A 72089-nucleotide genomic window follows, 5' to 3' on the forward strand; every position below is an offset into this window, starting at 1 on the left:
AGGGCTGGTTCAACATTCGCAAATCAATCAACGTGATACATCACATTAACAAAAAAAAAGAGAAGAACCATATGATCCTGTCAATCGATGCAGAAAAGGCCTTCGACAAAATCCAGCACCCTTTCTTAATAAAAACCCTTGAGAAAGTTGGGATAGAAGGAACATACTTAAGGATCATAAAAGCCATTTATGAAAAGCCCACAGCTAACATCATCCTCAACGGGGAAAAACTGAGAGCTTTTTCCCTGAGATCAGGAACACGACAAGGATGCCCACTCTCACTGTTGCTGTTTAACATAGTGCTGGAAGTTCTAGCATCAGCAATCAGACAACAAAAGGAAATCAAAGGCATCAAAATTGGCAAAGAGGAAGTCAAGCTTTCGCTTTTTGCAGATGACATGATATTTTACATGGAAAATCCGATAGCCTCCACCAAAAGTCTGCTAGAACTGATACAGGAATTCAGCAAAGTTGCAGGATACAAAATCAATGTACAGAAATCAGTTGCATTCTTATACACTAACAATGAAGCAACAGAAAGACAAATAAAGACAATGATCCCATTCACAATTGCACCAAGAAGCATAAAATACCTAGGAATAAATCTAACCAAAGATGTAAAGGATCTGTATGCTGAAAACTATAGAAAGCATATGAAGGGAATTGAAGAAGATTTAAAGAAATGTAAAGACATTCCCTGCTCATGGATTGGAAAAATAAATATTGTCAAAATGTCAATACTACCCAAAGCTATCTACACATTCAATGCAATCCCAATCAAAATTGCACCAGCATTCTTCTCAAAACTAGAACAAGCAATCCCAAAATTCATATGGAACCACAAAAGGCCCCGAATAGCCAAAGGAATTTTGAAGAAGAAGACCAAAGCAGGAGGCATCACCATCCCAGACTTTAGCCTCTACTACAAAGCTGTCATCATCAAGACAGCATGGGATTGGCACAAAAACAGACACATAGACCAATGGAATAGAATAGAAACCCCAGAACTAGACCCACAAACGTATGGCCAACTCATCTTTGACAAAGCAGGAAAGAACATCCAATGGAAAAAAGACAGCCTCTTTAACAAATGGTGCTGGGAGAACTGGACAACAACATGCAGAAGGTTGAAACTAGACCACTTTCTCACACCATTCACAAAAATAAACTCAAAATGGATAAAGGACCTAAATGTGAGACAGGAAACCATCAAAACCTTAGAGGAGAAAGCAGGAAAAGACCTCTCTGACCTCAGCCGTAGCAATCTCTTACTCGACACATCCCCAAAGGCAAGGGAATTACAAGCAAAAGTGAATTACTGGGACCTTATGAAGATAAAAGCTTCTGCACAGCAAAGGAAACAACCAACAAAACTAAAAGGCAACCAACGGAATGGGAAAAGATATTTGCAAATGACATATCAGACAAAAGGCTAGTATCCAAAATCTATAAAGAGCTCACCAAACTCCACACCTGAAAAACAAATAACCCAGTGAAGAAATGGGCAGAAAACATGAATAGACACTTCTCTAAAGAAGGCATCCGGATGGCCAACAGGCACATGAAAAGATGTTCAGCGTCGCTCCTTATCAGGGAAATACAAATCAAAACCACACTCAGGTATCACCTCACGCCAGTCAGAGTGTCCAAAATGAACAAATCAGGAGACTATAGATGCTGGAGAGGATGTGGAGAAACGGGAACCCTCTTGCACTGTTGGTGGGAATGCAAATTGGTGCAGCCACTCTGGAAAGCAGTGTGGAGGTTCCTCAAAAAATTAAAAATAGACCTACCCTATGACCCAGCAATAGCACTGCTAGGAATTTATCCAAGGGATACAGGAGCACTGATGCATAGGGGCACTTGTACCCCAATGTTCATAGCAGCACTCTCAACAATAGCCAAATTATGGAAAGAGCCTAAATGTCCATCAACTGATGAATGGATAAAGAAATTGTGGTTTATATACACAATGGAATATTACGTGGCAATGAGAAAAAATGAAATCTGGCCTTTTGTAGCAATGTGGATGGAACTGGAGAGTGTGATGCTAAGTGAAATAAGCCATAGAGAGAAAGACAGATACCATATGGTTTCACTCTTATGTGGATCCTGAGAAACTGAACAGGAACCCATGGGGGAGGGGAAGGAAAAAAAAAAAGAGGTTAGAATGGGAGAGAGCCAAAGCATAAGAGACTGTTAAAAACTGAGAACAAACTGAGGGTTGATGGGGGGTGGGAGGGAGGAGAGGGTGGGTGGTGGGTATTGAGGAGGACACCTTTTGGGATGAGCACTGGGTGTTGTATGGAAACCAATTTGTAAATAAATTTCATAAAAAAAAAAAAAAGAAGGGGCGCCTGGGTGGCTCAGTCGGTTGACCCTCCGACTTCGGCTCAGGTCATGATCTCACGGTCCGTGAGTTCGAGCCCCGCGTCGGGCTCTGTGCTGACCGCTCAGAGCCTGGAGCCTGTTTCGGATTCTGTGTCTCCCTCTCTCTCTCTGACACTCCCCCGTTCATGCTCTGTCTCTCTCTGTCTCAAAAATAAATAAACGTTAAAAATTTAAAAAAAAAAAAAAAGAAAAAGAAAAAAGCATGTACATAAAAAAAAATAAATAAAATAAAATTAAAAAAAAAGAAGTAGAAAACAGTACTCTTTGGTTTCTGGAAAATAAATAACATCAACAAAAACAAACAAACAAGTAAACAAACAAACAATAAACAACAAAGAAACAATAACCCAGAATGATTATTTGGAAGGGGTAATGGAAATAGTCTTGAGTAACTCATTTCTTTTGAGCTCATTCTTTCTTTATGAGCAAGGACATGGAGGGAATATTTGGGAAGGAGTGTGTGTGTGTGTGTGTGTGTGTGTGTGTGTGTTGAAGTAACTATGTGAGTGCATATGTTCATGGAAATATGTATGTGATAGAGAACTCATATGTGAGTGTGTATATAAGCATAGGTAGGTTTAGGTTTAGGTTTAGGTTTAGGTTTAGGTTTAGGTTTAGGTGATATGATAAGAGGCATATATGAGTGCATGGACATGGATATAGCTAGGGGCTAGAATGTAGCTGTGCTTATGAATAGAAGTGTGTGTGTTTGTATGTGAGAGAGAGAGAGAGAGAGAGAGAGAGAGAGGGAGAGGGAGAGAGAGAACATATGTGTGTGCCTGAGCTTGTATATGGGCCTGAAATGTGAGTGTGTGAGCTTAAGTAGAGGGGTGTGTGGTGTGTATATGAGCATAAGGGTTTTATGTGTGATTGCATGTGCATGTTGGTGGAAATGTATGTGGATATTGATGCACACACATGTGTGTGGTGTGTTGTGAGAATGGTATGTTGTGGGAATAAAGGAGAAGCATAAGTGAAAGTGAGTATATAATGATAAAAGTGTAGGAACAGAGGTATGCACATCCATAAATGTGTGCATGTGAGAGCATATGTAAAGATAGATATATGTGCCATGCAAATGTGTGTGAGAAGGCATTGGAGTGGTTGTGCTATGTGAGATTGTTAAGCAGCAGCATATAGAGTAGGTCTTTGTGTTCCTGTGTGAGATGCATGTCTGAGACTTTATCTTTGACTCTGTTTTGGTTTTTAACCTTCTAAAAGCATTCATTGAATATTCACTATGTAAACTGCCTTGGTGGGCACTCAGTAATCAAATGTGGGTGTGTGAGAGGGGGGAGATCTGTGTAGCCCTTAAAAACCTACTATTAGTGCATATTTTTTCTCCTTTTCCTTATTTAGCCTGTCTTTTCTTTAAAAAAAAACATTATTTAAATTTAAGTTAGTTAACATACAGTGTAGTCTTGGTTTCAGGAATAGAACCCAGTGATTCATCACTTACATATAACACCCAGTACTCATCCCTACAAGTGTCCTCCTTAATGCCCATCACCTATTTAATCCATCTCCCACCCACTTCCCCTTCAGCAACCCTCAGTATTTAAGAGTCTCATGGTTTGCCTCTGTCTCTGTTTTTATCTTTTTTCCTTCCTTTCCCTTATGTTCATCTGTTTTGTTACTTAAGTTCCACATATGTGTGAAATCATATTTGTCTTTCTCTGCCTGCCTTATTTTGCTTAGAATAATACACTCTAGTTCCATCCACGACGTTGCAAATAGCCTGTCTTTTCTGATGCATGGAATTCCTAAAAGCTAGACATGGTGGGGCAGAATGTTCCATAGGTTTTCACTTATAATTATTCATTAAATTACACATGATTTATACATTTTTGTATAAGGTAATATTTCATAATTGCGTAAATAAAAATATTTTTTAAGAATTTAAAAATAAAGAATGAAGAAGGTGTGGATGACAGAGAGGAAAAGGGGACACCCACATAGCTGCCTTTCAAGAAAGTGACAATAGTGTTGGCCATAGCCCAATCAATCATGAAGGAAGTGTGGCAGAAGTTTCCTTCATTGTCATTTTGTTCAGGCAGCAGGTAACTTACACCTTACTCAGACATACATGCTTCTTAAGTTTCAGGCTGTTGACAAGCCTAGGATTTATGTCCATGGCGTTTCAGACTTGGGTCTGCCCAAAAGAATTTGCTTTTCATTACTGACCAAGCCTGGGGCAGGCCTTGGGTGCTCAAGCTAAAGGATGGTTTTCTGCTGGATAACTTCCCTCTCCAATTCTGATGAATGCCTGGAATCTGTGCTTCTTTTGCCTAAAGTTTTAAGCTTTCTTTCTGTATCTTCCCTACCTAAAATAAAACAGAATGGTGTCTCTATTCTAGGCATATTAAAGAGAGGGAATTGTATATATAATGAACCTTAGAAAGACTTGTATAGGCAGCTTTGCCTTATTCCAAAAGCCTCTTGCAGAAGGAACCGCTCCAGTCTCCCCCATCCCTGTCCATTCCCATCATACTGAGGGGTGGAGATGTCCTACTTAGGCTTGGCAATGAGAGTATCATTGTAGAAAATAAGGTGTCATAACTGGATTGTGTTCCATTGCTAAGTTTGAGCCTCATTTTCCATGAGGAAGGTGGAGTTGGGCCCATGGAGAGCTCCCACCAGAGACCTGGCTAACCAGCCTCCCAGAGTTTGTCCTAGGAGGGGTGAAGTAGGAGAGGAAAAATCTGTAAAGTCATGAACTGGTGAGACAAACACTGCAGAGAACCTCACTTGCAGACCACATTGCTGACAGTTTTAGGTGTGTTTTCATCTTCTGTCTAATCTTCAGTTCTGATCATGTCACTCTCCAGCTCAAAAGCACTCGATGGCTCCCCTTTGTCTACAGGATAGTCTAAAATCATTTACTAGACTCTAAACTGCCATTACTGATCTACCTCTTGTACTTTCCCTCCTTGTACCCTGTACTCCAGTGATTCAATGTTTTCTGAGAGGCACCTGGGTGGCTCAGTCAGGTAAGCATCCAACCTTGGCTGCAGTCATGATCTCACAGTTCGTTAGCTAGAGCCCTGTGTCGGGCTCTGTTGGATTCTCTCTCTCTCTCTCTCTCTCTCTCTCTCTCTATCTCTCTCTCTCTTTCTCTCACTCTCTCAAACAAATAAACATTAAAGAGAGAGAGAGAGAGATCGTAGGAATATCTGAGGGCTAAGGTGATGCATCCTGATATTGCATCCAATATATTTAACAGATAAAAGCAAACCCTCTTATCTCCCCAGTCTGGCCTGACACAGGAAGAAAGTATCCCAGAACACTCTAGGTCCACACCACCTTGGCTTCAGATAGTTTGCTAGGGCACCCCTGGTACAGAGACCTCTAGGACCTCCAAGCTGACCTTTGCTTTGGATCTAGCTGCACCACGAGGGTGTTCCCTGTGAAAAGCCCCACAGGAACCTCCAGCCCATGCCTACCTCAGTTCCAGCCACACTTCCAAGTTACCCCATGCACATAATGCCTTAAAACACCCTTGCCTGTGCAGGCCTAAGCTCTAATCATGCAGCCAAGGCATCTCCTGTACTATGTGCCCTGGGAAATCCCATCTTGCACCCACTTCAGTTTCAGGTATTCTGCCAGGGCACCCTTAGTGTGGAGTGTCCTGAGACACCCTAGCTTGCTTCCACTTTAGCTTGAGATGTCCTGACAGGGGACACTTTGCATATAGCCCAGGGACCACACTGACTCTTTCCCAGTGAAGTTTTGACTATCCTGCTAAGGATCCCCCTGTGTAGATTGACCCAAGAACACTTAGCATAATCTTGCTTTTGTTCCAACTGCCCCTCCAGGCCATCCTCTGCCGTGAGTCCTGGAACACACTGGTTTACACCCTCTATAACTTCAACTATCTTGCCAAGGAGCTTTCTGTGTGTAAAGCCTCGGAACCTCCCTAGCTTGCAACCATTTCAGCTTCAGCTATCCTTCCAGAGCACTCTCTGCATGGAAAATACCAGGACCACCCAGCTTACACAATTCCCCAGGTCCTGATCCACTAGGGCACCCCCTCTGCAGAGCACCATGGACACCTGACTTGAACTTGCATCAGTTTCAGCGGTCTTTCCAGGGTGCCCTCAGCACATAGAACCCCAGAAAACCCCTGATCTGCACGTATATAAATGTTAGCTGACCTACCAGGGTGTCTGCTGCATGGATAGTCCTGGGATCCCTGAATTGCAACCACTTCAGCTTCAACTCTCCTGCTAGGGTGCCCTCTGTGTATAGAACCCCAGGACTATCTGACTTGTAGCCACTTCAGCTTTTGCGACTCTGCCTGGGTGCTTACTGTGTGGACAGCCCCGGGATCCCCCTAGATTGCACCTACTTCAGCTTCAGTTGTCTCCCAGAGTACCCTCTGTGTAAAGAAACTCAGGCCATCCTGGCCCACAACGTGCCTGATCTTCTGCTGCCCTGCCAGGGCACTCTCTATGCAGAGCCCAGAAAAACCCTGGATTACACCCACTTCAGCTTCAGGTATTTTGTGAAGATCCTCTCAGCATGTAGAGCCTCTGAACATACTGGCTTGCATACCCTGTAGTTTTATCTTTTCATTCCAGAGCACCTACTATGTGGAGAGCACCGGGACTCCTCAGCTTGCACCCACTAAGGTTCAGGAATCCTGCCAAGGCACCTTCTGAGAGTAGAGACTTAGGACCACACTGGCCCAGGCCCACATCAGCTCTAGCCATTACACTGGGACAGCCTAACCTAGATTGCTGTACAACTTCCAGCCCACACCAGCCACAGTTCCGGTAAGACAGTAAAAGTCACCAACACACACAGTCTACATAGGGGTCAACTGTAAATAAGACCATTTATTTAGAAGAAAGAGCATTTCTGCCTAATCTATAGAAGCAAACACAGAAAGTCAAGCAAGTGTGGAGACAGGAATATGTTCAAAAAGAAAGAAAAATACAAAACCTCAGAAAAAGGACTAGATAAAATAAAGGTAAGCAATATCCCTGATAAGGAATTTAAAGTAATGATCACAAAGACACTCATCAGGATGGAGAGAAGAGTTGAAGTATTCACTGAGACCTTCAACCAAGAGATATAAAATATAAAAAAAAACACAATTAATGAGAGTTGAAGAATACAATAACTGAAATGAAAAATACACTAGAAGGAATCAGCAGTAGATTATCAGATGCAAAACATACCAACAATATGAAAGATAGGACAATGAAAAGTACCAAGCTCAACACCAAAAAGAGAAAAGAATACAAAAAAAGTGGGGATAGGTTAAAGGTCTCTTGGACAATATCAAGCAAGCAAATATTCACATTACAGGGGTCTCAGAAGAGAGAAAGAGGCAAAAAAAACTTACTTGAAGAAATCATAGCTGCAAAATTCCCTAACCTAAGGAAGGAAATAGACATCCATGTTCAAGAATCACAGAATTCCAAACAAGATGAACACAAGTAAGTTTACACCCTGACACATAATAATTAAAATGCCAAGGGTTAAAGGTAAATAGAGAATCCAAAAAGCAGCAGGAGAGAAGCAAAATGTCATGTATGAGGGAAACCTAATAAAAACTATCAACTGATTTTTTACCAGAAACTTTGCAGGCTAAAAGGGAGTGGCATGATACATTAAAAATGCTGAAAGAAAAAATATATATAACAAAGAATAGTTTACTTGGAAAGGTTATCATTCAGAATTAAAGGAGAGATAAAAATTTTCTCAGACAGACTAAAGGTAAGGAATTTATCACCATTAAACTGGCTTTATAAAAAATATTAAAGAGACTTCTTTTTGTTCATATCTTTTATTAATCCATATACAATTACTTGTCTTCTGGTTTGTTAAAGCAATAGATCAGACAACATTTGCCACAATAATGTTTGTCAAAGTGTCTGATGTTAAGAACTCCAGTACATTCATCTGAATGGCACTCCTGATGAAGGCTACTGATTTTGCAATTTTCATCCACCTTATAGTACTTCAGGACAACCAGCTTAACTTTCTTTATGTTTTTTCTTCTTGGGAGTGGTGAAAGACTCCTCTTCCTTTTCTTAGTAACACCATGAAATCTCAACATAAGATGAAGAGTGGACTACTTTTGAATGTTGTAGTCAAAGTACATCCATCTTCCAGTTGCTTGCCAGTGAAGATCAGTCTCTGATGATCAAGAGGAAGTCCTTCTTTATCTTGGATCTTGGCCTTTACATTTTCTATTGTATCTGAGGGTTCAATCTCAAGAGTGATAATCTTCCCCATAAAAGTTTTCATGGAAATCTGCAACTTGCCAGCGGTTCCACTTGAGGTTGAGGGAAAAGAAGAGAAGGATCAGGCCCAGGGACACAGGAGAGGGCACTGAGTAGGCTGCTACCTGTAGAGTGGCCAAAGCATATGTAAACATTTTTAAGTGGAAAAGAAAAGTCCATAATAAAACATAAAAGCATTTATGAATGAAAATATGTAACATATGACAGCATACACATAGAACATGGAAGAAAGAGTTTAAAAAATATTTTTTAATAATGTGTTTGAACTTATATGACCATCAAACTAAAATAGACTGCTATATACTTAGAATGTTATATACAAACCTCATGGTAACTGTAGACCCAAAACCTAAAATAGATACAAAAAAAAAAACAAGGAGAAAGAAAGCCAACATAACACAACAGAAACTGATCAATTACAAAGAAAGAGAGCAAGAGAAAAAGAATAGAGAAAATCTACAAAACAATCAGAAAATATAAACAAAATGTCAAGCAATACTTACCCATAAATAATTAAATGTAAATTATCTAAATGCTCCAGTCAAAATCCATAGGGTAGAAGAATGGATTAAAAAATACAAGACTCATATTTATACTGCCTATACTGTTTTTCATATCTAAAAACAAATACAGACTGCAAGTAAAGGCATGAAAAAAACTCATTTATTATGTAAATGGAAGTGATAAAAAAGGGAAGGATAGCAATATATCAGGCAAAATAAACTTTAAACCGAAGACTGTAACAAGAGACAAAGAACTGCACTACTTAATAATAAAGAGATCAATTCAAGAAGATGATATAACAATTGTGATTATCTAATGCACCTAACATTAGAGCACTCAAGTACATAAAGCAAATAATAAAGGACATATAGAGAAAAAAAATACATTAATGGTAAGATATTTTAACAGCCCACCTACATCAATGCATATATCATTAAGGCAGAAAATGAAAATATAAGGAAGTAGTCTTTTTGAATGACACATTAGACCAGATGAACATAACAAACATATACAGAACATCTCGTTTAAAAATAACAGAATACATATCCTTTTCAAGTGCACATAGAACATTCTCCAGAGAAAATCACAAGCCTAAATGAATTTAAGAAGTTTGAAATCATAGCATGCATCATTTCTGGCCACAGCAGTATAAAATTAGAAAGCAATCACAGGGGAAAAAATGGAAGCAACACAAACACGTGGAGGCTAAACAACATACTACTAAACAACAAAAGGGTAAATGAATAAATGAAAAAAATACATGACAACTTAAGAGACTCTTTTTTAATGTTTTTATTTATTTTTGAGAGAGAGAGGGAGTGAGAGAGAGAGCGAGAGAAAGCAAGCGAGCACGAGTGGGGGAGGAGCAGAGAGAGAGGGAGACACAGAACCTGAATCAGGTTGCAGGCTCCTCCACGCTGTTAGCCCAGAGCCTGATTCAGGGCTCAAACCCACAAACCACAAGATCATGACCTGAATGGAAGTCAGATGCTTGATAGACTCAGCTACCAAGGTGCCCCCATAGAAGACTCTAAAGTACAGAGGAAAAACTGAGGATTGCTGGAGATGAGGTGGGTGGGGAGGTAGGGTAAATGGGTGATGGGTACCAAGGAGGGCACTTGTTGGGATGAGCATTGGGTGTTATATGTAAGTAATGAATCACTCGGTTCTACTCCTGAAACCAATACTGCACTGTATGTTAACTAAATTGAATTTAAATAAATAAATTAAAAAAATACATGGTGACAAATGAAAATGAAAATGCAATGGCCCAAAATATTTTGGAAGGAACAAAAACAATTTTAATAGGGAAATATATAATAATAAAGGCCTACCTCAAGAAAGATGCAAAAAGCTCAACTAAAGATCTAAGTTACATGGGGCGCCTGGGTGGCGCAGTCGGTTGAGCGTCCGACTTCAGCCAGGTCACGATCTTGCGGTCCGTGAGTTCGAGCCCCGCGTCGGGCTCTGGGCTGATGGCTCGGAGCCTGGAGCCTGTTTCCAATTCTGTGTCTCCCTCTCTCTCTGCCCCTCCCCCGTTCATGCTCTGTCTCTCTCTGTCCCAAAAATAAATAAACGTTGAAAAAAAAATTAAAAAATAAATAAATAAAAAAAAAGATCTAAGTTACATATAAAGGAACTAGAAAAAAGAAGAATAAACAAAGCCCAAGATGAGTAGGAGGAATGAAATAATAAAGATCAGAGCACAGAGAAATGAGAGACCAAAAAAAAAATCAATGAAATCAACAGCTGATCCTTTAAAAAGGGTAACAAAATTGATAAACACTTAGCCAGACTCATCAAATAAAAAAAAAGAAAGAATAAAGGAAAAATAAAGAAAATGACTTGTATTTTAAAAAAAAATCAAAGGAGAAGGGGGCAAGACTGTGGAACAGCATGGAAGTTTTTGTGCATCTCTCATCCCTGAAATGTAGCCAGATCAACACCAAACTATCTTGCACACCTAGAAAACTGATTTGAGGATTAACACATCAATCTTCACAGGTTGAACCACAGAACCACAGAACTTGGCAGGTATGTGGCATGGAGAGGTGAACTTGGGGACAGAGAAGCTGAGGAGGGCAGGGAACTGTTTTTGCCTATAGAGAGATGACAGAGATGGGGGAGAGTACAGGAAATGCAGCCCCTTACCCTCCCCGAAAGCAGCTGGAGAGGAAGAGGAACAGTGGACACAGACACAAGGGACTGAATAAAAAAGGTAGAAAGGAGAAAGGAGAGGGTTTAAATTTCACTAAGACTCTATAAACAGGGGGAGTGCAGAGTCTGAAACTCCACAGCTTGATACCTGGTGGTTCTCTGGTAGGAAGGGTTAATCTACCTGGTGGTTCTCTGGCAGGAAGGGTGAATCCCCAGGATCAGAGAACAAGGTCCTTGGGTGTCCTTGGGCCACACAGGGAGAAGCAGTTCTCCAGCTGGGAAGACACTTGGTAGAGGCTGTGTGGCCTTCCCACAGCCAAAGTTCCCATTGGATGATGGAGAACAAGCACATTCACTGGTGTTTGAACAAGGATGTTAAGGTTGAAGCCTGGAGCCAGATGCGTGTTGTGATTTACCATAATCCCTGAAATGCAGCTGCTACAGGATTGTGTGAACTTTTTCTGGGGCAGGCTGGCACCTGGCCACAGTCTTTGGACATTGGCAGCAGCACAGTCACATGAGTGTTCGTGGGGGCAGGCCAGCAACTGGCCATTGCTAGGTGAGACCTTCCCCCAGAGGCTCTGAGTGGGTCAAAGCTGCAGTCCCTCAGAAGTGAGCGGTAGGGAAACACAGAATTATCTGAGATAAAACTCAGGAGGCAGGTGGCAGTCTGATGGCTTCGTCACAGACAGTGTAAAGGGGGGGAGTGGATGGAAGCTGGAGACAAAGGAGGGGTGCTTGATTACAGGTGGGGGAAAGCACAGAGTCCTGATACTAGACTGGGTGGCTGGGTGATGCCATTTGCACTCCTCCAATGCAAGTGCATACATGCCTACATGCACCACAACAATCCACCCCAGTAAGGTAAGCAGCACCATCTAGGGAGAAAAGAGCTGCCCAACTGGGCGATCCATGCTCTTGAGGAACTCCACAAATCTCTCTGCCTGCTTAGTTTACAGACCATAAAGTGCTACATAGTTTGATTTCTAGGGGAAATTGGATGTAATTTCAATCGTATTTCATTCTGTTTGTTGGTTCATCTATTCAATTCTTTTTCTCTTTTCTTTTCTTATTCTTGAATACAGAAAAATAAAAAAATATTTTTATTTTCCATCTTTATAAAAATAATTGTTCTTTAATTTTTTTCTAGTATGTTTTTCACTTTTTTGTAAATTTTTAAAATTCTAATTTACTTTCATTTCATTTTATTCTATTTTATTGTATTCAGTTTTTTTGAATTTTCAAATGTTTTCTTTCTTTTTTCCTTTCCTTTTTCCTTTCCTTTCCTTTCCTTTCCTTTTTTTCTCTATTCTATCAAGCTTCTTTCATCAAACAGACCAAAACACACCTAGTATCTAGCATCTTTGATTTGTGTTTTTTTTAATATTTAAATTTTTATTTCTTTAATTTATTATTTCCTTTTCTTCCTTCAAAATGATGAAGTGAAGGAAGTAAACCCAAAAGAAAGAACAGGAAGAAATGACAGCCAGGAACTTAATCAACACAAATACAAGCAAGATGTCTGAAACATAATTTAGAATCATGATAATAAGAATAGTAGCTGGAGTTGAAAATAGCATAGAATCCCTTTTTGCAGAGATAAAAGAGGTAAAGGTAGTCAGGATGAAATTTCAAATGCTGCATCTGAGCTGCAATCTCGAACAGATGCCATGGTGGCAAGTATGGATGAAGGAGAGCAGTGAATCAGCGATATAGAGGACAAACTTATGGAGAATAATGAAGCAGAAAAAAGAAAGAGACTTAGGCGAAAGAGAACAATATAAGATTTAGAGAATTAAGTGACTCATTAAAAAGGAATAACATCAAAATCATAGGGGTCCAAAAAATGAAAAGAAAGAAAAAGGGGTAGAAGATATATGTGAGCAAATCTTAGTGGAAAACTTTCCTAACCTGGGGAAAGACACAGACATCAAAATCCAGGAAGCACAGAGAACTCCCAGTAGATTTAACAAAAACTATCAAGAAGGCATATCATACTAAAATTCACAAAATACTCAGGCAAGGAAAGAATCATGAAAGCAGCAAGGGGAGAAAAAGTCCTTAACCTACGAGGGAAGAGAGATCAGGTTCACAGCAGACCTATACACAGAAACTTGGCAGGCAAGAAAGGAGTGTCAGGATATATTCAATGTGCTGAATCAGAAAAATATGCAGCCAAGAATCCTTTATCCAATAAAGCTATCATTCAAAATAGGAGTAGAGATAAAAAGTTTCCCAGACAAACAAAAGTAAAACAGTTCATGACCACTAAACCAGCCTGCAAGAAATTTTAAGGGGGACTCTCTGAGGGGAGAAAAGAAGAAAAAAAAATACAAAAGTAACAAAGACTAGAAATGACCAGATAACACCATCAGAAACTCCAACTCTACAGACAACATAATGGCAATAAATTAATAATTTTCAGTACTCACTCTAAATGTCAATGGACTCAATGCTCCAATCAAAAGATATAGGGTAACAGAATGGATAAGAAAACAAGAGCCATTAATATGCTATTTACAAAAGACCCATTTTAGACTGTAAGACGCCTTCAGATTGAAGAGGATGGAGAACCATCTCTCATGCTAATGTCAACATAAGAAAGCTGGAATAGCCATACTTATATCATACAATCTAAATTTTAAAATAAAGACTGTAGCAAGAGATGAAGAAAGGCATTATATCATAATTAAGAGGTCTATCCACCAAGAAGATCTAAAAATTGTAAACATTTATGCTCCAAATGTGGAGGAACACAAATATATAAATCAATTAATCACAAACATAAAGAAACTCATTGATAATAATACCATAAAGTAGGGGACTTCAACTCCCCACTTACAGCAATGGACAGATCATCTAAACAAAAAATCAACAAGGAAACAATGGCTTTGAATGACACACTGGACCAGATGGACTTAACAGCTGTATTCACAACATTTAATCCTAAAGCAGTAGAATATACATTCTTCTCCAGTGAACATGGAACATTCTCCAAAATAGATCACATACTGGGACACAAATCAGCCCTCAACAGGAACAAAAAGATTGAGACCATACCATGCATATTTTCAGACCACATTGCTATGAAACTCGAAATCAACCACAAGAAAAAATTTGGAAAGCTAAAAATTCTTGGAGACTAAATAATATCTTACTAAATAATAAATGGGCTAACCATGAAGTTAAAAAGTAAATTAAAAAGTACATGGAAGCCAATTAAAATGATAACACCACAACCCCAAACCTCTGGAATACAGCAAAGATGGTCATAAGAAGGCAGTATATAGTAATCCAGGCCTTCCTAAAGAAGGAATAAAGGTCTCAGACACAACCTAACCTTGCACCTTAAAGAGCTGGAAACAGAACAGCAAATAAAACCTAAAACCAGCAGAAGACCGGAAACAATAAAGATTAGAGCAGAAATCAATGCTATTGAAACAAACAAAAAACAGAAAAAAATAACAACAAAAAAAACACACAGTAGAAAATATCAATGAAACCAGGAGCTGGTTCTTTGAAAGAATTAACAAAATTGATAACCCCCTAGCCAGCTTGATCAAAAAGAAAAAGGAAAGTACCCAAATAAATAAAATTACGAATGAAACAGAAAAGTCACAACCAACACAGCAGAAATACAAGCAATAATAAGAGAATATTATGGGATATTATATGCCAATAAAATAGGCAATCTGGAAGAAATGGACAAATTACTAGAAACATATAAACTACCAAAACTGAAACAAGAAGAAATAGAAAATTTGGACAAACCCATAACTAGTAAAGAAATCAAATTAGTAATAAAAAAATCTCCCACAAAAAAGAGTTCAGGACCGGACGGCTGTTCAGGGAAATTCTACCAAACATTAATGAAAGGTTAACATCTATTCATTTGAATCTGTTCCAAAAAATAGAAATGTAAGGAAAACTTTCCAACTCATTCTATGAAGCCAACATTACCTTGATTCCAAAACCATACAAAGACCCCATTAACAGGAGAACTACAGACCAATTTCCATGATGAACATGGATGCAACAATTCTCAAAAAGATACTAGCCTACCAGATCCAACAATACATTAAAAGAATTATTCACCATGATGAAGTGGGATTTAAACCTGGGATGCCGGGCTGGTTCATTATCTGCAAAACAATATATGTGATACCTCACATCGATAAAAGAAAGGGCAAGAACCACATGATCCTCTCAATAGATGCAGATAAAGCATTTAACAAACTGCACCCTTTCTTGATAAAATCCCTCAAGAAAGTAGGAATAGAAGAACCATACCTCCAAATAATAAAAGACATATATGAAAGGTCCATCACTAATATCATCCTCAACAGAGAAAAACTGAGTGCTTTCCTCTTTATGGTCAAGAAAACGATAGGGATGTCCACTCTCACCACTGTTATTCAACATAGTATTGGAAGTCTTAACCTGCAATCAGGCAACACAAAGAAATAAAAGGCATCCAAATCGGCCAGGAGGAGGTCGAACTTTCACCCTTTGCAGATGACATGATACTGTATATGGAAAACCCAAGAGATCCCACCAAAAACCTGCTAGAATTGATTCACGAATTCAGCAAAGTTGCAGGATATAAAATCAACGCACAGAAATCAGTTTCATTCCTATACACCAACAATGAAGCAACAGAAAGAGAAATCAAATAATTGATCCCATTTACAGTTGCACAAAAAACCATAAAATACCTAAGGATAAATCTAACCAAAGAGGTGAAAAATCTATACACTGAAAACTATAGAAAGCTTATGAAAGAAATTGAAGAAGACACACAGAAAAAATGGAAAAAAAATAGTCCATGCTCCTGGATAGGAAGAACAAATATTCTTAAAATGTCAATACTACCCAAAGCAATCTACATATTCAATACAATCCCCATAAAAATAACACCAGCATTATTCACAGAGCTAGAACAATCCTGTAATTTGTATGGGACCAGAAAAGACCCCGAATAGCCAAAGCAATCCTGAAAAAGAAAACCAAAGCTGGAGGCTTCACAATCCTGGTTTCCAAGATGGAATACAAAGCTGTAATCATCCATACAGCATGCTACTGGCCCAAAAATAGACACTCATATCAATGGCACAAAGTGGAGAACCCAGAAATGGACCCACAAACGTATGGCCAACTAATCTTTGACAAAGCAGGGAAGAATATCCAATGGAATAAGACAGTCTCTTCAGCAAATGGTGCTGGGATAACTGGACAGAGCCATGCAGAAAAATGAACCTGGACTGCTTTCTTACACCATACACAAAAATAAACTCAAAATGGATGAAAGGCATAAACATAAGACAGGAACCCATCAAAATCCTAGAAGAGAAAGCAGGCAAAAACCTCTTTGACCTTGGCCACAGTAACCTCTTACTGAACACATTGCCAGAGGCAAGGGAAACAAAAGCAAAAATGAACTATTGGGACCTCATCAAAATAAAAAGCTTCTGTACAGTGAAGTAAACAATCAGCAAAACTAAATAAAAGACAACCAAAAGAATGGGAGAAGATATTTGCAAATGACATATAAAGGGTTAGTGTCCAAGATCTATAAAGAATTTATCAAACACCAAAAACAAAAAACAAAAAAACAAATAATCCATGAAGAAATGGACAAAAGAGAAAATAGACACTTTTCCAGGAAGACATCCAGATGGCTAACGGACACATGAAAAAAATGCTCAACATGACTCATCATCAGGGAAATACAAATCAAAACCAGAATGAGATATCACTTCACACCCGTCAGAATGGCTAAAATTAACAACTCAGGCACTGACAGATGTTGGCAAAGATGCAGAGAAATCAGGAAAATACAAATCAAAACCACACTGAGATACAATCTCAGAGTGGTCAGAGTGACTAAAATGAACAAATCAGGAGACTATAGATGCTGGAGAGGATATGGAGAAATGGGAACCCTCTTGCACTGCTGGTGGGAATGCAAACTTGTGCAGCCACTCTGGAAAGCAGCATGGAGGTTCCTGAAAAAGTTAAAAATAGAACTACCCTATGGCCCAGAAATTCCATTACTAGGTATTTATCCAAGTGATACAAGTGTGCTGTTTCCAAGGGACACATGCACCCCAATGTTTATAGCAGCAGTATAGACAATAACCAAAATATGGAGAGAGCCCAAATGTCCATTGATAGATGAATGGATAAAGAAGAAGTGGTATATATGTACAATGGAGTATTACTTGGCAATCAAAAATAGTGAATTCTTGCCATTTGTAACTACGTGGATGGACCTAGAGGGTATTGTGCTAAGTGAAATTAGTCATAGAAAGACAAATATATGACTTCACTCATATGAGTATTTTAAGATTCAAAACAGATGAACATAAGGGAAGTGAAGCAAAAATAATATAAAAACAGGGAGGGTGACAATGCATAAGAGACCCAAATATAGAGAACAAAAAGGTTTTCTAGGGGGATTGTGGGAGGGGGCATGGGCTAAATGGATAAAGGGCATTAGGTAGACACTTGTTTGGATGAACACTAGGTGTTATACATAGGGGATGAATCACTGGAATCTATCATAGTTGCACTATATGCTAACTAAATTGGATGTAAATTAAAAAGTAAATAACTAAATATACAAATAGTCAGAGGAAAAGTAACAACTGGCATCACAGAAATACAAAGAACTTTAAAAGAATACCACAAAAGTTACATGCCAACCATTTGGACAACCGAGAAAAAAATAAATACCTAGAAACATCCAATCTTAAAAATTGAATCAGAAAGAAATAGAAAATATGAGCAGACCCAATTCTAACAGCAAAATTGATTCAGTAATAATAATAAAAATCTACCAAAAAACAAAATTCCAGGACCAGATGGGTTCAGGTGAGTTCTACAAAACATTTAAATAATAGTTAATACCTATTCTCAAACTATTCCAAAAAATAGAAGATAAATGAAAGTTTCCAAATATATTCTAGAAGACAGCATTATCCTGATACCAAAACCAGACAAAGAAACCCACGCACGCACACACACACACACACACACACACACACACACATACACATAGCCAATATTTCTAATGAACATGAATGCAAAACTTTTCAATAAAATAATACCAAACCACATTTAACAATAATTAAAAGGATCATTCACCACAGTCAAGTGGGATTTATTCCAGAGATGCAAGAATGGTTCCCCATTCAAAAGTCAATGCAATAAACTACATAAACAAAATGAAAAAATAGAAGTCAGGTGAAAAATCTCAATAGATGCAGAAAAATCTTTTGACAAAATTCAACATGTTTCATGATAAAAAAATCTCAACAACGTGGGTTTAAAGAAAACATACCTCAACATAATAAAGACCATATATTAAAATCCCATAACTAACATCATATTCAATTGTGAAAAAAATGAAAGCTTTTTGTTCTAATATCAGGAATAAGACAAATATATCCCCACTTGCAACTTTTATTCAACATAGTATTGGATGTCCTAGCCACAGAAATCAGACACAAAAAATGAGGCATCTATATTGGTAAAGAAAAGTTAAATGATCACTTTTGGCAAAGGACATGATACTATACATAAAAAAAAACCCTAAAGGCTCCAGACACAGACACACACACACACACACACACACACACACACACACACAAACTAAAGGAATTAATGAAATCAGTAAAGCTGTATGATATAAAATGAAAAGAAATCAGGAGCATTTCCCTACACTAATAACAAAGTAGCAGAAAGGAAAAAAAATTAAAATCCATTTACTATTGCACTAAAAAGTTAAATACCTAGAAATGAACTTAAGTAAGGAAGTGAAAAACCTGTACTTCAAAAATATTAAATGTTCATGAAAGAAATAGCACATATTCCATGCTCATTGATTCAATAAAATTAATATTGTTAAAATGTTCATACTATGATATTAATCTACAGACTCAGTGCAATCCAAATCAAAATACAAAAAGCATTCTTGACAGAATTATCACAAAAAATACTAAAATTTGTATGGAAGTACAGAAATACATGAAAGTCCCAATGTTATCTCAAGAAAGAAGAACAAAGCGGGAGGTATTGCAATCTCAGATTTCAAGGTACGCTACCAAATTGTACTAATCAAAACAGTATTATACAGGCACAGAATTAGACACATCGATCAATGGAAGAGAATAGAGAGCACAGAAATAAACCCACATTTATATGGTCTATTAGAAATGAGACAAGAATATACAATGGGGAAAAGACAGTCTTTTCAATAAGTGGTGCTTAAAAAACTGGACTGCTGCATGCAAAAGAATAAAACTGAATGCCTTTCTACTAAGATACACAGAAATAATTTGAAACTGGATTAGAGACCTAAATATGAGACCTGAAACACTAAAAATCCTAGAACATAGGAAATAATTTCCTTGATGTTGACAATAGCAACATTTTTCTAAATGTATCCTCTAAGGCATAGGAAATAAAAGCAAAAATAAACTATTGAGACTACATAAAAACCAAACGTTTTTAAACAGCAAAGGCTGCCATCAACAAAACAAAAATGCCAGCTACTAAATGGGAGGAGATATTCACAAATGATATATCCCATAAGAGTTTAATATCCAAAATATCTGAAGACCTTATAGAACTAAATGCCAAAGAGAACCCCACAAATAATCAGATTAAAATAGGCAAAGGACCTGAATAATAATTTTTCCAAAGAAGATATAAAGATGGTCAGCACCCCATGAAAAGATGTTTAGCATTTTTTTTAATTTTTGTATTTTTTATTTTAGAGAGAGGGTGTGATCAGTTCTCTTATTTTAAAGAGAGGTGAGGGTGGTGGTGGAAAGAAAGTGAATCTTAATCTAAGCATGGAGACTGATGCAGGGCTTGATCCCGTGACCCTAGGTTCATGACCTGAGTCGAAATCAAGAGTCAGATGCTCAACTGGCTGAGCCACCCAGGCGCCCTAATGCTCAACATTCTTAATCATTACAAGAGTGGAAATCAAAATCTCAATGAGATGTCATATTACACCCGTGGAAATGGCTAAAATAAAAACGACAAAGAATAACAAGTGTTGGTGATGATGTGGATAAAAAATAAAAACTCTCGGTACTGTTAGTGCAATGTAAATTGGTATAGCCAACTGTGAAAACAGTACGGAGGTTCCTCAAAAAAAAAAAAATAGACGGACATCTGGGTGGTTCAGTTGGGTAAGCATCTGACTCAATTTCAGCTCAGGTCATGATCTCACGGTCCATGAGTTCCAGCTCTGTGTTGGGCTCTGTGCTGACAACTCGGAACCTGCTTGGTATTGTCTCTCTCCCTCTCTCTGCCCCTACCCTGCTCACACGAGATCTCTCTCTCTCTCACAAACAAAATAAATAAATAAATACACTTTGGGGGGGGAGGGAGAGAGCATAAGCAGAAGACAGGCATATAGAGGGGGGACAGAAGATCTGAAGTGGGCTATGCAGTGACAGACTGGCAGCATTGAGCCTGATGTGGGGCTCAAATTCACAAACTTTGAGATCATGAACTGAGCTGAAGTCAGACGCTCAACTGACTGAGTCACCCAGGCGCCCCCACTTTTAAAAATTAAAAATAAATATTGTATCCATGCACTGAAGAAAAAGTTGTCAGACACTTTGAGAGGATGTGCAGAGCTGCCTCTGCCAGTGAAACAGCAGCAGCAGCAGCAGACTGTACATATTCTTTATTTCATGTTTGCCAGGTATATAAACATTAAAGAATGTCAAAGCTTGGGAGGAAAACACAAAGAGCCTCCAGACATAGACTAAACACACATCTGGTGTTTACATGAAACGATGCAAGGAATATGTGCAGTTTCAAGGACTGTTAGGCAATTACGGTGAGTCTGTTCCCTAACTGGCTCCTGGGGGATCATGGGGCTCTGGATATCATAGTGCTATTGTGTTCAACAGCCTTGAGACCAGAACATTGCTGACATTTCAGCAGTTAGCCCATTTACTTTCCCAGGGCTTACAATACACTCTTTAAAGATAAGTCCACAGGGGCGCCTGGGTGGCTCAGTCAGTTGAGCATTTGACTTTGGCTCAGGTCATGATCTCAAAGTTTGTGGGTTCGAACCCCACATCAGGCTCTGTGCTGACTGCTTGCTCAGAGCCTGGAGCCTGCTTCAGATTCTGTGTCTCCTTCGCTCTCTGCCCCTCCCCCACTCACACTTTGTCTCATTCTGTTTCTCAAAAATAAATAAATGTAAAAAAAATTTTTAAATAAAAAAATAAAGTCCACAAAATACCATATGATCTAGTAATTCCACTATTGGGTAATGATCCCTTTAAAAATGAAAATACCAGTTCATAAAGTTATATGCACCCCTATGTTTATTGTCGCATTATATAAAATAGCCAAGATGTGGAAGATCTAAGAATCTAAGTGCCACTATGTATTTATCCAAAAGTTACAAAAATGCTGATTTCTAGGGGCACACACCACCCAATGTTTACAGAAGCACTATTGACAATAGCCAAATTATGGAAGGAGACCAAATATCCATTGGCTAATGAATGGATAAAGAAGATGTGGTATATATATATATATATATATATATATATATATATAACCATGGAATATTACTCAGCAATAAAAAAGAATTAAATCTTGTCACTTGCAACAACGTGGATGGAGCTAGAGTATATTATTATAAACAAAATAAGTCAGTCAGAGAAAGACAAATATATGATTTCACTCATACGTGAAATTTAAGTAACAAAAGAGATGAACATATAGGAAGGGAAGCAAAAATAAGAGAAAAACAAGAGAGGGAGACAAACCATAAGAGACTCTTAAACACAGAGAATAAACTGAGGGTTGTTGGAAGGGTGTTGGGTTGGGGGGGATGAACTAGATGGGTGATGGGCATTAAGGAGGGCACTTGTTGGGATGAGCTCTGAGTGTTATATGTAAGTGATGAATCATTAAATTCTATTCCTGAAGTCATTATGACACTGTATGTTAACTAACTGGGATTTAAATTAAGAAGAAAGAATCTAAGTGCTCATCAGTAGATGAATGGATAAGGAAGATCATATATATTATGACATTACATTTATATATTTATATTTACAATGGAATATTATGCAGCCATAAAATGAATGAAAGCTTTCCATTTGTAACAACGTGGATGAACTTAGAGAGTATTATGCTAAGTGAAATAAGTCAGACTGAAAAAGACAAATACTATATGATTTCACTCATATTTGGAACCTAGGGTACAAAACAAATGAATGAACAATTAAAAGAAGAATCAGACCTACAAATACAGAGAACAAGCTGTTACCAGAGGGAAGTGGGTATGTAGTTGGGCAAAATGAAAGGAGAATGGGAAATACGGGTTTCTCATTATGTAATGTAAGTCAGGGGAATAAATGGTACAGCATAGGGAATATACTCAATTATATTGTAATAGCTTTGTATGGCAACAGATGGTAACTACAGTTGTAGTGAGCCTAGCATAATGTGTATAGATGTTGAATCACTATATTGTATAGTTGAAACTATTATAACATTGTGTGTGAACTATATTCAAATTAAAAAATTAAAATTATGTAATAATTGTTGATAGATATGTACTTATTGCCATTTGGTGAATTGCTTTATGGCTAAGGTTTTAGTACATCTGTTACTTCCATTTTCTTTCTCTTTCCCTGTGCTTTGATGACATTCTTTACTGTTATGCTTAGGTTCATTTCTTACTTTTGTGTCTTTTTTGTGTATTTGTTATGTATATTTTTTGATTTGTGGTTACCACATGGTTTATATATATTGTTCTATGTATTAAATGATTTACATTAAATTGATCACAGCTTAAATTTGAGCACATTCCAAATATCTATATTTTTATCTTTCCCCATACATTTTACATTTTTGATATAATATTTTACATTTTTTTAATTTAATTTTTTATTTTTAAAATTTACCTCCAAATTAGTTAGCATATAGTGAAACAATTATTTCAGGAGTATATTCCTTAATGCCCCTTACCCATTTACCCCATCCCCCCTCCCACAACCCCGCCAGTAACCCTCAGTTTGTTCTCCATGAGTCTCTTTTGTTTTGTCCCCCTCCCTGTTTTTATATTATTTTTGTTTCCCTTCCCTTATGTTCATCTATTTTGTCTCTGAAAGTCCTCATATGAGTGAAGTCATATGATTTTTGTCTTTCTCTGACTAATTTCACTTAGCATAATACCCTCGAGATCCATCCATGTAGTTGCAAATGGCAAGATTTCATTCTTTTTGATTGCTGAGTAATACTCCATTATATATATATATATATATATATATATATATATATATATATCACATCTTTTTTATCCATTCATCCATCGATGGACATTTGGGCTCTTTCCATACATTGGCTATTGTTGATAGTGCTGCTATAAACATGGGGGTGAATGTGTCCCTTTGAAACACCACACATGTATCCCGTGGATAAATGCCTAGTAGTGCAATTGCTGGGTCGTAGGGTAGTTCTATTTTTAGTTTTTTGAGGAACCTCCATACTGTTTTCCAGAGTGGCTACACCAGCTTGCATTCCCACCAACAATACAAAACAGATCCTCTTTCTCCTCATACTCACCAACATCTGTTGTTGCCTCAGTTGTTAATGTTAGCCATTCTGACAGGTGTGAGGTGATATCTCACGGTGGTTTTGACTTGTACTTCCCTGATTATGAGTGATGTTGAGCACTTTTTCATGAATTGGTTGACCATCTGGATGTCTTCTTTGGAGAAGTGTCTATTCATGTCTTTTGCCCATTTCTTCACTGGATTATTGGTTTTTTGGGTGTTGAGTTTGATAAGTTCTTTATACATTTTGGATACTAACCCTTTATCTGATATGTCATTTGCAAATATCTTCTTCCATTCTATCAGTTGCCTTTTAGTTTTGCTGATTGTTTCCTTCTCTGTGCATAAGCTTTTTATTTTGATGAGGTCTCAGTGGTTCATTTTTTTGCTTTTCCCTAACCCTTGCCTCTGGAGACGTGTTGAGTAAGAAGTTGCTGCAGCCAAGATCAAAGAGGTTTTTGCCTGCTTTTTCCTCAAGGATTTTGATGGCTTCCTGTCTTACTTTGAGGTCTTTCATCCATTTTGAGTTTATCTGTGTGTGTGGTGTAAGAAAGTGGTCCAGGTTCATTCTTCTGTATATCGCTGTCCAGTTTTCCCAGCAACATTTGCTGAAGAGACTGTCTTTATTCCATTGGATATTCTTTCCTGCTTTTTCCAAGAGTAGTTGGCCATACGTTTATGGGTCCATTTCTGGGTTCTCTATTCTGTTCCATTGATCTGAGTGTTCCTGTGCCAGTACCATACTGTCTTGACGAATCTAGCTTTGAAGTATAGCTTAAAGTCTGGGATTGTGATGCCTCCTGCTTTGGTTTTCTTTTTCAAGATCGCTTTGGCTATTCGGGGTCTTTTCTGGTTCCATACAAATTTTAGAATTATTTGTTCTACCTCTGTGAAGAATTCTGGTGTTATTTTGATAGGGATTGCATTGAATATGTAGATTGCTTTGGGTAGTATTGACATTTTAGCAATATTTGTTCTTCCTATCCAGGAACATGGAATCTTTTTCCTTTTTTGTGTGTCTTCTTCAACTTCTTTCATAAGCTTTCTATAGTTTTAAGTGTACAGATTTTTCACCTCTTTGGTTAGATTTATCCCTAGGTATTTTATGGTTTTTTTTTGTGCAACTGTAAGTGGGATCAATTCCTTGCTTTCTCTTTCTGTCGCTTCATTGTTGGTGTATAGGAATTCAACCAATTTCTGTGCATTGATTTTATATCCTGCAACTTTGCTGAATTCATGAATCAGTTCTAGCCATTTTTTTGTGGAATCTTTTGGGTTTTCCATATACAGTATCATGTCATCTGTGAAGACTGAGAGTTTGACCTCCTCCTGGCTGATTTGGATGCCTTTTATTTCTTTGTGTTGTCTGATGTTAGTGGCTAAGACTTCCAATACTATGTTGAATAACAGTGGCGAGAGTGGACATCCCTTTCTTGTTCCTGACCTTAGGGGGAAAGCTGTCAGTTTTTCCCCGTTGAGGATAATATTAGTGTTGGGTCGTTCATATATGGTTTTTATGATCTGCAGGTATGCTCCTTCTATCCGTACTTTCTTAAAGGTTTTTATCAAGAAAGGATGCTGTATTTTGTCAAATGCTTTCTCTGCATCTATTGAGAGGATCATACGGTCCTTGTCCTTTCTTTCATTGATGTGATGAATAACGCTAATTGTTTTGCAGGTATTGAACCAGCCCTACATCCCAGGTATAAATCCCTCTTGGTCATGGTGAATTACTTTTTTAACGTATTGTTGGATCCGGTTGGCTAATGTCTTGTTGAAGATTTTTGCATCCATGTTCATCAGGGAAACTCATCTACTTCTTTTTAGTGGGGTCTCTGTCTGGTTTTGGAATCCAGGTAATGCTGGCTTCATAGAAAGAATTTGGAAGTTTTCCTTCCATTTCTATGTTTTGGAACAGCTTCAAGAGAATAGGTGTGAACTCTTCCTTAAATGTTTTGTAAAATTCCCCTGGAAATCTATCTGGCCCTGGACTCTTGTTTTTTAGCAGATTTTTGATTACTAATTTGATTTCCTTACTGGTTATGGGTCTGTTCAAATTTTCTATATCTTCTTGTTTCAGTTTTGATAGTGTATATGTTTCTAGAAATTTGTCTATTTCTTCCACATTACCCATTTTATTGGCATACAATTGCTCATAATATTCTCTTATTATTGTTTTTATTTCTGTTGTGTTGGTTTTGATCTCTCCTCTTTCATTCTTGATTTTATTTATTTGGTTCCTTTTCTTTTTCTTCTTGATCAAGCTGGCTAATGGTTTATCAATTTTTTAATTATTTCAAAGAACCAGTTTCTGGCTTCATTGATCTGTTCTACTGTTTTTTTGTTTTGTTTTGTTTTGTTTTTGGTTTCGATAACATTAATTTCTTCTCTAATCTTTATTATTTCCTGTCTTCTGCTAGTTTTGGGTTTTATTTGCTGTTCATTTCCAGCTCCTTAAGGAATTGCTGTTCTTTTTACACCTCCTTAAGGTGTAAGGTTAGGTTGTGTATCTGAGATCTTTTTCCTCCTTCAGGAAGTCCTGGATTGCTATATACTTTCCTCTTATGACCGCATTTGCTGTGTCCCAAAGGTTTTGGGTTGTGGTGTGTTCATTTTCATTGGCTTCCATATAGTTTTTAATTTCCTCTTTAACTTATTGTTTAGCCCATTCATTCTTTCATAGGATGTTCTTCAGTCTCCAAGTATTTGTTACCTTTCCAAATTTTTTCTTGTGGTTGATTTCAAGTTTCATAGCGTTTAGGTCTGAAAATATACACGGTATGATATTCATCATTTTGTACTTACCTAGGGCTGATTTGTGTCCCAGTATATGGTCTATTCTGGAGAACGTTCCATGTGCATTGGAGAAGAATGTATATTCTGCTGCTTTAGGATGAAATGTTCTGAATATATCTGTTAAGTACATATGGTCTGGTGTGTCATTCAAAGTCATTGTTTCCTTGTTGATTTTTTGGTTATATGATCTGTCCATTGCTGTGAGTCAGGTGTTGAAGTCTCCTACTATTATGGTATTACTATCGATGAGTTTCTTGATGTTTGTGATTAATTGATTTATATATTTAGGTGCTTCCATATTTGGCACATAAATGTTTACAATTGTTAGGTCTTCCTGGTCTATAGACTCCTTGATTATGATACAATGCCCTTCTGCATCTCTTGATACAGTCTTTATTTTAAAATCTAGATTGTCTGATATAAGTATGGCTACTCTGGCTTTCTTTTGTTGACCATTAGCATGATAGATGTTTCTCCATCCTCTTATTTTCAATCTGAAGGTGTCTTTAGGTCTAAAGTGGGTCTCTTGTAAACAGCATATATATGGATGTTGTTTTCTCATCCATTGTGTTACCCTATGTTGTTTGATTGGAACATTGAGTCCATTGATGTTTAGAGCGAGTACTGAAAGATGTGAATTTATTGCCATTATGATGCTTGTAGAGTTGGAGTTTCTGGTGGTGTTCTCTGGTCCTTTCTAATCTTCGTTGCTTTTGGTCTTTCTATCTTTCTTTCTTTCCTTGTTTTTTCTCTCATTCTATTTTCATCTTCTCTCCCCTCACAGAGTCCCCCTTAAAATTTCTGGAAGGACTGATTTAGTTGTCACAAACTCCTTTAATTTTTGTTTGTCTGGGAAACGTTTTATCTCTCCTTCTATTTTGAATGACAACCTTGTTGGATAAAGCATTATTGGCTGCATAGTTTTGTGATTCAGCACACTGATTATATCCTGCCACTCTTTCTGGTCTGCCAAGTTTCTGTGGATAGGTCTACTGAAAACCTGATCTGTCTTTCCTTGTAGGTTAGGGACTTTATTTCTCTTGCTGCTTTCATGATTCTCTCCTTGCCTGAGTATTTTGTGAATTTGACTATGATATACCTTGGTGATGGTCGATTTTGGTGAATCTAATGGGCATCCTCTGTGCTTCCTGGATTCGGATGTGTGTGTATTTCCCCAGGTAGGAAAGTTTTCCACTTTGATTTGCTCACATAACACTTCTACCCCTATTTCTCTCTCTTCTTCTTCTGTGACCCCTATGATTCTGACGTTGTTCCTTTTTTTTTTTTTTAAATTTTTTTTCAACGTTTTTTATTTATTTTTGGGACAGAGAGAGACAGAGCATGAACGGGGGAGGGGCAGAGAGAGAGGGAGACACAGAACCGGAAACAGGCTCCAGGCTCTGAGCCATCAGCCCAGAGCCCGATGCGGGGCTCAAACTCACGGACCGTGAGATCATGACCTGGCTGAAGTCGGACGCTTAACCGACTGCGCCACCCAGGCGCCCCATTAATGAGTCACTGATTTCTCTAATTGTTAAATAGTGTTCTTTTGCTTTAATGTCCCTCTTTTCTTCTGCTTCATTATTCTCTATAAGTTTGTACTCTTTATCACTGATTCTGTGTTCTGCCTCGTCCATCCTTGTCACCACTGCATCCATCCATGATTGCAACTCAGTTACAGCATTTTTAATTTCATTCTGGCTATTTTTTATTTCTTTTATCTCCGCAGAAAGGGATTCTAATCTATTTTTGACTGCAGCTAGAATTCTTACTATCGTGATTCTAAATTCAGGTTCAGACATCTTGCTTGTGTCTGTGTTGGTTAAATCCCTGACTGTTGTTACTTCGTGCTCTTCCTTTTGTGGTGAATTCTTCATTTTGTAATTTTGAAGGGATAAAAAGAATTAATGAGGTAGAAAAATTAAAATTAAAAAATACTAAAATTAAAAAAATATTAAAATTATAAATTAAACACACACACATACATAAATTGAATAGATGATGCTAGATCCTATGTGTGTTTTGGTCTGGGTGTTGAAAGTGGTTTGACAGTTTAGAGGAAAAAAAAGGGAGGGAGAAAAGAAAATAGAAAAGGAAATTGTTTGAGAATTTGAAAAAATGAATACACTAGAGTAGACTAAAATGAGATGATGGGGTAAAATAGAATTTGAAAATATAACACAAAAGTAAATAACATAGTAGAAAAAAATTAAAGAAAAATATTTTTATTTTTATTTATTTAAAAAAAAATTTAGTGTTTTGTTTATTTTTGAGACAGAGAGAGACAGAGCATGATCAGGAGAGGGGCAGAGAGAGAGTGAGACACAGAATCTGAAGCAGGCTCCAGGCTCTGAGCTGTCAGCATAGAGCCCAACGTGGGGCTTGAACTCACAAACCATGAGATCATGACCTGAGCCAAAGTCAGACACTTAACCAACTGAGCCACCCAGGCTCCTCAAAGAAAAATATTTTTAATAAAAATGAGGGGCGCCTGGGTGGCTCAGTCAGTTGAACGTCCAACTTCAGCTCAGGTTATGATCTCGCGGTCTGTGAGTTCAAGGCCTGTTTCGGGCTCTGGGCTGATAGCTCAGAGCCTGGAGCCTGTTTCTGATTCTGTGTCTCCCTCTCTCTCTTCCCATCCCCCGTTCATGCTCTGTCTCTCTCTGTCTCAAAAATAAAAAAAAAAAGTTAAAAAAAATAAAAAAATAAAAATGAAAAATAAATATTAATTTTTTCATTTTCTGTATTTAAGAAAAAAAGAAACAAAAGAGATAAAAAGATAAAAAAAGAAAAGAAAAAAAGAAAATCGTTTTAAAATTTGAAAAAGTGAATACACTGTAGTATACTAATATAAAATAATGGAAGAATAGAATTTGAAAAAAATTACATAACAGCAAAAAATATAGTAATAAAAATTAAATAAAAATATTTTAATAGAAATTGAAATTAAAAATGAAGTTTTTCTTTCATGCATTCAAGAAAAAGAAAAGAAACAAAAAATAGAAAAAAAGAAAAAGAAAGAATAAAAAGGAAATTGTTTGAAAATTTGAAAGGTGAATACACTGAAGTAGACTAAAATAAAATGATGTAAGTAAAGTCGAATTTGAAAAAATTTACACAAAAGTTAAAAATATAGTAATAAAAATTAAAGAAAGATATTTTAAATAAAAATTGAAAATAAAATGAGTTTTTCTCTGTGTATTCAAGAAAAAGAAAATAATTGTAAAAGAGAAAAATGAAAAAGAAAAAAAAAGAAAGAAAACTGAATAGATGAACCTGCTAAGAGATTGAAGTAGGACTGAAATTGTTTCATTTTCCCCTAGAAGTCAGTCTATGTAGCTCTTTATAGTCCATAAATAAGCTGACATTGATACTTGTGTTCTTGAACAGCAAAGTTTGCCCAGTTGGGCGGGACTCATTTTAACAGCTCCACTCTCCACTAGATGGTGCTGCTAACCTACTGGGATTGTTGTGGTGGTCATAGGTGCATATGAGCATGTGCGGGAGGGGTGAAAATGGCACCACCCAGCTACCCAGTCTGTTCTCCTGAATCAGCAATCACCCACCCATCTTCCAACTTCAGCTCTTGTCCACTCCCCACTTCTTCACTCTCCATGACCAGGCCCCAGGCAGTAACTCTCTCCCAAGTTTTGTCTCAGATGTGGCTGTTTTTCCCATCCCCTTACTTCCAAAGGACTGTGGCTTTGACCCATTCTGCCCCTCTATGGGAGGGTCTCACTGAGCAATGACCCAATGAGCAATGGCCAAATATCGATGGCACCCAGGTACGCCCACTGGACCCTGTTGTTGCTGGTGCCCCAAGACTGTGGCCAGGTGCCAGCCCATTCCAGAAAATGTTCACAAGACAGTGTAGCAGCAGTGTCTCAGGAATTATGGAAAATCACAACACACATCTGGCACCAGGCTTTACCCTTAACGACCTTGTCCCAGGACTGATTGTGGCTGCCTTCTGGGGTCTGCTGGAACCAGGTGGCTTCAACAGTCTCTACCAAGTGTCCATCCAGCAGTGGAACTGCTTTTCCCCGTGTGGCCCAAGAACCTCCCAAACACCACTCTGTTCCTTTGCCCTTCCCACCAGAGCACCACCAGGTATCGAGCTGTGGAGTTGCAGACTGTGTACTCCCCTTGTTTACAGTCTTAATGGAATTTAAACCCTCTCCTTTCTCCTTTGTCCCTTTTTAGTTTAGTCCCTGTGACTGTTTCCAATTTTCCACTTTCTCTCCAGCTGCTTTTGGGGAGGGGTGCTTTTCCCATCTTCTCCCCCCGCCCACTCTCCATCATCTCTCTGCCAGCAAAACCAGTTCTCTACCTTTCGCAGCTTCTCGTTTGACATGTTCAGCTCTCTGTGCCATGTACCTGCTGAATTCTGTGGTTCAGTTTGTGCAGATTGTTGTGATTTTCCTCCAATCAGTTTTCTAGGTGTGTAGGATGGTTCAGTGTTGGTCTGGTTGTATTTTATGGATGCAAGACACACAAAAAGCTTCCATGCTGTTCTGCCATCTTGACTCCTCCCCCCTTCATATTTTACATTTTTAAACTTTCTTATATCCCTTATCTAATTAGACTTCATTAATTTTATTATGTTTGTCCTTGTATTAAGTTATAAATAATTAATTCATTACCTTTATTATATATTTATATATTATATATTAAATATATAGTATGTATTATATATTTACCTTTTCCAGCAAGATTTTTATTTTCAAATAATTCTTCGACTTTAATTAGTGACACTAATTTTCAGCTTACATAAGTACCTTTAGAATTTCTTACAAGGTTTATTTATTGGTGATAAATTTCTTTAGCTTTTTCTTATCTTGAGAACTTTTTATCTTTCCCTGTATTCTGAATGGTAACTTTCTTGGGTAAACTTTGGTGAAAATTTTTCCTATCAGCCCTTTGAATATGTAATGAACTTCTGGCCTGCAAAGTTATTGATGAAAAATCTGGTTATAGCCTTATAAGGTTTCTTTTGTATGTAACAAATTATTTTTCTCTTGTTGATTTAAAAATTCTCTCCTTATCTTTAACATTTGACATTTTAATTATAATGTGTCATGGTGTATATCTCTTTGGGTTCAATTTATTTGGAAATTTATGGGTTTCCTGTACTTGAATGTCAGTTTCCTTCCCTAGATTAGAAAAGTTTTCAGCCATTATTTCTTCAAAGAAGTTTTCCATCTCTTTTTCTCTCACTTCTTCTTCTAGTACCCCTGTAATGCTTGATATTCTCTGAAGTGTTCTGTAAGGTATCTTTATTTTTTTAATGTTGAAGTAAAATTTACCTACAATATCCTACTTGTTTCAGGTACACATCATAGTGATTCTATATTTTTATACATTACAATTCATTCCCTGGTAAGTCTAGTTAAATCTGTCAGTATAAAAAGATACTACAATACTATTGACTATAAATCTCTATGCTGAACATCTCTGTTGTGACATATTTATTTCTAAACTAGAACTTCTAGCTCTTAATCACCTTTACCTATTTTGCCTACATCCATCTCTTATCGAAATCGCTATTTTGTTTGCTGTATCTATTTGTCTGTATCTGTTGTGCTGCTTATGTATTTTGTTTTTTTAGATTCTTCACATAAGTAAAATCATAGAATGTTTGTCTTTCTCTGTTGATTTATATAGCATAGCTCTATATTTATATAGCTCTATATTTATATAGCATATATAGCATAGCTCTATAGGGCCATCTATGTTATTGAAAATGGAGGAGTTACTCCATCTTCCTGAGTCTCTGCCATGTAGACAGGAGAGACAGAGACACCATGAATGGAGGAGGGGCAGAGAGGGAGAGAGAGAATCCCAAGCAGGCTCCACACTGTCAGCACAGAGCCCAACGAGGGCTCATATCCACGAAGCTGTGAGAATGTGACCTGAATAGAAACTTACATGTGTAAGTTAACCGACTGAGCCACCCAAGTACCCCAAGGCCTAATTTGATGTCACTCGTCTGCTCCCCAATGCGGGACTCTGGATCATTAGTGCCCATCAACTTCAAATCTAGAATACAGTGAATGAGAGAGGTGTCCAGAGCTTTGTCCCTTCGGGGTCCTTGCTGTGCATTCAGTTGGCAGCATAGCCTAGGGAAAATTGGTGGGGAGTTTGCATTAAAAGACACATTTGTGGTGATCCTGGTAGGGAGGATGGTGGCGTAGGAGGACGCTGGGCTCATCGCACGTCCTGCTGATCACTTAGATTCCACGAACACCTGCCTAAATAACCCAGAAAACCGCCAGAAGACCAGCAGAATGGAGTCTCTGGAGCCAAGTGCAGACGAGAGGCCCACGGAAGAGGGGCCCTTCCTGAAGCGGATCTCCGAAGGAAAAGCGAGCTGAGCCTACCCCTCCCGCCCATGTGCACCGTGCCAATCCACCCCAGCTAATAAGCCAGATCCCCAGCACCAAAAGTCTGGCACTGTGCAAGTAGCCCAGATGGGCCACGCCACCCCACAGTGAATCCCACCCTTAGGAGAGGGGAAGAGAAGGCACACACCAGTCTGACTGTGGCCTCAGCGGTGGGCTGGGGGCAGACATCAGGTCTGACAACAGCCCTGCCCACCAACGCAAGTTGTTTAAGACAGCACAGTGAAAGTGTCCCCCAGTCCTGCACCACTCCAGGGACTATCCAAAATGACAAAATGGAAGAATTCTCCTTAGAAAAACGTCCAGGAAATAACAACAGCTAATGAACTGATCAAAAAGGATTTAACTGATATAACAGAAAGTGAATTTAGAATAATAGTCAAAAAATTAATCGCTGGGCTTGAAAACAGTATAAAAGACAGCAGAGAATCTCTTGTTACAGAGATCAAGGGAATAAGAAACAGCCAGGAGGAGCTAAAAAATTCTATCAATGAGCTGCAAAATAAAATGGAGACAACTACGGCTCGGATTGAAGAGGCAGAGGAGAGAATAGGTGAACTAGAAGATAAAATTATGGAAAATGAAGAAGCTGAGAAAAAGAGAGATAAAAAAAACCCCAGGAGTATGAGGGGAAAATTAGAGAACTAAGGGATGCACTAAAGAGAAATAATCTATGCATAATTGGTATTCCAGAGGAGGTAGAGAGAGAGAAAGGTGCTGAATGTGTACTTGAAGAAATGATAGCTGAGAACTTCCTGGATCTGGGGAAGGAAAAAGGCATTGAAATTAAAGAGGCACAGAGAACTCCCTTCAGACCTAACTTGAATCGATCTTCTGCATGACATATCATAGTGAAACTGGCAAAATACAAGGATAAGGAGAAAATTCTGAAAGCAGCTAGAAATAAATGTGCTCTAACATATAAAAGGAGACCTATAAGATTCGTGACCGATCTCTCTACTGAAACTTGGCAGGCCAGAAAGGAATGGCAGGAGATCTTCAATGTGATGAACAGAAAAATATGCAGCTGAGAATCCTTTATCCAGCAAGTCTGTCATTTAGAATAGAAGGAGAGATAAAGGTCTTCCCAAACAAACAAAAACTGAAGGAATTTGTCACCACTAAACCAGCCCTACAAGAGATCCTAAGGGGGATCCTGTGAGACAAAGTACCAGAGACACTGCTACAAACATGAAACCTACGGACATCACAATGACTCTAAACCCGTATCTTTCTATAATAACACTGAATGTAAATGGACTAAATGTGCCAACCAAAAGACATAGGGTATCAGAATGGATAAAAAACAAGACCCATCTATTTGCTGTCTACAAGAGACATTTTAGATATGAGGACACCTTTAGATTGAGAGTGAGGGGATGGAGAACTATTTATCATGCTACTGGAAGTCAAAAGAAAGGTGGAGTAGCCATACTTGTATCAGACAAACTAGACTTTAAATTAAAGGCTATAACAAGAGATGAAGAAGGGCATTACATAATAATCACAGGGTCTATCCATCAGGAAGAGCTAACAATTGTAAATGTCTATGCGCCAAATACAGGAGCCCACAAATATATAAAACAATTAATCACAAACATAAGCAACCTTATTGATAAGAATGTGGTAATTGCAGGGGACTTTAACACCCCACTTACAGAAATGGATAGATCATCTAGACACATGGTCAATAAAGAAACAAGGGCCCTGAATGAGACATTGGATCAGATGGACTTGACAGATCTATTTAGAACTCTGCATCCCAAAGCAACAGAATATACTTTCTTCTCGAGTGCACATGGAACATTCTCTAAGATAGATCACATACTGGGTCACAAAACAGCCCTTCATAAGTATACAAGAATTGAAATCATACCATGCATACTTTCAGACCACAATGCTATGAAGCTTGAAATCAACCACAGGAAAAAGTCTGGAAAACCTCCAAAAGCATGGAGGTTAAAGAACACCCTACTAAAGAATGAATGGGTCAACCAGGCAATTAGAGAAGAAATTAAAAAATATATGGAAACAAACGAAAATGAAAATACAACAATCCAAACACTTTGGGATGCAGCAAAGGAAGTCCTGAGAGGAAAATACATTGCAATCCAGGCCTATCTCAAGAAACAAGAAAAATCCCAAATACAAAATCTAACAGCACGCCTAAAGGAAATAGAAGCAGAACAGTAAAGACAGCCTAAATCCAGCAGAAGAAGAGAAATAATAAAGATCAGAGCAGAAATAAACAATATAGAATCTAAAAAAAAAACTGTATAGCATGGGGTGCCTGGGTGGCACAGTCGGTTAAGCATCCGACTTCAGCCAGGTCACGATCTCGCGGTCTGTGAGTTCGAGCCCTGCGTCAGGCTCTGGGCTGATGGCTCAGAGCCTGGAGCCTGCTTCCGATTCTGTGTCTCCCTCTCTCTCTGCCCCTCCCCCGTTCATGCTCTGTCTCTCTCTGTCCCAAAAATAAATAAACAACGTTGAAAAATAATTAAAAAAAAAAAACAAAAGTGTATAGCATATCAACAAAACCAAGAGTTGGTTTTTTGAAAAAATAAACAAAATTGACAAACCTCTAGCCAGGCTTCTCAAAAAGAAAAGGGAGATGACCCAAATAGATAAAATTATGAATGAAAATGGAATTATTACAACTAATCCCTCAGAGATACAAGCAATTATCAGGGAATAGTATGAAAAATTATATGCCAACAAACTGGACAACCTGGAAGAAATGGACAAATTCCTAAACACCCACACGCTTCCAAAACTCAATCAGGAGGAAATAGAAAGCTTGAACAGACCCATAATCAGCGAAGAAATTGAATTAGTCATCAAAAATCTCCCAACAAATAAGAGTCCAGGACGAGATGGCTTCCCAGGGGAGTTCTACCAGACGTTTAAAACAGAGATAATACCTATCCTTCTCAAACTATTCCAAAAAATAGAAAGGGAAGGAAAACTTCCAGACTCATTCTAGGAAACCAGTATTCCTTTGATTCCTAAACCAGACAGAGACCCAGTAAAAATGAGATCTACAGGCCAATATCCCTGATGAATATGGATGCAAAAATTCTCATCAAGATACTAGGAAAGCAAATTAACCTGCATATAAAAAGAATGATTCACCATGATCAAGTGGGATTCATTCCTGGGCTGCTGTGCTGGTTCAACATTCACAAATAAATCAATGTGATACATCACATTAATAAAAGAAAAAATAAGAAGCATATGATCCCGCCAATCGATGAAGGAAAAGCATTTGACAAAATTCAGCATCCTTCCTTAATAAAAACCCTCGAGAAAGTTGGGATAGAAGGAACACACTTAAACATCATCAAAGCCATTTATGAAAAGCCCACAGGTCATATCATCCTCAATGGTCAAAAACAGAGCTTTCCTCCTGAGATCAGGAACATGACATGGGTGTCCACTCCCACCGCTGTTGTTTAACATAGTTTTAGATGTTGTAGCATCAGCAATCAGACAACCAAAGGAAATCAAAGGTATCAATATTGGCAATGATGAAGTCACGCTTTCACTTTTTGCAGATGACATGATTTATACATGGGAAACCTGATAGACTCCACCAAAAGTCTGCTAGAACTGATACATGAATTCAGCAAAGTTTCAGGTTACAAAATTAATGTACAGAAATCAGTTATATTCTCATACACTAATAATGAAGCAACAGAAAGACAAATAATGAAACCGATCCCATTCACAATTGCACCAAGGAGCATAAAATACATAGGAATAAACCTGACCAAAGATGTAAAGATCTGTATGCTGAAAACTATAGAAAGCTTATGAAGGAAACTGAAGAAGATATAAAGAAATGGAAAAACATTCTGTGCTCATGGATTGGAAGAATAAAATTGTTAAAATGTCAATAATACCCACAGCCATCTACACATTCAATGCAGTCCCAATGAAAATGGCACCAGCATTCTTCTCAAAGCATAGAACAAGCAATCCTAAAATTTGTATGGAACCACAAAAGACCCCGAACAGCCAACGTAATATTGAAGAAGAAGACCAAAGCCAGAGGCATCACAATCCCAGACTTTAGCCTCTACTACAAAGCTGTAATCATCAAGACAGCATGGTATTGGCACAAAAACATACACATAGACAAATGCATAGAATAGAGACTCAAGAATTGGACCCACAAACTTATGGCCGACTAATCTTTGACAAAGCAGGAAAGAATAGCCAATGGAAAAAAGATCATCTCTTTGATACATGGTACTGGGAGAACTGGACAGCAACATGCAGAAGAATGAAACTAGACCACTTTCTCACACCATTCACAAAAATAAACTCAAAATGGATAAAGGACCTGAATGTGAGACAGGAAACCATCAAAACCCTAGAGGAGAATGCAGGAAAACTCCTCTCTGACCTCAGCTGCAGCAATCTCTTACTTGACACATCCCAAAGGGCAAGGGAATTAAATGCAAAAATGAACTATTGGGACCTCATGAAGAAAAAAAGTTTCTCCACTGCAAAGGAAACAATCAACAAAACTAAAAGGCAACCAACAGAATGGGAAAAGATATTTGCAAATGACATATCAGACAAAGGGCTATTATCCAAAATCTATAAAAAACTCCACATGCGAAAAAACAAAAAACAAAAAACAACAACAAAAAAACCCCCAAATAATCCAGTGAAGAAATGGGCAGAATACATGAATAGACACTTCTCTAAAGAAGACATCCAGATGTCCTAGAGGCACATGAAACAATGCTCAACGTCGCTCCTCATCAGGGAAATAGAAATCAAAACCACACTCAGATACTACCTCACGCTAGTCAGAGTGGCTACAATGAACAAATCAGGAGACTAACTGCTGGTGAGTATGCGGTGAAATGGGAAGCCTCTTTTGCTGTTGGTGGGAATGAAACTGGCTCAGCCACTCTGGAAAACAGTGTGGAGGTTCCTGAAAAAATTAAAAATAGACCTACCCTATGACCCAGCAATAGCACTGCTAGGAATTTACCCAGGGATACAGGAGTGTTGATGCAGAGGGGCACTTGTACCCCAATGTTTATAGCAGCACTTTCAACAATAGCCAAATTATGAAAATAACTTAAATGTCCATCAGCTAATGAATGGATAAAGAAATTGTCATTTATATACACAACGGAATACTATTTGGCAATGAGAAAGAATGAAATATGGTCTTTTGTAGCATTGTGGATGGAACCGGAGAGTGTGATGCTAAGTGAAATAAGTCACAAAGAAAAAGACAGATACCATATGTTTTCACTCCTATGTGGATCCTGAGAAACTTAACAGAAGACCATGGGGTGAGAGGAAGGAAAAAAAAAAGTTAGAGAAGGAGAGAGACAAACCATAAGAGACTCTTAAAAACTGAGAATAAACTGTGGGTTGATGGGGGTTGGGATGGAGGGGTGGGTGGGTGATGGACATTGAGTAGGGCACCTGTTGTGATAAGCACTGGGTATTGTATGGAAAGCAACTTGACAATTTCATATTAAAAAATACATTTATAAGAAGTAAAAAACATAAAATCTAGTTTGTCTGATATGACTACTCCAGTTTTATTTTGATGGCCATTAGCGTCATAGATGGTTCTGTCCCCTTTTTCAATCTGCAGGTGTGTTTAGGTATAGGATGGGTCTCTTGTAAGTTGAATATAGATGCGTCTTGTTTTCTTATCCATTCCGATACTCCATTCATTTTAATTGGATTATTTAGTCCATTTATTTTTAGAGTGGGTACTGAAAGGTAGGAATTTAGTGCCATTGTGTTGTCTGTTTTGTGTGTGTGTGTGTGTGTGTGTGTGTGTGTGTGTCTGTTGTTCTCTGATTCTTTCTAGTCTTTCTTTGCTTTTTATCTTTTTGGATTTGTTTTGTCATTTCTCCACTCAATTTGTCCCCCTTAAAATTTCTTGTAGACCTGGTTTAGTGATCACAAACTTCTTTAGTTTTGTTTCTCTTGGAAACTCCTAATCTATCCTTCTGTTCTGAATGACAAACTTGCTGGATGTAGAATTTGTGGCTGAATATTTTTTCAATTCAGCACGTTGAATATGTTTAGCCACTCCTTTCTGGTGTGTCATATTTCTGTGGATAGGTCTGCTGCAAACCTTATCTGTCTTCCTTTTTAGGTTAAGGACTATTTTTCCTTTGCTGCTTTCTTATTTTTTACCTTGTCTGTGTATTTTGTGAATTTGACTATGTGAATTTGCAGATGGTTGATGGTTGGTTTTTGTTGGACGTAAAGGGAGTTCTCTGTGCTTCTTGGATTCTGATATGTGTCCTTCCCCAGATTAAGAAAGTTTTCCAGTATAATTTGCTCACATAAACCTTCAGGTTAAGAAAGTATTCCACTATAATTTGGTCACATAAACCTTCTTCCCCTTGTTCTCTCTATTCTGCTGGGACTCCTGTGATTCATTTATTTATTTAAAAAAATTTTAATGTTTATTTATTTTTGAGAGAGAGACAGAGTGTGAACAGGGGAGGGGCAGAGAGAGAGAGAGAGACAGAATCTGAAACAGTCTCCAGGCTCTGAGCTGTCAGCCCAGAGCCTGATGTGGGGCTCAAACCCATGAACCATGAGATCATGACCTGAGCCAAAGTTTGACGCTTAACCGACTGAGCCACCCAGGTGCCCTGGGACTCCTGTGATTTAGATGTTACTCCTTTTTAATAAGTCACTGAGTTCTCTAAATCTTGTATCGTGATCTTTTGCCTTTGTTTCTATCTTTTTTTCTGCTTCATTATTCTCCATAATTTTATCTTCTAATCGCTGATTCACTACTCTGCTTCATCCATCCTCATTGTCGTGGCATCCATCGAGATTGCATTTCATATAGCATTTTTAATTTTGGTCTGACTAGATTTTCTTTCTTTTATCCCTGCAGAAATGGCTTCTCTGGGTCTTTTATGCTTTTTTCAACCAGAGCTATTATTCTTATTATTGTAATTCTAAAATTCTAGTTCACACATCTTTCTTTTTTGTGTGTTGATTAATTTGCTGACTATTATTTCTGTCCTATTTTTTGGGGGGCTGAATTCCTTCATTTCGTCACTTTGGAGGAAGAAAAAAATTAATAAAATTAGAAAATAAAATTAAAAAAACACAAAACAATAAAATCAAACAGCAGAAGCTAGATGTCTTAGATATGGTTTGGTCTTATTTTTCAAACAAACTTGATAGAATTAGGGGGAAAAATGGAAAGAAAAAAACAGTTAAGAAAAAAATTAAATTAAAAAAATTATCATAAAACAGAACAAAATAAGAAAATGGAATAGAGTAAAAAATCTAAAAAGTAAAAAAAATATTTTTTTCTTTTTGTGTATCTAAGAAAAAGAAAGAAAATAAATAAAAAGAAAATAATTTTAGCAAAAAACAGAAGGAAAGAAACCAAACACATAAATGAACCAGCAAACTGAATGAAACCATAATGAAATTATATCCAATTTCCCTGGAACTGAAACTATAAAGCACTCTATAGTCCATACACTAAGTAGGTGGAGCGACTTGTGCTGGTCTTATAGCGGATGTGCTTGTTGGGCACCATTGGGTGGGGATCAGTGTAATGGCTCTGTTCTCCACTAGGTGGTGCTACATAACTTACTGTCATGGATTAGTGTGCCTGTCTACATGGTGTGTTTGTGGGAGAAGTGGAAATGACTTCACCCAGCTCATTGTCTCTTGCACAGGACTTTGCACTCTCACCAACCTGCGATCTAAGCACCACTCCTTTTTCTCAGGCCTCTGTCCACTCCCTGCCTTTATCCTCTCCATGATTAATATGTCTGCCTTCCAGGAAGCACCTCTATCTAGAGTGTTATCTAAAATGGAGTTGTGTTTCAAAACCCCACAATTCAGAGTCCCCTGTGGCTTGGACTTGCTCTGACTCTCTAGGGAAGGGTCTCAGTGAGCAATGACAGGGTGCTGACTTGCCCCAGAAAAGGTTTATTGTGATCATGCAGTGGCAGAGGATCAGAGATTATGGCAAATAAAAACACACAGCTGGTGCCAACTTTCCCTGCACTCTGGCATCTTTGTCTCAATACCAGCAAGTGTTGCCACTCTCCAGGGTCCTCTGGGGCCTTTGCCTATGTAGAAGCCATATGGCCTCTACCATGTGCACTCCAAACAGGGGAACCACTTCTCCCCATGTGGCACATGGATCCCATGGACCACGCTGGGGATTCGTCCTACTTGTTCACCAGAGCACTGCCAGGCATTGAGCTCTGGAACTTCAGACTCCATGCTCCACTGTTTATAGAATCCTGGTGGTATTGAAACTTTCTCCTTTCTCCCTGTCAACGGTTTTGGGGAACAGAGTTTTGGTTCAGTCACCTGTGAGTGTTTTCACTATTTCTCTCTTTCTCTCGATCTATTTTTGGGGGAGGGTTTTTCTTGCACCATCCCAATGTGCCACACTTTTCCTGCTTCTCTTTCATCTCTCTGTCCTCTCTTCACCAAAACAGCTACCCACTGTGGCTTTTCTTTCCCCCAATTCACATCTCCTCACTGCATACCTGCCAAGTTCTGTGAATCAAGTTATGAAGATTGTTGCATTAATTCTCAGATCAATTTCCTAGGTGTTCAAACTGATTTGATGTTGATAGAGCTGTGTTTCAGGGATGAGGCACACTCAAGGTGTCAGCTCTGTCATCTTAACTCCTCCCCAAGATTTTATGCTTTTTTAACGGCTAGGTAATATTTAATTGTTCATGTATACCATATCTTAATTACCTATTCATCTGTCAATGGACACTTAGATTCCTCCATATCTTGGGTATTGTGAATATTCTACACTGAACATAGTAGTGTACATGTCTAGCTGAACTGGTATTTTTGCTTTCTTTGGGTAAATATTTAGAAGTGGAATTTCTGGATGTTATGATAGTTCTATTTTTAATCTTTTCAGTAACCTCCATATGGATTTTCATATGGGATACATCAATTCACATTCCCATCAACAATGCATGAGAATCCCTTTCTCCACATCCTCACCAAAACATTATTTTTTTTTTTGATTTTTTAAGAATAGGCAGTTTAACAAGTACGAGGTAATATTGGTGTTCTGATTTTTATTTCCTCAATGAGTAGTGATGTTGAGCATCTTTTCAGGTGTCTTTCAGCCATTTATATGTCTCTATGGAAAAATAACTATTCAAATCTAGTACCACTTTTGTTGTTGTGAAAACTGGACAGGAGCATGGAAAAGAGTGAAACTGGACCACTTTTTCACACCATACACAAAAATAAATTCAAAATAGAATAAAGTACTAACTGTGAGACAGGAAGCCATCAAAATCCTAGAGGAGCACACAGACAATAACCTCTTTGACATCAGCTATATCAACTTCTTCCTTGATACATTTCCTGAGGCAAGGGATACAAAAACAAAAATGAACTATTGGGACTTCATCAAGCAAAAAGTTTCTGTACAGTGAAGGAAACAAACAACAGAACTAAAAGGCAACCAATAGAATGGGAGAAGATATTTGCAAGTCACATATGTGATAAAAGGTTAGTGTCCCAAATCTATTAATAACTTATCTAACTCCACACCAAAATAATAATCAAATTAAAAATGGGCAGAAGACATGAATAGATATTTTTCCAAAGAAGACATCCAGATGTCTAACAGACACATGAAAACATGATAAAAATCACTCATCATCAAAACTACATGAGATACCATCACACACCTGTTAGAATGGCTAAAATTAATAACACAGGAAACAACAGGTGTTGGCTAGGATGCAGAGAAAGGGGACCCCTCTTACACTGTTGGTAGGAATGCAAACTGGTGCAGCCACTCTGGAAAATAGTATGGAGCTTTCTCAAAATTTAAAAATAGAACTACTTTATGATCCAGCAATTGCAGTACCAGGTACTTACCCAAAGGATACAAAAATAGTGTTTTGAAAGGATACACACACCTTGATGTTTATAGAAGCATTAACAACAATAGCCATACTACTGAAAGAGCCCAATATCCATTTACTGATGAGTGGATAAAAAAGAATTGTTATGTACACACACACACACACACACACACACACACAAACACGTGCACACACACACACACTGGAATATTACTCAACCATAAAAAGGAGTGAAATCTTGCCATTTGCAATGATGTGGATGGAACTAGAGTGTATTATGCTAAGTGAAATAAGTCAGTCAGAAAGACAAATACGATATGATTTCACTAATATGTGGAATTTAAGAAAAAACAGATGAACATAGGGGAAGGAAAGGAAAAATAAGAGAAAAACAGTGGAAGGCAAAGCATAAGAGGCTCTTAACTATAGAGAGCAAACTGAATGTTTCTGGAGGGGAGGTGGGCAGGGGGATGAGTTAAATGGGTGATGGGTATTAAGGAGGGAACTTGTGATGAGCACTGGGTGTTTTATGTAAGTGATGAATCACAATTTTCTACACCTAAAACTAATATTACACTGTATGTTAACTAGCTAGAATTTAGATAAAACTTGAAACTAAAAAATCTACAAGCCATTTTTAGTTGAATTGCTGTTTTTATATTATGTAATTTATTTAAGTACTTTTTATATTAACATCTTAATCATATATTCGATTTGCCAATATCTTCTTCTATTCAGTAGATTGACTCTTCAATTTTTTTGATGTTTTCCTTAGCTATAGAAAAAACTTTTTGGGGCGCCTGGGTGGCACAGTCGGTTAAGCGTCCGACTTCAGCTAGGTCATGATCTCGCAGTCTGTGAGTTCGAGCCCCGCGTCGGGCTCTGGCCTGATGGCTCAGAGCCTGGAGCCTGTTTCCGATTCTGTGTCTCCCTCTCTCTCTGCCCCTCCCCCGTTCATGCTCTGTCTCTCTCTGTCCCAAAAATAAATAAATAAACGTTGAAAAAAATATATAAAAAAAAAAAAGAAAAAACTTTTAGTTTGAAGTAGTCCCATTTGTTTATTTAAGCTTTTGTTGCCTTAGTATGAAGAAAGTAGTCTAAAAGTATTGGTAAAACTCATATCCAAGAGCTTACTGTTTATATTTTCTTGTAGACATTTTATGCTTTTTGGTCTCACGTTTAAGTTTTTAATAAGCATTTGTTTATTTGTTTGTTTATGTATTTATTTAAAAAGATAGTGGTCCAGTTTCATTCTTGTATGTAGCTGTCCAGTTTTCCCAACACCATTTATTGAAGGAAATGTCTTTTCCCCGTTGTATACCCTTGGTTCCTTTTCCATAATTAATTGACCATATATGCATTGGTTTATTTCTGGAGTCTCTATTTTATTCTATTGATCTATGTGACTGTTTCTATGTCAACACCATACTGTTTTGATTAGGATAGCTTTGTAGTATAATTTAAAATCTGGAACTATGATATATCCAGCTTTGTTATTTTTTTCTTCATGTTGTGTCGGGTTTTTTTTATGTGTGTGGTTTCTTACAAATTATAGGATGCTCTGTCTATTTGAAAAATGACATTACTGTGTTGATTGGAACTGTGTTAAATTGGTAGGCTGTTTTGTGTATTACAGACGTTTTACAAATATTAATTCTTCTAATCCATGAGCACAGTATATCTTTCTATTTTTGCGTATCTTCTTGATTTCTTTCATCAATGTCTTATAGTTTCCAGAGTACATGTCTTTCAACTTTTTTGGTTAAATTAACTCCTAGGCTATTCATTCTTTCTGAATCAATTGTAAATGGAATTGTTTTCTTAATTTCTAATAGATTGTTATTAGTATATATAAACACAACCAATTTCTGTGTATTAACTTTGTATTTTGCAACTTGACTAAAAATTTTTATTACTGATAGTTTTATGGATAGTTCTACGATTTTTTTTACTGGGTAACATATCATCTCAAAGTAGTGGCAGTTTTACTTCTTTTCCAATTTGGATAATTACTTTTGTTGCTTAATTGCTGTTGCTAGGACTTCCAAAACTATATTGAATAAAAGTGGAAAGAGTGGGCATTCTGTATTTTCCTGATCTTAGAGGAAAATCTTTATCCTATTTACTGTTCAATTTGTTAACTGTTGGTTTCTCTTATATGCCCTTTATTATATTGAGGTACATTTCCTCTATACACATTTATCGAGAGTTTTATAAGAAATGGATGTTGAAGTTGATCAAGTGTTTTTTCTGCATGTATTCAAATGATCCTTTTTTTAATGTTGGTGTATCATGTTTGATTTGTGGATGTTGAACCACCTGTGCATTCCTAGAATAAATCCCAGTTGATGAAGGTGTATGATTCTTTAAATTTACTGTTGAATTCATTTTGCTTATATTTTGTTAAGTTTTTTTTTGCATTTATGTTCACTAGGGGTATTGGCCCATGAATTTACTTTCTGTGGTGTATTATTATTATTATTATATCAGACAGAGTAATGTTGGTTCCATAAAATGAATTTGGAAGCTGTATATCCTCTTTGATTACTTGGAATAATTTAAGAAAACTAGGTACTGACTCTTCTTTAAAAGATTGGTAAAGTTCAGGGCACCTGGATGACTCGATCAGTTTACCATCTGACTTTGGATTTTGGCTCAGGTCATGATCTCACCATTTGGTTTGCCCTTCATTGGGTTCCACACTGACAGAAAGGGGTCTGCTTGGGATTCTCTCTCCCTTTCTCTCTCTGCCCCTCCCCGACTCAGGCACATGCATGCACACACATCTCTGTCTCTCAAAATAAATAAACTAAAAAAGAAGTTTGGTGATATTTACCTGTGAAACCATCTCATTCTGCATTTTTTTTCTTGGGAGTTTTAAAGTACTTATTCAATTTCATTACCTATAAACAATCTATTCAGATATTCTATTCCTTTGTGTTTTAGTCTTAGAAGGCTTTAGTTTTTTTTTTTTTTAGGAATTTATCCATTTCTTTGCTTTCCAATTTTTTTTGTATATAATTTCTTGTAATACTATTATTATTCAATGTATTTCTGTGGGTTCAGCTGTACTTTTTTAACTTCTCATTTCTTGTTTTTTTTTAAACTTTTTTTTTTAACGTTTATTTATTTTTGGGACAGAGAGAGACAGAGCATGAACGGGCGAGGGGCAGAGAGAGAGGGAGACACAGATTCGGAAACAGGCTCCAGGCTCGGAGACATCTGCCCAGAGCCCTACGCGGGGCTCGAACTCACGGACCGCGAGATCGTGACCTGGCTGAAGTCGGACGCTTAACCGACTGCGCCACCCAGGCGCCCCCTCATTTCTTGTTTTTAATGTTTATTTTATTTTAGAGACAGAAGAGACAGAGAGGGTATGTGAGTAGGAGAAGGGCAGAGAGAAAGGGAAACACAGAATCTGAGGCAGGCTCCAGGCTCTGAGCTGTCAGCACAGAGCCTGATACAGGGTTCAAAGTCACAAACCGTGAGATCATGACCTAAGCCAAAGTTGGATGCTTCACTGACTGATCCACTCAGGTGCCCCTTCATTTCTCATTTCTGATTTTACTTATTTTAGCCCTTTTTTTTTCTTGATGAGTCTATCTAGAGGTCTACTGATTTTTTTCATTGTATTAGTGGAATCATAATATATACAATAATCCCCCAAATAGTTGATGTATAGAATACATTTATATAGTAATATTATTCATATATGTAACGAATTAAGTTACTAAAATCTGAAATAGATTTATTTTATAACAATTTTTTATTTGAATATAGTTGATACACAATATCACATTATTTTCAGGTGTACAACATAGTAATTCAACTTCTTTAGGCACTATGCTATGCTCACCACAGTTATAGCTGCAATCTGTTACCACACAATATTATTACAATATCATTGGCTCTATTTCATATGCTGTACCTTTTATTCACATGAATTATTTATTCTATAACTGGAACCCTGTTTCTCCCAGTCGCCTTCTTTCTGAAAAGATAAAAAAAACACAAAAAAACACAAAACATCAGTTTGTTCTTTATATTTATAGGTCTAAATCTGCTTTTTGTTTGTGTATTATTATTATTATTATTTTTTTAGTTTTCACATATGAGTGAAATCATATGGTATTTGTCTTTCTCGGTCTGATTTATTTCACTCAGCATTATACTCTCCAGGTTCATCCATGTGATCACAAATGGCAAGATTTCACTGTTTATATGCTGTATAATATCCCTGCGAGAGAGAGAGAGAGAGAGAGAGAGAGAGACATATTCCTTTTTCATTAATCTGTGGATAGACACTTATGTTCATTCCATATCTTACCTATTGCATATAATGTTGCAATAAACATAGGGCTAAATATTTATTTTCAAACTGATGTTTTCATTTTCTTTGCATAAATACCCAACAGTGGAAATACTAGATCATATGTTATTTCTATTTTTAATTGTGTGAGAAACTTCCATACTGTTTTCCACACTGGTTGCACCCATTTACATTCCCACCAATAATGCATGAGAGTTCTTTTTCTCCACATCCTCACCAACACTTGCTATTCCTTGTATTTTTTTATTTTAGCCATTCTGATGGGTATAAGGTGATTTATCATTGTGTTTCGATTCCATTTCCCTGATTATAAAGGATATTGAGAATTTTTTGGATGTCTTTTTGCCATCTGTACATATTATATATGTATATATTATATATATTAAAAAGGTTAAAATTATATATATATATATATGTGTGTGTGTGTGTATCATTTGCAAATATATTTTCCCATTCAGTAAATTACCTTTTTATTTTGTTGATGTCTTTCTTTGCAGTGCAAAATACTTTAATTTTGATGTAGTGCTAATAGTTTATTTTTGCTTTTGTTTCCTTTGCATTAAGGAACATATCTAGAAAAATGTTGCTGAGGCTAATGTCAGAGAAATTTCTACCTGCGTTATATTATACGATTTTTAAGGTTTCAAGTCCCACACTTAGGTCTTTAATCCATTTTCAGTTTATTTTTGTGAATGATGTTATGAAGTGATCCAATTTCATTGATTTGTATATATCTGTCCATTTTCCCAACACCACTGATTGAAAAGACTGCCTTTTCCCCATTGTATATTCTTGCCTTCTGTGTTATAAATTGACTATATAAATGTGGGTTTATTTATGGGCTTTCCATTCTGTTTCATTGATCTATGTGTCTATTTTGTGCCAGGATCATACTGTTTTTATTACTACTGCTTTGTAGTATATCCTCAAATCCAGAATTTTGCTACTTCTAACTTTGTTCTTTTTTTTTCTCAAGATAACCTTGACTGTTCAGAGTCTTTGTGGTTCCATGCAAATTTTAGTATTATTTATTCTAGTTTTGTGAAAAAAAATCTGTATTTTGATAGGGATTACATTGCATTTGTTGATTGATTTGAGCAGTACGTACATTTTAATGATATTGATTACTCCAATCCATAAATATGGAATACCTTTCCAATATTTTCCTCTAATATTCAATTTCTTTAATCAATGTTTCATAGTTTTCAGAGTGCCAGTCTTTTACCTCCTTTGTTAATTTTATTCTTAGGTGTTTCATTGTTTTTAGTGCAATTGTAAATGGAATTGTTTTCCTGGTATCTTTTTCTCCTACTTTGTTTTTAGTGCATGAAAAAACTACCAATTACTGAGTATTAATTTTGTATCATGCAACTTTATGGAATTCATTTATTATTCCAGTAGCTTTTTGTGGAGTCTTCAGGGTTTTCTATGTATAGGGTTATGTTATCTGCCAATAATGACAGTTTAACATCTTTACCAATATGGATGCCTGATTTCTTTCTTTCTTTTCTTTTCTTATTTCTGTGGCTAGGACTTCCACTACTATTTTTAATAAAAGTAGTGATAATGGAAATTTTTGTTTTGCTCCTGATCTTAGAGAAAGTGCTCCTATTATTCACCATTGAGCATTATGTTAGTTATGATTTTTTTTTAATATATGGCTTTTATTTTGTTGAAGTATGTTCCCTCCCAACCCACTTTAAGATTTTAATCATGGACAGATGTTAAATTTTATCAAATGCTTTTTCTGCAGCTATTGAGATGATCAAATGATTTTTATTCTCCATTTTGTTAATATGGTGTATCACAGTAATTCATTTGCAAATACTGAACCATTCTTGCATCCTCAGAATAAATCCCACTTGACTGTAGTGAATGATCCTTTTAATGTAATGTTGAATGTAGTTTGATAATATTTTGCTGAGGTTTTTGCATCTATGTTCATCAGGGATATCAAACTGTACTCGTATTTTGTTTTTGTTTTTGCTTTGTGGTGTCTGTTTTTAGTATCAGGTTAATTCCGGCTTTGTAGAATGTATTTGGAAGTTTTTCTTCCTCTTATATTTTTTTAATAGATTCAGGAATATAGGTATTAGTTCTTTAAATGTTTGGTAGAGTTGACCTGTGAATCCATCTGGTTCTGAACTTTTGTTTGTTGGGAGTATTTAAATTACCTATTCAATTTTGTTACTAGTAATTGGTCTGTGTAGATTTTCTACCTTATTTTTTTCTACCTTATTTTATTCCTTATTCAGTTTTGAAAGATTGTGTATTCTTAGGAATTCATCCATTTCTTCTAAGTTGTGCAATTGGTTGACATATAATTTTTCATAATATTCTTTTATAATCCTTTGTATTTCTGTGGTACCATGGTTTACTTTTCCTCTTTCATTTCTCATTTTATTTATTTTGGTACTTTCTGGTTTTTTTCTTGATGATTCTTCCTAAAGATTTGTCAATTTTATGTATATTATTTAAAGAATCAGCTGTTGGTTTTCATTAAGTTATTCCTTTTGTTTTGTTTTGTTTTCTCTCCATGCATTTACCTATCCTCTCATCTTCATTGCTTTTCTCCATCTAGTCACCTGGGGCTTGTTTTATTATTTTTCTAGTTCCTCCAGTTGTATGGTTGGATTTTTTATTTGTGCTTTTGAATTGGTTCACAAAATAGGCATGTATTGCTTATATTTCCTTTTTAGAACAGCTTTTGCTCTTTCCCCAGCATTTTGAATCATGGCCTTTTCATTTTTATTTGTCTCCATGTATTTTTTCTTTCTTCTTTGTTTTCTTCATTGATCCATTGGTTGTTTAATAGCATGTTGTTTGTCCTCTACATGTTTCTGTTTTTTCTAGTTTATTTCTGTGTGTGTGTGTGTGTGTGTGAGAGAGAGAGAGAGAGAGAGAGAGAGAGAGAGAGATCAATTTTTAGTTTCATACTGTCATGGTCAGAAAATATACATGGTATAATTTCAATCTTGATAAACTTGTTGCAGCTTGTTTCTTGGCCTAAAGTGTGATTTATTCTGGAGAATATTTCATGTGTACGTGGAAAGAATGTGTATCCTTGTGTGTGTGTGTGTGTGTGTGTAATGTTCCCTAAATATCTTTAATCCATGTCATCTCATGAGTCATGCAAAGAGACTGTTTCCTTATTGCTTTTCTGTCTATGTGATCTATCCATTGATGTAAGTGGAGTGTTAAGGTCCTCTACTATTTTATTACCATCAAGTTTTCTATTTATGTCCGTTAACATTTGCTTTATGTATTTAGGTGTATTAATATTGGGTGTGTAGATATTTACAATTGTTATATATAATTCCCTTCTTTGTCACTTTTATGATTTTTTTTGGTTTAAAGTCTATTTTTTTCTTATGTAAGTATTGGTTCCCTGGATTTATTTTCTGATTCCTTTTTAAATTTTAAAAGTTTTTCCATCTCTTCACTTTTAGTCTGCCTGTGGTTTTAGGTCTGAGGTTACTCTCCTATAGACAGTACATATATGGGCCTTTTTTCTATTCCTGTTATATTTATTTACTTTTTGAAGAAACAGCTTTTATATTAATTGATTTTCACTTAGTCTCTATATCCTTTATTTCTGCTTTGATATTTATTGTTTCCTATTTGCTATTAACTTTGGGTTTTGTTTGTTTATTTTTTCTAGTTCTTTGGGTGTTTTTAGATTGTTTTGGGACATTTTTTGGGGGGGTAGGCCTGTATTGCTATGAACTTCCCTCTTAGAACTGTTTTTGCTACACCCATTAATTTAGGAAATTGTGTTTTCATATTCATTCATTTGTCTCTAGCAATGTTTTTATTTTCTCTTTGATTTCTTCACTGACCCATTAATTGTTTAAGAGTATGCTGTTTAGTTTCTCCAGTTTTTTTCCCCAATTTTCTCCTTGTAATTAATTTCTACCTTCTTACCCTTGTGATCAGAAAATATAGGTGATATGATTAAAATCTTTTTTAACTTTATTGAGAATTTTTTTGTTGCTTAGCATGTTATCTCTTTGGAGTATGTCTCATATTTACTTAAAAAGAGATTGTATTCTTCAGTGTTTGAATCAAATGTTCTTTATCAACCTATTAAGTCCCTCTAGTCAATGTGTCATTTCAGGCCAATGCTTTCTTATTGATTTAATGCATGGATGAACTGTCCATTGATATAAGTGTGGAATTAAAGTATCTGATTACTGTATTGCTGTAATTTCTCCCTCTATCTCTGTTAATATATGCTTTATATGTTTAAGTGTTTCTATGTTGAGGGCACAAATATTTATGAATATTATATCGTTTTCTGAAATTGACTCCTTTATCATTGTATAATGCCATTCTGGTGTTTTTTTTTTAAGTTTTTATTTAAATTCTCTTAGTTACAATAGAGTGTAATATTAGTTTCAGATGTACAATTTAGTGATTCAACACTTACATGCAACACTTGGTGCTCATCACATGTGCACTCCTTGATACCCATCACTTATTTACCACATGCCCTCATCCACCTCCTGCTAATGATCAGATAGTTCTATATTGTTAAGAGGTCGTTTCTTGATTTGGCCCCATCTCTCTCTTTTTTCCCCTTATACTCCTTTGTTTTGTTTCTTACATTCCACATATGAGTAAAATTATATGATATTTGTCTTTCTCTAACTGACTTATTTTGCTTAGCACAGTACTCTATAGCTCCATCCATGTCATTGCAAATGGCAAGAATTCATTTTTTAAATTTATGACTGAGTAATACTCCATTTATACACACACACACACACACACACACACACGCACACACCACTTCTTTATCCATTCACAAGCAGATGTACATTTGGGATGTTTCCATAATTTGGCTATTGTAGAAAATGCTGCTATAAACATCGAGGTGCATGTATTCCTTTGAATTATTATTTTTGTATTCTTTGAGTAACAACCTAGTAGTGCAACTGTTGATTCTTAGGATAGTTCTGCCTTTAACTTTTGAGGAACCCCCGTAGTGTTTTCCAGAGTGGCTTCACCAGCTTGCATTTCCATAAACAGTGCAGGAGAGTTCTGCATTCTCCACATCGTTACAAACACCTGTTGTTTCTTGTGTTTTAGTAATTCTGACAGGTGTGAAGTAATATCTTACTGTAGTTTTGATTGTATTTCCCTTATTATCATCGATGCTGAATATCTTTTCATGTGTCTGTTGGCCAATTGTATGTCTTCTGTGGAAAATGTCTATTCATATCTTCAGTCCATTTATAATTGGCTTATTCATTGGTGGGGTCTTTAGTTTTTTTTCAATATATGAAATTTATTGTCAAATTGGTTTCCATACAACACCCAGTGTGCATCCCAAAAGGTGCCCTCTTCAATACCCAACCCCCACCCTCCCTCCCTCCCACCCTCCATCAACCCTCAGTTTGTTCTCAGCTTTTAAGAGTCTCTTATGCTTTGGCTCTCTCCCACTCTAACCTCTTTTTTTTTCCTTCCCCTCCCCCATGGGTTTCTGTTAAGTTTCTCAGGATCCACATAAAAGTGAAACCATATGGTATCTGTCTTTCTCTGTATGGCTTATTTCACTTAGCATCACACTCTCCAGTTCCATCCACGTTGCTACAAAGGGCCATATTTTGTTCTTTCTCATTGCCACATAGTACTCCATTGTGTATATAAACCACAATTTCTTTATCCATTCATCAGTTGATGGACATTTAGGCTCTTTCCATAATTTGGCTATTGTTGAGAGTGCTGCTATGAACATTGGGGTACAAGTGCCCCTATGCATCAGTACTCCTGTATCCCTTGGGTAAATTCCTAGCAGTGTATTACTGGGTCATAGGGTAGGTCTATTTTTAATTTTTTGAGGAACCTCCACACTGTTTTCCAGAGTGGCTGCACCAATTTGCATTCCCACCAACAGTGCAAGAGGGTTCCCGTTTCTCCACATCCTCTCCAGCATCTATAGTCTCCTGATTTGTTCATTTTGGCCACTCTGACTGGCGTGAGGTGATATCTGAGTGTGGATTTGATTTGTATTTCCCTGGTAAGGAGCGACGTTGAGCATCTTTTCATGTGCCTGTTGGCCATCCGGATGTCTTCTTTAGAGAAGTGTCTGTTCATGTTTTCTACCCATTTCTTCACTGGGTTATTTGTTTTTCAGGTGTGGAGTTTGGTGAGCTCTTTATAGATTTTGGATACTAGCCCTTTGTCCAATATGTCATTTGCAAATATCTTTTCCCATTCCGTTGGTTGCCTTTTAGTTTTGTTGGTTGTTTCCTTTGCTGTGCAGAAGCTTTTTATCTTCATAAGGTCCCAGTAATTCATTTTTGCTTTTAATTCCCTTGCCCTTTGGGGATGTGTCGAGTAAGAGATTGCTACAGCTAAGGTCACAGAGGTCTTTTCCTGCTTTCTCCTCTAGGGTTTTGATGGTTTACTGTTTCACATTCAGCTCCTTTATCCATTTTGAGTTTATTTTTGTGAATGGTGTGAGAAAGTGGTCTAGTTTCAATCTTCTGCATGTTGCTGTCCAGTTCTGCCAGCACCATTTGTTAAAGAGAATGTCTTTTTTTCCATTGGATGTTTTTTCCTGCTTTGTCAAAGATGAGTTGGCCATACGTTTGTGGGTCTAGTTCTGGGGCTTCTATTCTATTCCATTGGTCTATGTGTCTGTTTTTGTGCCAATGCCATGCGGTCTTGATGATTACAGCTTTGTAGTAGAGGCTAAAGTCTGGGATTGTGATGCCTCCTGCTTTGGTCTTCTTCTTCAAAATTCCTTTGGCTATTCGGGGCCTTTTGTGGTTCCATATGAATTTTAGAATTGCTTGTTCTAGCTCTGAGAAGAATGCTGGTATAATTTTGATTGGGATTGCATTGAATGTGTAGATAGCTTTCAGCAATATTGACATTTTGACAATATTTATTCTTCCAATCCATGAGCAGGGAATGTCTTTCCATTTCTTTATATCTTCTTCAATTTCCTTCATAAGCTTTCTATAGTTTTCAGCATACAGATCTTTGACATCTTTGGTTAGGTTTATTCCTAGGTATTTTATGCTTCTTGGTGCAATTGTGAATGGAATCAGTTTCTTTATTTGTCTTTCTGTTGCTTCATTGTTAGTGTATAAGAATGCAACTGATTTCTGTACATTGATTTTGTATCCTGCAACTTTGCTGAATTCATGTATCAGTTTTAGCAGACTTTTGGTGGAGTCTATCGGATTTTCCATGTATAATATCATGTCATCTGCAAAAAGCGAAAGCTTGACTTCATCTTTGCCAATTTTGATGCCTTTGATTTCCTTTTGTTGTCTGATTGCTGATGCTAGCACTTCCAACACTATGTTAAACAACACCGGTGAGAGTGGACATCCCTGTCATGTTCCTGATCTCAGGGATAAAGCTCTCAGTTTTTCCCTGTTGAGGATGATGTTAGCTATGGGCTTTTCATAAATGGCTTTGATGATGTTTAAGTATGTTCCTTCTATCCAAACTTTCTCAAGGGTTTTTATTAAGAAAGGGTGCTGGATTTTGTCAAAGGCCTTTTCTGCATCGATTGACAGGATCATATAGTTCTTATCTTTTCTTTTATTAATGTGATGTATCACATTGATGGAATTGCGAATGTTGAACCAGCCCTGAATCCCAGGAATGAATCCCACTTGATCATGGTGAATCATTCTTTTTATAAGCTGTTGAATTCGATTTGCTAGTATCTTATTGAGAATTTTTGCATCCATATTCATCAGGGATATTGACCTGTAGCTCTCTTTTTTTTACTGGGTCTCTGTCTGGTTTAGGAATCAAAGGAATACTGGCTTCCTAGAATGAGTCTGGAAGTTTCCTTCCCTATCTATTTCTTGGAATAGCTTGAGAAGGATAGGTATTATATCTGCTTTAAACGTCTGGTAGAACTCCCCTTGGAAGCCATCTGGTCCTGGACTCTTATTTGTTGGGAGATTTTTGATGACAGATTCAATTTCTTCGCTGATTATGGGTCTGTTCAAGCTTTCTATTTCCTCCTGATTGAGTTTTGGAAGAGTGTGGGTGTTTAGGAATTTGTCCATTTCTTCCAGGTTGTCCAGTTTGTTGGCATATAATTTTTCATAGTATTCCCTGTAATTGTTTGTATCTCTGAGGGATTGGTTGTAATAATTCCATTTTCATTCATGATTTTATCTATTTGGGTCATCTCCCTTTTCTTTTTGAGAAGCTTGGCTAGAGGTTTGTCAATTTTGTTTATCTTTTCAAAAACCCAATTCTTGGTTTCGTTGATCTGCTTGCTCTACATTTTTTTTTAGATTCTATATTGTTTATTTCTGCTCTGATCTTTATGATTTCTCCCCTTCTGCTGGGTTTAGGCTGCCTTTGCTGTTCTGCTTCTAGTTCCTTTAGGTGTGCTGTTAGATTTTGTATTTGGGATTTTTCTTATTTCTTCAGATAGGCCTGGATTGCAATGTATTTTCCTCTCAGGACTGCCTTCGCTGTGTCCCAAAGCATTTGGATGGTTGTATTTTCAGTTTTGTTTGTTTCCATGCATTTGTAAATGTCTTCTCTAATTGCCTGGTTGACCCACTCATTCCTTAGGAGGGTGTTATTTAACCTCCATGCTTTTGGAGGTTTTCCAGACTTTGTCCTGTGGTTGATTTCAAGCTTCTTAGCATTGTGGTCTGAAAGTATGCATGGTATGATTTCAATTCTTGTATACTTATGAAAGGCTGTTTTGTGACCCAGTATATGATCTATCTTGGAGAATGTTCCATGTGCACTCGAGAAGAAAGTATATTCTGTTGCTTTGGGATGAGAGTTCTAAATATATCTATCAAGTCCATCTGATCCAATGTGTCATTCAGGGCCCTTGTTTCTCTATTGACCGTGTGTCTAGATGATCTATCCATTTCTGTAAGTGGAGTGTTAAAGTCCCCTGCAATTACCATATTCTTATCAATAAGGTTGCTTATGTTTATGAGTAATTGTTTTATATATTTGGGGGCTCCGGTATTTGGCGCATAGACATTTATAATTGTTAGCTCTTCCTGATGGATAGATCCTGTAATTATTATATAATGCCCTTCTTCATCTCTTGTTACAGCCTTGAATTTAAAGTCTAGTTTGTCTAATATAAGTATGGCTACTCCACCTTTCTTTTGGCTTCCAGTCGCATGATAAATAGTTCTCCATCCCCTCACTCTCAATCTGAAGGTGTCCTCAGATCTAAAATGAGTCTCTTGTAGACAGCAAATAGATGGGTCTTGTTTTTTTATCCATTCTGATACCCTATGTCTTTTGGTTGGCGCATTTAATCCATTTACATTCAGTGTTATTATAGAAAGATACGGGTTTGGAGTCATTGTGATGTCTGTATGTTTTATGCTTGTAGTGATGTCTCTGGTACATTGTCTCACAGGGTCCCCCTTAGGATCTCGTGTAGGGCTGGTTTAGTGGTGACAAATTCCTTCAGTTTTTGTTTGTTTGGGAAGACCTTTATCTCTCCTTCTATTCTAAATGACAGACTTGCTGGATAAAGGATTCTCGGCTGCATATTTTTTTCTGTTGAGCACATTGTAGATCTCGTGCCAATCCTTTCTGGCCTGCCAAGTTTCAAAAGAGAGATCAGTTAAGAGTCTTATGTTTCCCTTTATATGTTAGGGCACTTTTATTTCTGGTGCTCTCAGAATTTTCTCTTTATCCTTGTATTTTGCCAGTTTCACTATGATATGTTGTGCAGAAGATTGATTCAAGTTACGTCTGAAGGGAGTTCTCTGTGCCTCTTGGATTTCAATGCCTTTTTCCTTCCCCAGTTCAGGAATGTTCTCAGCTATAATTTCTTCAAGTACACCTTCAGCACCTTTCCCTCTCTATCTTCCTCCCCTGGGATTCTAATTATGCGTGTATTATTTCTTTTTAGTGTATCACTTATTTCTCTAATTTTCCCCTCATACTCCTGGATTTTTTTATCTCTCTTTTTCTCAGCTTTATCTTTTTCTATAACTCTATCTTCTAGTTCACCTATTCTCTCCTCTGCCTCTTCAATCCGAGCCGTCATCGCTTCCATTTTATTTTGCATTTCGTTTAAAGCATTTTTCAGCTCTCCTGGCTGTTCCTGAGTCCCTTGATCTCTGTAGCACGAGATTCTCTGCTGTCCTCTATACTGTTTTCAAGCCCAGCGTTTAATTTTATGACTATTATTCTAAATTCACTTTCTGTTATATTATTTAAATCCTTTTTGATCAGTTCATTAGATGTTGTTATTTCCTGGAGATTCTTTTGAGGGGAATTCTTCCATTTGGTCATTTTGGATAGTCCCTGGAGTGGTGTGGACCTGCAGGGCACTTCCTCTGTGCTCTGGTGTGTAACTGGAGTTGATGGGCGGAGCAGCAATCAGACCTGATTTCTGCCCCCAGCCCACCGATGGGGCCACAGTCATACTGGTGTGTGCCTTCTCTTCCCCTCTCCTAGGGGCAGGATTCACTGTGGGGTGGCGTGGCCCATCTGGGCTACTTGCACACTGCCAGGCTTGTGATGCTGGGGATCTGGCGTATTAGCTGGGGTGGGTAGGCAATGTGCACGGGGGCAGGAGGGGCAGGCTTAGCTCTCTTCTCCTTAGGTGATCCACTTAGGAGGGGCCTGTGGCAGTGGGAGGGAGTCAGACCTGCTGCTGGAGGGGTGGCTCCGCAGAAGCACAGCGTTGGGTGTTTGCGGGGAGCAAGCAAGTTCCCTGGCAGGAACTGGTTCCCTTTGGGATTTTGGCTGGGGGATGGGCGAGGGAGATACCGCTGGTGAGCGCCTTTGTTCCCCAACAAACTGAGCTCTGTCGTCTGGGGGCGCAGCAACTCTGCCTCCCTTTGTCCTCCAGCCTTCCCGCTTTCCAAGCAGAGCTGTTAACTTATGACCTCCCAGATGCTAAGTCGTGCTTGCTGTGCGAACACACTCTGTCTGGCCCCTCTGCTTCTGCAAGCCAGACTCGGGGGCTCTGCTTGGCCGGCAGGCTGCCTCTCTGCCCCGGCTCCCTCCCGCCAGTCCGTGGAGCATGCACCGCCTTGCCGCCCTTCTTACCCTCTTCCGTGGGCCTCTCGTCTGTGCTTGGCTCTGGAGACTCCGTTCTGCTAGTCTTCTGGTGGTTTTCTGGGTTAGTTAGGCAGGTGTAGGTGGAATCTAAGTAATCAGCAGGATGCGCGGTGAGCCCAGCGTCCTCCTATGCCACCATCTTCCAACCTTTTTTTTTGTGGTATCTTTAGTTTTTATAACTTCTTTATATAATTTGGAGAGTAACCCTTTTTCAGATAGGCTATTTGCAACTATGTTCTCACATTCTGTAGCCTGTCTTTCAGTTTTATTGATTGTAACTGCCATTGTGCAGAAGATTTTTATCTTGATGAAGTCACAATAGTTTAATTTTGCTTTTGTTTCCTTTACCTCAGGAGACAAATCTAGAAAGAAGTTACTATAGCCATGTCAAAGAGGTTACTGCCTGTGTCGTCTTCTGGATTTTTATGGTTTCCTGTCTCATATTTAGGTCATTCATCCATTTGGAATTTATTTTTGTGTATAGTGTAAGAAAATGGTCCTGTTTCATTCTTTTGCATGTTGCTCTCTTGTTTTCCCAGCACCATTTGTTTAAAACACTATCTTTCACCTATTGGATATTCTTTCTTGCTTTTTAAAACATTAATTGACCATGTATTTGTGTTTCCTTTCAGGGTTTCTATTCTGGTCTTTGATCTATGTGTCCATTTTGTTCCAGTACCTTAGTATTTTGATCACTACAGCTTTATAATATAACTTGAATTATGGAATTGTGATGCCTACAGCTCTGCTATTCTTTTTGAAGGTTGCTTTGGCTAGTCGGGGTCCTTTGAGCTTCCATAAAAAATTAGGATTATACGTTCTAGCTCTATGAAAAATTCTGTTGGTATTTTGATAGGGATTTCATTATATGTGTAAATTGCTTTGTGTAGTATAGTTTAGCAAAGTTTGTTCTTTAAATCCATGAGCATGGAATGTCTTTCCATTCCTTAGTGTCATCTTCAATTTCTTTCATCAGTGTTTTATAGTTTTCAGGTTTTCCTATGTATCTTATTGTTTTTTGGTGCAATTGTAAATGGGATTGATTTTTAAAAATTTCTCTTTTTGCTGCTTCATTATTGGTGCATGGAAATGCAACAGATTTCTATATTTGATTTAGTATCCTGTGCCTATACTGAATCTGTGAATTAGTTTTAGTAATGTTTTGAAGTCTCTCAGGTTTTCTATAGATTATCATGTCATATGGAAATAGGAAAGTAAAAGTTGTACTTCTTCCTTGCTGATTTGGATGCCTTTCATTTCTTTTTGTTTTCTGATTGTGGTGGCTAAGATTCCAGTTCTATGTTAAACAACAGTGGGAAGAGTGGACATCCCTGTCTTCTTTTTCCCTGTCGAGGGTGATATTAGTCATGGGTTTTTCACAGAGGGCCTTGATTATGTTGAATTATATTCCCTCTAAACCTACTTTGTTGAGGTTTTTTGTCATAAATGGAAGTTTTACATTGTCAAATGCTTTTATGCATCTACTGAAATGATCATATGGTTCTTACCCTTTCCTTTATTAATGCAGTGTATTACATTGACTGATTTGCAAATATTGAAACACCCTTGCAACACAGGAGTAAATCCCACTTGATCTTGGTGAATAATTCTTTTAGTATATTATTGGATTCTGTTTGCTAGAATTTTATTTAGAAATTTTGCATCTATGTTCATCAGGGATAGTAGCTTGTACTTCTCTTTTATAGTGGAGAATTTTATCTGGGTCTGGTATCAGGGTAATGCTGACCTCATAGAAGGAATTTGGAAGTTTTCTTTCTTCCTCTTCTTCCTTCTCCTCCTCCTCCTCTTCCTGTTTCTCTTCCTCCTCCTCCTCCTCCTCCTCCTCCTTCTTCTCTTCTTCTTCTTCTTCTTCTTCTTCTTCTTCTTCTTCCTTGCCTAGTTTGGCATGAATAGGTATTAACTGTTTGTAAAATATTTAGTAGAATTCACCTGTGAAGACATCTGGCCCTGAACTTTCTTTTTTAATATGAAATCTATTGTCAAATTGGTGTTGTATGGAAACAACACCCAGTGCTCATCCCAACAGGTGCCTTACTCAATTCCCATCACCCACCCTCCCTCCCTTCCACCCCCCATCAACCCTCAGTTTATTCTCAGTTTTTAAGAGTCTCTTATGGTTTGGCTGTCTCCCTCTCTAACTTGTTTTTTCCTTCCCCTCCCCCATGGTCTTCTGTTAAGTTTCTCAGGATCCACATAAGAGTGAAAACATATGGAATCTGTCTTTCTCTGTATGACTTATTTCACTTAGCATAACAGTCTCCAGTTCCATCCACGTTGCTACAAAATGGCGCTAGACTTTTGTATGTTGGGAGATTTTTGATTACTCATTCAATTTCTTTGCTGGTGATCAGTTTGCTCAAGTTTTAAATTTCTTCCTGTTTCAGTTTTTGTAGTTTATATGTTTTTAGGAATTTATTCATTTCTTCTAGGTTGTCCAATTTCTTGGCACATAGTATTACATAATATTATCTTTTAATTGTTCACATTTATGTAGTGTCAGTTGTTATTTCTTCTTTCTACTTTTTGATTTTACATATTCGGGTCCTTTCTCTTTACTTTTTGATAAATCTGGCTAGAAGTTTATCAATTTTATTAATTTTTTCAAGTACTGGTTCCTAGTCTCATTTATCTCTTCTATTGTTTTTTGTTTGTTTGTTTGTTTGTTTGTTTTAGTTTCTATTTTATTTATTTCTGCTCTAATCTTTATTATTTTCTTCCTTCTGCTGTCTTTAAGCTTGGTTGTTGCTTTTCCTAGCTTCTTTTGGTGTAAGGTTAGGTTGTTTATTTGATATTTTTCTTGCTTCTTGAGGAAGGCCCGTATTGCTATATACTCACCTGTTTTGAGCATTTTGCTACATCCCAAAAGTTTTGGACCAATGTGTTTTCACTTACATTTTTTTCCATGTATTTTTTTTTCTTTGTTGATTTCCTGCGTGACCCATTCATTGTTTTGTAACATGTTCTTTAACCTCCATGTGTTTGTCATCTTTACAATTTGTGTGTGTGTGTGTGTGTGTGTGTGTGTGTGTGTGTGTGTTAGACTTCTGGTATCATAGCATTGTGGTCAGAAAAGTTGCATGCTATGATTTCAACATTTTGTTTTTGTTGAAGCCAGTTTTGTGTCCTAACATGTGATATATTCTGGAGAATGTTCCATATACACTTGAAAAAATATGTATTCTGCTGTTTTAAGAAGGAATTATATGGGTATATCCGTAAAGTACTTCTGGCCATGTGCCATTTTTCCTTGCTTATTTTCTGTTTAGATGATCTGTCCTTTGATGTAAGTGGGTTGTTAGGGTGCCCTGCTATTATTGTGTTATTATCAATGAATTCTTATATGGTTGTTAATAATTATTTTATATGTATTTTTATATGTATTTTACTGTTTTATGAAGGAATGTTATGGCTATATCTGTTAAGTACCTCTAGCCCAATACCATTTTTTCCTTGCCGATTTTCTGCTTAGATGATCTGTCCTTTGATGTAAGTGAGTTGTTAAGATTCCCTGCTATTATTGTGTTATTTTATTATCAATGAATTCTTATATGTTTGTTATTAATTATTTTATATATTTGGGTGCTCTCCTGTTGGGAGCATACTTTGATTTCCATATCCCATTGCATTGTCACCTGTATGATTATTTAATGCCCTTCTTTGTCTCTAGTTAGAGTCTTTGTTTTAAAATCTAGTTTACATGATATAAATATGGCTATTCCATACTTCTTTTGCCATCCATTTGCATGGTAAGTGTTTCTTCATCCCCTCACTTTCAGTCTTCAGGTGTCTTTAGGTCTATTAATTCATCTATTGTAGGCAGGATTTTGTTTTTGTTTTTGTTTTTGTCTTTTCTGACACCCAATTTCTTTTTACTGGAGTGTTTGGTCCATTACATTCAGAGTAATTGCTGATAAATATGTATTTATGTCATTGTATTACTTGTCTTGACATTGTGGAGACTTTCTTTGTTCCTTTCTTGTATTGTCAATTTTGAACGTTCCTTTCCACTCAGTGAGTCCCCTTTAATATTTCCTGCAGGGCTGGTTTAGTGGTCATTAACTCCTTTAGGTTTTCTGTTTTTTTGTTTCTGTTTTTCTGTGTGTGTGTGTGTGTGTGTGTTGTTTGTTTTTGTTTTTTTGTCTGGGAAACTCTTTATCTCTCCTTGTATTCTGAATGATAGCCTTGCTGGATAGAGTATTATTGGCTACATATACTTCCCATTTAGCAAATTGAACATATCATGCCATTCCCTTCTGTCTTGCCATGTTTCTGTTGAGAAATCTCCAGCTAGCCTTATGGGTCTCATCTTGTAAGTTAAGGATTTGTTTTGTCTTCCTGATTTTAAGAATTTTTATCTTTATCACTATATTTTACAATATATGTATTGGTATTGGCCTGCTTTTGTTGATTTTAGTGGGAGTTCTATATGACTTTTGGATCTGGATGCCTGTTTCTTTCCCCGGATTAGGGAAGTTTTCAGCTTATTTTCTCAAATAAATTTTTGCCCTCTTTTCTCTTTCTCCTTCTTCTGGGACTCCTATAATAAAAATGTTATTATCTTAAAAGGAGTCACTGATTTCCTTAAGTCTATTCTCTTCTTCCATAATTATTGTTTGTTTTTTTCACCTTCATTTTTTTCCATCTTTTTGCTTTCTAGTCTACTAATTCATTCCTCTGCTTCTTCAAATCTCATTTATTTTATATTTATTTTCTAACTGATTGTATTTTAACTCTTTTATCTCTGTGGTAAGTTTCCCTCTGATGTCTTCCATTCTTTTTTCAAACACATCAAGTATCCTTCTGATTTTTCCTTTAGATATTCCATCATACATGTTACTTATAGCTGTCTTGCTTACATCTCTGGGCATGGCCATATATCGTTCTTTCATTTTGGATGCATTCTTCCATCTTGGCATATTGACTAAGTCTCTGCCTTCTTCTCTGTGTTAAAAAAGCACATTATGTATCTGCTTCTGAGAATAGTGGTTTTATGAGAAAGAGGTCGGGTAGTTTCCAGGGCCTGGAGCTTCAGGGAGTGCCTCTGGTGTGTGCGGTGTGCACTCTGCTGTTGTGTTTTGGCTTCTGTATCCTTTAGGCCAGTCATTTGCAGAGGCTCCCCTTGCCTGCAATGGGCTATGTTTGGTTCTTGAATGTAGTGAGTTGTAAATATGTGTGCTCTGGTCTGCTTGTTAAATGATATCTAATACTACTTCCACTAGAACTCGAGCCCTGCAGCACTCTCTTGTTGGGAGATGTGTTGTGGGAAGGGATTTCTGGTGGTTTTCTGAGGAAGGTGCCTGCTATGCTGGGACTGAGATAAACTTGACTGAGAAAGGTATTCCTTCCTGAGGGCAGGAGAGTCAGGCTTGGTTTAAGCAAATTAGACAGCCTGTGTTGGTGCTACACCACTTCCCATAGGTGGCCCTGTGTTTATGCTGAAGGGCAAGAGAGGGAAATGGCACTGGCCATCTCCTTTGTCTCCAGAGAGGAGTCCCCATGGACACTGCCTCTCAGGGATGGGCTCCAAGAAGAGTTAATAACCTTGTCCATGTGTGCCCCAGGAATTTTTCAAATCGCTGTTTCCAGACGATTCCTCAGGTTTTTTGCATGCCTTCTCTCTGGGCACAAGGCAGTGCCATCCAAGCTCTATCCCAGCCAAGCAAGCTGACTTTTAACTCCAAGTTTTAATCCCCACTGTTTGCATGAACTAATGAAAGTCAGCCCTCTTATATCCCCCAGCCAATGTCTTTGGGAAATGCTGTCATTATGCATTCCCCTGTGTGCTCTACTGTCTCACCCTTGTCCATGATCATTGCCCCTTGCCTTCCACAGACCGCATGGTCTGTTTCTCTCCTAAACAATGTCTCTGTACTTACGTATCTCTTCAATCTGGTCTCTTATCTCCCTGTAGTTATGGAGATTTTCTGTCAGTCCTCAGGTGGATTTCTGGTGGTATTTAGGATGATTTGATAATTATTTACTTGTGCTCATGGGATGAGACAAGCCTAGGGTTGTCCAGCTCTGCAGGCATCCTCTCTGTCAACCTGTCTTACCTGATATTTGTTAGTCTTTTTTGTTTGTCTAATCTCATTATTGGTACTAATAGCTTTATTTTTCGTTTCTGCTTGCATGGAATACTTTTTCATCCCTTCACTTTCTGTCTGTTTGTTGTTAGATCTGACATGAATATCTCATAGGCAGCATATATATATATATATATATATATAGTTCTTTTTAGAAAAAAATACATTTAGTTGTCCTAAGATTTTATTATTATTATTTAAATTCAAGTTAGTTAATAAACAGTGTTGTGGCTTCAGGAGTAGAACACAGCAATTCATCTCTTACATATGACACAAAGTGCTCATCCTCAAAAGTGCCCCCTTAATGCCCATCACTCATTTAACCCATACCCCCACCCACCTCCTCTGCAGCAACCCTGTTTGTTCTCTGTATTTAAGACTCTCTAATGGTTTGCTTCACTCTGTTTTTATCTTATTTTTCATTTATTTCAATTATGTTCCCCTGTTGTGTTTCTCAAATTCCACATATGAGTGAAATCTTAAGATATCTGTGTTTCTTTGACTGATTTATTTCGCTTAGCATAATACACTCTAATTCCGTCCACATTTGTTGCAAAAGGAAATATTTCATTTTTTTTGTCAAGTAGTATTCCATTGTATATATATACCACATTATCTTTATACATTCACATTGATGGATATTTGGGCACTTTCCATAATTTTGCTATTGTTGATAGTGCTGCTATAAACATTGGGATGCATGTACACCTTTGAATCATCATTTTTGTATCTTTTAGATAAATACTTAGTAGTGCAATTGCTGGGTTATAGGGTAGTTCTATTTTCAGTTTTTTGAGGAACCTCCATACTGTTTTCCAGAGAGGATGCACCAGTTTGCAGGCCTACCAAGAGTGCATAAGGGTTCCCCTTTTTCTGCATCCTTACCAACATCTGTTGTTTCCTGAGTTGTTAATGTTAGCCATTCTGATAAGTGTGAGGTGATATCTCATTGTGGTTTTGATATGTATTTCCCTAATGATGAGTGATGTTAAGAATCTTTTCATGTGTCTATTAGCCATCTGGATGTCTTCTTTGGAAAAGTGTCTATTCATGTCTTCTGCTCATTTCTTCACTGGATTATTTTTTTGTTTTCAGGTGTTGAGTTTAAGTTCTTTATTGATTTTGGATACTAATTCTTTATCTTATATGTCATTTACAAATATCTTCTCAAATTCTGTTGGTTGCCTTTTAGTTTTGTTGATTGTTTCCTTGCCTGTGGATAAGCTTTTTATCCTGATGAGGTCCCAATAGCCCATTTTTGCTTTTATTTACCTTGCCTCAGGAGACATGTCAAGTAAGAAGTTGCTGTGGCCAATGTCAAAGAAGTTGTTGCCTAATTTCTCCTCTAGGATATTGATGGTGTCTTGTCTCAAATTTGTGTCTTTCATCCATTTTGAATTTATTTTTGTGTATGGTGTTAAAATGTGGCCAAATTATATTTTTCTACATATCACTGTTCAGTTTTACTAATGTCTTTTGCTAGAAGAGACTGTCTCCTTTCCATTGGATACTCTTTCCTGCTTTGTCAAAGATTACCTGGCCATAGATTTGTGTGTCCATTTCTGGGATATCCATTCTGTACCATTGATATGTGTGTCTGCTTTTTTGCCAGCACCATACTGTCTTGATGACTATAGCTTTGTGAGACAGCTTAAAGTCTGGAATTGTGATGCCTCCAGATTTGGTTTTCTTTAATAACATAACTTTGTCTATTCACAATCCTTTCCCATTCCATACAAATTTTAGAATTGTTTGTTCTAGCTCTGTGAAGAATGCTGGTGTTATTTTGATAGGGATTGCATTGAATGTTTAGATTGCTTTGGGTGGTAAAAACATTTTAGCAATATTTGCTTTTCTAAAACATGAGCATGGAATGTTTTTCCATTTTTTGTGTCTTCTTCAATTTCTTTCATAAACCTACAATTTTTAGTGTACAGAACTTTTTAAATTTTTTTCAACTTTTATTTATTTTTGAGAGACAGAGAGAGGCACAGCATGAACAGAGAAGGGACAGAGAGAGGGAGACATCGAATCCAAAGCAAGCTACAGACTCTGACCTGTCAGCACATAGCCCGATATCTGGCTCAAACTCACGAATCATGATATCATGACCTGAGCCGAAGTTGGACAATTAACCAGCTGAGCCACCTGGGTGCCCCTAGTGTACATATCTTTAACCTCTTTGGTTAGGTTTATTCCTAGGTATCTTATGCTTTTTAGTGCAATTGTAAATAGGATCGATTCCTTGATTTCTCTTTCTACTGCTTCATTATTGGTGTATAGAAATGCAACCTATTTCTGTAAGTTGATTTTATATCCTGCGACTTTGCTGAATTCACATATGACTTCTAGCAGTTTTTTGGCTAGAGTGACTTGGGTTTTCAAGGTGGAGTACCATGTCATCCACGAAGAGTGAAAGTTTGACTTCTCATTTGACAATTTATATGCCTTTTGTTTCTTTTTGTTGTTTGATTGCTGAGACTAGGACTTCCAGTACTATGTTGGACACCAATGGTAAGAGTGAACATCTCTGTCGTGTTCCTAACCTTAGGGGAAAATCTCTCAGTTTTCTCCTATTGAGGATATTACCTGTGGGCCTTTCATATATGACTTTTATGATGTTGAGGTATGTTCCTTTTATCCCTATTTTCTTGAGGATTTTTATCAAGAAAGTGTGCTATATTTTGTCAAATGTTTTCCTGCATCTATTGAAAGGATCACAAAGTTCTTATCTTTACTTTTATTAATGTTGTGTATCAGATCGTTTGATTTGGAAATATAGAACCAGTCCTGCAGCCCAGGAAGAAATCTCACTTGATCCTGGTGAATAATTATTTTAATGTCTTGTTGTATTCGATTTGCTAATATCTTGTTGAGAATTTTTGCATCCAGGGTAGTCAGGGATATTGGCCTGTAATTCTCCTTTTTGTTAGGGTCTTTTCTGGTTTTGGATTCAAGGTAATGCTGGCTTAATAGAATGATTTTGTAAGATTTACTTCCATTTCTTTGTTTTTGTGGAACAGTTTGAGAAGGATTGGTATTAACACTGCTTTACATAGCTGATAGAATTCCCCTGGGAAGCCATCTGGCCTAGGCTCTTGTCTGTTTGGAGATTTTTGATAACTGATTAAATTTCTTTGCTGGTTATGGAAATGTTCAAATTTTCTATTTCTTCCTGTTTCAGTTTTGGTATTGTGTGAGCATCTAGGAATTTGTCCATTTTTTTCCTGATTGTACAGTGTGTGGGCATATAATTTTTCATAGCATTTTATTATAATTTTTGTATCTCTATGGTGTTGTTTGTCATCTCTCCTCATTCATTCATGATTTTATCTAATTGGGTCCTCTCTCTTGTTCAGAAGTCTGGGTAGTGGTTTACCAATATTTTTTATTGTTTCAAAAAACAACTTTTAGTTTCATTGATATGTTCTAATTTATTTGTTCCTTTGTGTCTCTATCACTTATTACTGCTCTAATCTATATTATTTCCTTTATTATTCTGGCTTGAGCTTTATTTGCTCTTCCTGTTTGAGCTTCTTTAGGTGTAAGATGAGATTCTATATTTGGGACCTTTCTTGCTTGTTGATATAGGCCTGAATTGCAATCTACTTTCCTCTTAGGACTGCCTTTGCTGCATCCCAAAAAGTTTGGACCACTGTATTATCATTTTCATTTGAGTCCATGTATTTTTATTTTTATTTTTATTTTTTAATATGAAATTCATTGCCTAATTAGTTTCCTTACAACACTGAGTGCTCATCCAAACAGGTGCCCTCCTCACTACCCATCACCCACCCTCCCCGCCTTCCCAACCCCAATAGACCTTCAGTTTGTTCTCAATTTTTAAAAGCCTCTTATGATTTGGCTCCCTCCCTCTCTAATCTCTTTTTTTTCCCCTTCCCCTCCCCCATGGTATTCTGTTAACTTTCTCAGGATCCACATAAGAGTGAAAACATATGATATCTGTCTTTCTCTGTATGACTTATTTCACTTAGCATCACACTCTCCAGTTTCATCCACGTTGCTACAAAAGGCCATATTTCATTTTTCTCATTGCCACGTAGTCTTCCATTGTGTATATAAACCACAATTTCTTTATCCAATCATCAGTTGATGGACATTTAGGCTCTTTCCATAATTTGGCTATGGTTGAAAATGCTGCTATAAACATTCTGGTACAAGTGCCCTATGCATTAGTACTCCTGTATCCCTTGGGTAAATTCCAAGCAGTGCTATTGCTGGGTCATAGGGTAGGTCTATTTTTAATTTTTTGAGGAACCTCCACACTGTTTTCCAGAGCGGCTGCACCAGTTTGCATACCTACCAATAGTGCAAGAGGGTTCCCGTTTCTCCACATCCTCTCCAGCATCTATAGTCTCCTGTTTTGTTCATTTTAGCCACTCTGACTGGCGTGAGGTGGTAGCTGAGTGTGGTTTGGATTTGTATTTCCCTGATGAGCAGCGACGCTGAACATCTTTTCATGTGCCTGTTGGCCATCTGGATGTCTTCTGTAGAGAAGTGTCTATTCATGTCTTCTGCCCATTTCTTCACTGGATTATTTGTTTTTCAGGTGTGGAGTTTGGTGAACTCTTTATAGATTTTGGGTACTAGCCCTTTGTCCGATATGTCATTTGCAAATCTCATTTCCGATTTCATTGGTTGCCTTTTAGTTCTGTTGATTGTTCCTTTGCTGTGCAGAAGGTTTTTGTCTTCACGAGGTCCAAATAGTTCATGTTTGCTTTTAATTGCCTTGCCTTTGGGGATGTGTCAAGTAAGAAATGGCTGTGGCTGTGGTCAGAGAGGTTTTTTCCTGCTTTCTCCTCTAGCGTTTTGATGGTTTACTGTCTCACATTCAGCTCCTTTATCCATTTTGAGTTTATTTTTGTGAATGGTGTGAGAAAGTGGTCTAGTTTCAATCTTCTGCATGTTGCTGTCCAGTTCTCCCAGCACCATTTGTTAAAGAGAATGTCTTTTTTTCCATTGGATATTCTTTCCTGCTTTGTCAAAGATTAGTTGGCCATACTTTTGTGGGTCTACTTCTGGGGTTTCTATTCTATTCCATTGGTCTCTGTGTCTGTTTTTGTGTCAATACCATGCTGTCTTGATGATTACAGCTTTGTACTAGAGGCTAAAGTCTGGGATTGTGATGCCTCCTGCTTTGGTCTTCTTCTTCAAAATTCCTTTGGCTATTTGGGGTCTTTTGTGGTTCCATACAAATTTTAGGATTGCTTGTTTAGCTTCGAGAAGAATGCTGGTGCAATTTTGATTGGGATTGCATTGAATGTGTAGATAGCTTTGGGTAGTATTGACATTTTAACAGTATTTATTCTTCTAATCCATGATCATGGAATGTTTTTCCATTTCTTTATATCTTCTTCAGTTTCCTCCTATATTTTTCAGCATACAGATATTTGACACCTTTGGTTAGGTTTATTCCTAGGTATTTTATGCTTCTTGGTGCAATTGTGAATGGGATCAGTGTCTTTATTTGTCTTTCTGTTGCTTCATTTTTAGCGTATAAGAATGCAACTGATTTCTGTACATTGATTTTGTATCCTGCAACTTTGATGAATTCATTTATCAGTTCTAGCAGATTTCTGGTGGAGTCTATCGGATTTTCCATGTATAATATCATGTCATCTGGAAAAAGTGAAAGCTGGACTTCATCTTTGCCAATTTGGATGCCTTGGATTTCCTTTTGTTGTCTGATTGCTGATGCTAGAACTTCCAACACTAATGTTAAACAACAGAGGTGAGAGTGGACATCCCTGTCGTGTTCCTGATCTCAGGGAAAAAGCTCTCAGTTTTTCCCCATTGAGGATGATGTTAGCTGTGGGCTTTTCATAAATGGCTTTTATGATGTTTAAGTATGTTCCTTCTATCCCGACTTTCTGAAGGGTTTTTATTAAGAAATGGTGCTGAATTTTGTCAAATGCCTTTTCTGCATCGATTGACAGGATCATATGGCTCTTGTCTTTTCTTTTATTAATGTGATGTATCACGTTGATTGATTTGCGAATGTTGAACCAGCCCTGCATCCCAGGAATTAATCCCACTTGGTCATGGTGAATAATTCTTTTTATATGCTGTTTAAGTCGATTTGATAGTATCTTATTGAGAATTTTTGCATCCATATTCATCAGGGATATTGGCCTGTAGTTCTCTTTTTTTACTGGGTCTTTGTCTGGTTTGGGAATCAAAGTAATGCTGGTTTCATAGAGTGAGTCTGGAAGTTTTCCTTCCCTTTCTATTTTTTGGAATAGCTTGAGAAAGAAAGGTGTTATCTCTGCTTTAAACGTCTGGTAGAACTCCCCTGGGAAGCCATCTGGTCCTGGACTCTTATTTGTTGGGAGATTTCTGATAACTGATTCAATTTCTTCCCTGGTTACGGGTCTGTTCAAGTTTTCTATTTCTTCCTGTTTGGGTTTTGTAAGTGTGAGTGCTTAGGAATTTGTCCATTTCTTCCAGGTTGTCCAGTTTGTTGGCATATACTTTTTCATAGTATTCCTTGATAATTGCTTGTATTTCTGAGAGATTGGTTGTAATAATTCCCTTTGTATTCATGATTTTATCTATTTTGGTCATCTCCTTTTTCTTTTTGAGAAGCCTGGTTAGAGTTTCATCAATTTTCTTTATTTTTTCAAAAAACCCACTCTTGGTTTCATTGATTTGCTCTACAGATTTTTAGATTCTATGTTGTTTATTTCTGCTCTGATCTTTATTACTTCTCTTCTTCTGCTGGGTTTGGGGTATCATTGCTGTTCTGCTTCTAGTTCCTTTAGGCGTGCTGTTAGATTTTATATTTGAGATTTTTCTTGTTTCTTGAGATAGGCCTAGATTGCGATGTATTTTCCTCTCAGGACTTTCTTCACTGCATCTCAAAACATTTGCATTTTTGTATTTTCACTTTCATTTGTTTCCATATATTTTTTTAATTTCTTCTCCAATTGCCTGGTTTACCAATTCATTCCTTAGTACGGTGTTCTGTGATCTCTTTGCTTTTGGAGTCTTTCCAGACTTTTTCCTGTGGTTGATTTCAGGCTTCATAGCTTTGTGGTCTGAAGCTATGCATGGTATGATCTCAATTATTGTATATTTATGAAGGGCTGTTTTGTGACCCAGTATGTGATCTATCTTGGAAAATGTTCCATGTGCACTCGAGAAGAAAGTATATTCTGTTGCTTTGGGATGCAGAGTTCTAAATATATCTGTCAAGTCCATCTGATCCAATGTATCATTCAGGGCTCTTGTTTCTTTATTGACTGTGTGTCTAGATGATCTATCCATTGTTGTAAGTGGAGTATTAAAGTCCGCTGAAATTACCACATTCTTATCCATAAGGTTGCTTATGTTTGTGATTAATTGTTTTATATATTTGGGGGCTCCCGTATTTGGCACATAGACATTTACAATTGTTAGCTCTTCCTGATGGATAGACCCTGTAATTATTATATAATGCCCTTCCTCATCTCTTGTTATAGACTTTAATTTAAAGTCTAGTTTGTGTGATATAAGTATGGCTACCCCAGCTTTCTTTTGACTTCCAGTAGCATGATAGATATTTCTCCATCCCCTCACTTTCAATCTGAAGGTGTCCTCAGGTCTAAAATGAGT

The 72089-nt window shown here is 37.2% G+C and overlaps 1 pseudogene; it reads right to left on the bottom strand.

Annotated features, from left to right (window-relative positions):
* Positions 1-8203: 8203 nt before the first annotated feature.
* On the bottom strand, positions 8204-41367 carry LOC125156972 (ubiquitin-40S ribosomal protein S27a-like; annotated as a pseudogene).
* Between the last annotated feature and the right edge of the window lie 30722 nt (positions 41368-72089).

Source organism: Prionailurus viverrinus, chromosome X, assembly GCF_022837055.1.
Source record: "Prionailurus viverrinus isolate Anna chromosome X, UM_Priviv_1.0, whole genome shotgun sequence".
In the NCBI taxonomy this organism is placed as follows: Eukaryota; Metazoa; Chordata; class Mammalia; order Carnivora; family Felidae; genus Prionailurus; species Prionailurus viverrinus.